The 69832-nt window shown below is 32.3% G+C and overlaps 2 protein-coding genes across 2 annotated transcripts; both read left to right on the forward strand.

Moving 5' to 3' along the window:
- The first annotated feature begins 25784 nt into the window (after positions 1-25784).
- LOC132936646 (uncharacterized) lies at positions 25785-27689 on the forward strand. The gene is made up of 6 exons (XM_061003403.1): positions 25785-26175; positions 26474-26737; positions 26812-26946; positions 27081-27194; positions 27292-27516; positions 27578-27689. The coding sequence occupies exons 1-6, from the start codon at positions 25785-25787 to the stop codon at positions 27670-27672; spliced, it is 1224 nt and encodes a 407-aa protein (XP_060859386.1). The 3' UTR covers positions 27673-27689.
- A 160-nt stretch (positions 27690-27849) lies between these two features.
- LOC132937406 (uncharacterized) lies at positions 27850-31493 on the forward strand. Its single transcript, XM_061004222.1, has 5 exons — positions 27850-28107; positions 28172-28228; positions 28613-28866; positions 28929-29091; positions 31363-31493. The coding sequence occupies exons 1-5, from the start codon at positions 27867-27869 to the stop codon at positions 31491-31493; spliced, it is 846 nt and encodes a 281-aa protein (XP_060860205.1). The 5' UTR covers positions 27850-27866.
- The last annotated feature ends 38339 nt before the right edge of the window (positions 31494-69832 follow it).

Genomic DNA, 69832 nt, shown 5'->3' on the forward strand with positions numbered 1-69832 from the left:
TATGGTACCTTGAAACGGATTTCTATGTCATCTAGCATTAAATACAACTTAACAAGATTTATAATATGCAAATGCATGAACTTACGAGCACTGATAACAGTAATAAGCGTGACTCTGAGCGACGCTTGACAATGGATAATATATGCCCACGCATTTGAATAACTTTTAGTATATAGCCCGATATACAGAATAATATATTGTGTGGCAAGGGGGGGAAATTGCCTTCCCGCACGAGCCACACATACTATTTGAAATTTTTTATCACGCGTCTGCAATCATCGATCACGACAAACGTAATGCCGGGATTTATGCAGCAACTAAACTACATTACAATTATACGACGACAATATTTCAAAATACGAGAAACGATTTGGTTTTATTTATTTTAAGCCTGGGGGGTCAGATGTAACCAAAAGTTTATGTTTCGTATAAGGACCGATGACCGTGGTATGGATTTCAGTGCCTGTTTGTGCAGAGTATACGCTCGTGAAATGTGCGCGCAGCACTGTTGGGGATTTCCACTTTACCGCCCAGCACTATTAAGTATGAAGAATTCCCACTTTACCGCCCGCTGGATGGAAAAAGGACTCTTTCCAACGCTTTGACCGCTATCAAAAACCAAACTTTCGGAGCAGGCGTGACAAAAATATTATTGTGTTGTTATTTAAAACAACACCACAAATGACAATAATAATAAATATATGTGGGGGACGTTCGGCGTGTGATATTCTCACGGTAGGCCCAGTCCGCAATGGCTCGTCAGATGACGGACAACCAGCCTCAAGAAGAACAGTAATCCTAACTAATTATGCGTGACTCGTATACATCGACAATAATAATAGTAACGCGTCACCAATGTTTTAAAGTATTTGAGTAAAAGTATTCAAATACTTTTTTTCCGTATCGAATACTTTTTTAAATACTTTTTTATTTTGAAGTAATTGAATGGTATTTTAAATACTTTTTGTCACTATTGAATACTAATTTTTTATTCTTTTAATTCTTAATTTGTTTCTACTTATAATTTATTATTCTCGTTAAATAAAAATACCATGCGGTCGTGGTTTTGCTTAAACATTATAACAATACCAGCTGATCCCGAGGTCCATTTCAATGCCCCCCCCTCCCCCATTTTGTTTATAGCTTTTTGTTCTATGTACCAACTCTATAGGAATCAAACGTTGTTCAATTCGTTATTTAATATTCGGTGTATGGTGTTCAAAATTTATATTAACTTTCTGTTTCCTGGAATAAAAATTCTGATTGGCAGCAGTATATTATCATTTATCAGGTAGGAAATCTGCCTGCGGTAGATCGCGGACCCAGTGCTGTCTGTACGTAAGTGTATGATTTAACTTTAAAGTATCACACTTTTTTACACAATAAATAAAATTTTATTGATATTTATAGAAAAAAAAACTAAAAAAATTGAAAACTGACAATGTCCTTAAACAGTTCAAAAAGAGTCAAATTATTTTCAAAATTTTATGGTGTATAGAAAATGCTAATATAAACATTCAGTGACATTTTCAAGTATCTATATTCTATACAGTCATTCGTTTTTTATTTACAACAAAATAAGAGAAATCACGAGAAATCGAGTGAATATCAAATGTTGTAAAAATATGAATTTCAAACGCTCATAAAAATTTAATTTGACTCTCTTGTAGACATTTTTTTTTTTGATTAAGGTAGACATACTTATGGATAATCTTGTATTACATTTTCAAATCTTAGATTGAAAAAGAAAAATTTTTTATGAATTTTCAACTCAAAATAATTTGTTAATTTTCGTGATTTTTTCGTATTTTGTCAATATTTGAACTTTAAATGCTTATAAATAAAAATTGTGACTAAGGATTTTTTATTTTTTATTTGCCTTTGAAACAATAACCTAAGAGCCTTCTATTAAATTTTCAAGCTTTTTTAACCAACGAATAAAATTTTATTGATATTTATAGAAAAAAAAATGGAAATTTGAAAATGTCCGTAAACAGCTCAAAATATTTGGAAACTGTTATGGTGTATAGAAAATTCTAATATAAATATTCAGTAAAAATTTCGTATACCTACGGTTATTTGTTTTAGAGTTGCACCAAAAACCAAAATTTTCTCAAAAATAGGTTCCCGTTTATCGATTTCCCAAAATCTTTACTTTTAACCCCCCAAAGTACCAACTAGATTTACTTTCGTATCAGAAAAGTTACTGTTGAAGAAAATCTAAGAATTTTTACTGTCCTAAAAGGTGATGACAGACACAAAAATAAAAAAAAAACACATCATTATAAAATCAATACATTCATCGCTTCGCTCAGAATCTAAAATTACAAATTGAATTGATTATTCTAAAGATGAAATTTTTATATTATGCTTTAGTATCACAGAGACAACACATATGGGTTATAATGTCCTCTTAATCAAATATATGAATAATAATTATACAATACATGTACATCAAATATTTATTATGTATACATAATGATTAATATTCATTACAAATTAGACAATAAGAGTTCTATTAAGATACTTAACAGTAAATAATAAGTATAAAAATAATAATAATAATTAAAAAAAATAGTAGAATTATTTTTCAAAAGTAGGATTATATAGATGATAATATATAGTATGCTACATTCATAATTTTAATTATGACAGTTTCTGAAAGCATCAACATAATTCTATAAACTTAAACCCAATAAAACAAGATGCAAATTTAAACCATTTTTATAAACGTCTTCATGTACTGATTGTAAATTTTTTTAAACTGACGTTTTGTAAATGGTGGAGGAGTCTTGTTCCTAATAAATTTTTCAGAATATGTTTTGTACATATATTCTAAACAAATACTAGTTTCAAAAAAATGTTTTTTTTAACGTTCCAGGAATATTATATGAACTCAAAACCCTAGGAATAACTTTCATGTATTGGAATAAGTTTTCATATTCTTTAAAAGGCACATTTTCTATACTAACTTCTGGGTCACTCTCAGGCTCATATAAATTGTAATCCTTGTCCAACGGTATTAAAGATTCTTTCATAAAATCTGTCATGATAACTGGCTCACTAATAATATTTAATTGTCTTGGTTGATTAGCTTTCAACGCAATATCTTTATCAGAATACCAACTGTAATTTATTGGTTTCAGAATAGCATTAAGATGGTTATCAGAAATACCTAATGTGTTCATAAAAAAAGTTCGGCAGACTTTTACGGACGCCTTATTCCAAATAAAATGGTATGTCGGACAGCTTTCAAAAGTGCCATCTTTTTTTTTAGACATACGCAATTGTACTAATTGAGTAATTTTACAGTTATGTTCAGTCGCATTCAACATCTGAAATTCTTTATAAATTTGTCTTCGGTCGGGGCCAGGCATAGAAAAGTAACATATTAATTGACAGTCCTGGTCGCAACAAGGTGAAAGCATTTCACCATAGCATTCTGTTAAGTCTTGATTATGTATTATAGATTCTGGAATTCCTAGAAAAATAATAAACATTAAACATGTATCTATATGAATAAATTTTTTTGTTTAGCATAATAAAAACTATATCACAAATAACATTATACTACTATAGAATATAATAGTAAAATATACAAAGCCATTTTTTAATTATGTGTATGCTAGCCCCAATTTTATATTTTTTAAATTCTAAATGAAAAGTTTCTGAGTTATTCTTCTTTAAATAGTAAGCTTATTAATTACTATATAAATGGTTATGAGCTTGGTAATTATAATTAAGTATGCGATATAAAATATTTGTTAATAATTACTACTTAGTTAAGTAAACTAAGACAATTTTTTTATACTACATAATGCTTATTGGTAAATATTGCACCCAATAATTTTCAAAACAAAATTAAATAATATCCTTTTAATAAACTAACATCTTTATATACTCTATTCCAAATAAGTTTGGAAAAACTGTGCAGCCTCTGAATGGTAGAACCGCTGTGATTGGCTCCAGCCAATGAGACTGTACATCCGCAAACCACGTCACTTTTCCGTCGGGATTTTTTCCAAACTTATTTGGAATAGAGTATAGTATTTAAAATAGAATAACTCGGAAACTTTTTGTTGAAATTTTTAAAAAAAAATTATGATTCAAAATTTGCATTAAAACATGTAGGTTTTTGTTGGAATTATAAACAAAACACCCTATATAATGTAGTGTATAAGTAATATATTCACACTGTAGTTCATCAGATGCTGACTATACATTTTTATATACTACAGCATATTATATGTCCTGCGTAGTGTAGCCGGGTATACATAGTTAGTCGTTGATTTATATTACGCCTCGTAACACTATTGTACATCGTATCATTATACTTATTATTATATTATATATATCCGATTATATTATTATTTACCTTTTAACTTCTGTATATCTGTGTACTTCAACAGGTTATGGGCCCAGAGTAAGGTCTTTATAATAAAGTCGTGAATAATTAGTAAAATAATAATTGATTAACGAATTGCGTGTTTTTTGTGTACAGACAGTGTACAGCAATAATAATTCGCGAAGTAAGTGCAGTGTAGTGTGCGTGCGTTTCTTAGTGTGCAGATAGTGTACATCTACGTTTTGTTTAAATATGGAAAACGAACAATATAAAATCAACAAACTCAAAGATGCATCAAATTGGGACATGTGGAAATTTCAAATTAAGGTTATCATGAATGCAGCTGAAATATTTGATGTAGTAACAGGAAAATCAAAGAAACCAATTTTAGCAAAAATCGGTAATGAAACTGAAGATGAAGCGAGAAAAAGGCATAGTGTTGATTTTTCAATATGGAAAAGGGCAGATAATAAGGCTCAAAAATGTATCGTCACTTCGCTAGATGAACAACCTCTACAATACATTATGAACTGTGACACAGCAAATGGTATGTGGAACAAATTACTTAGTGTGTACGAACAAATGTCGGACACAAGCATAACAATAGTACAACAAAAATTCTATCGTTATACAATGGATCCTAAGGACAATATAGCCGGTCATATTTCGAAACTAGAAAATCTAAGTAGACAACTAAAACAATTGGGAGAACCTATCTCAGAATCAATGTTGATTACAAAAATTTTGATGACATTACCTGATAGCTATAGGCACTTCTACAGTGCATGGGACTCAATGAATAGTACAAATAGAACGCTAGAACAGTTAACCACTCGATTGATGGTGGAAGAAACACGACAAGTGCAAGGACAGGAGGTCCGTAACGATGGTGCTGAAAGTATTGCTTTGACTGCAAACAAAGGCAAGTATATTAAAAGTCAAAAATACGGGAACAAAAATGATAATACAAAACCAGGAAAATGCAACCACTGTAAAAAACCAGGACACTGGAAAAGGGACTGCAGGATATTCAAAAGGGAACAAGAAGAAAAGAAATCAACTTCCGGTTTGGCGCTTATTGGTGTACAAAGAAAAATTGAAGAAATCGACGACTCAGACAAATGGTATGTGGACTCAGGTGCGAGCGACCACATGACAAATCGGAAAGAGTGGTTCGTCGATTATAAAAATTTTGATGTGCATTCGCCTGTACGTATTGGAGATGGTAAGCACATTATGGCAGTCGGAAAAGGTAACATAAATATTCATACTTATGTTAACAATAAGTGGATAAAAGGCTACTTAAAAAATGTTTTATATGTACCTGATATAAAAGTAAATTTATTTTCTTGTGGGGCATGCCTTGATAAAGGAATTACAATGGTGACAGACAGTAAAGGTTGTACATTTAAAATGGATAATCGTGTAATTGCAGTCGGTGTTCGTGAGAATAAATTGTTTTCAATGCTAATCAAAACAGATATTTCACAGGAAATTGGACACTGTGCTAACGTTGCAGTTAAGAAATTAACATTAGAACACTGGCACAAAATACTATGTCATCAGAATGTCAAACATGTTCGTGAGTATTTAAAACACAATCAAATACAATTTACAGATATACAAGGACAGTTATTCTGTGAACCATGCATCTATGGCAAACAGCATAAGGAGACGTTCACTCAGAGCGAAACAATAACTATTGAACCAGGGCAAATAATACACAGCGACGTATGTGGACCCATGGAAGAGAATTCATTAGGAGGTAAAAGATATTTCATTATTTTTAAAGATGATTATTCTAAATATACTTATGTTTATTTTATGAAACATAAATCTGAGGTTAAAGAAAAACTTAATTGTTTTCTGAGTATGGTTAAAACTCAAACTAAAAATGTTATTAAAACTATTAGAAGTGACTGTGGATTAGAATATAAGAATTCTGAAGTTCAATCAATTCTAAATATTTTTGGAATAAAGCATGAAACAAGTGTACCTTATACTCCTGAACAAAATGGAAGAGCTGAACGTTCAATGAGGACTATTTGTGAGGCAGCCAGAACAATGATATATGCCAAGAATTTTCCAAAATCACTGTGGGCAGAAGCAGTCAATATAGTAGTGTTCTCATTCAATTATACTGGTAATTCAGGGAAAGTATGTAAAACTCCATATGAGTTATGGTTTGATAAACTTCCTAAAATAGAAAAGTTTGTAGAATTTGGAATAAATGCATATAGTTTAGTTCCAAAACAACGACGAAAGAAGTGGGATGCAAAAAGTCGAAAAGGATACTTTGTTGGATATTCAGAAACTTCAAAAGGGTATCGTATTTGGTATAAAGAAAATAACGAGGTGTCACTTAGTAGAGACGTTATTTTCAAGGATGAAAGTGTTGTAAATGACCAACGTGTAGAATGTTCTAATAATTTAAATGATAGTAATAACATTGATGTTCTTAGCTTACACAAAGACGGCTCTTTAGAACACAGCAATACATCAGAAGAAGATGAAGTCATGGAAAATAAATTTGGGTCAATAAGTGTAGATGACAATGAAAAACAAGAACATGAACAAGAAAATGGATCAAATGTCAACGTGTACAACTTGCGAGACAGAAGTAATATTAAGAAACCATTACGTTATGATAATTCAGCCTTTTTCGTAGTCGAATCCGATCCAGTGAATTTCAAGGAAGCTGTGGAGTCACAAAATTCAGAAAAATGGATAGAAGCCATGAACAATGAAATGGAATCTCTTGAACAAAACGGAACATGGTCGCTCGTAAGTTTACCAAAGGACAGAACTATTGTAAATTGTGGTTGGGTGTATAAAACAAAATATAATGTTCATGGACATGTTGATCGATACAAGGCTAGGCTAGTAGCAAAAGGGTATAGTCAAATGTTCGGTATTGATTTTAATGAAACCTTTAGTCCTGTAGTAAAGTTCGATTCAATTCGGTCTATATTAGCTATATCAGCAGCAGAACAATTACAACTTCGACAATTTGACGTTCAAACAGCCTTTCTATATGGAGATTTGGACGAAGAAATTTACATGAGACAACCAGAAGGGTTCAACGATGGTACCGAAATGGTGTGCAGACTTCAACGCAGTTTATATGGCCTAAAGCAGCCACCACGATGTTGGAACATAAAGTTCAAAACATTTCTTCTTAACTTTAATCTATTAGAAACAAAAGCAGATCCCTGTGTTTTTGTTAATAGAGAAAATAACAAAGTATTAATCGTCGCTATATTTGTTGATGATGGTCTAGTTGCAGCTACATCGAGTCAAGATGTACATGCATTAATTGAATATTTGAGACAACATTTCAATATTACCGAAGGAGAATTGAATCAATTTTTAGGTACAGAAATTGAGCGAAAATCTGATGGATCAATTGTAATGCACCAAGGGTTGTATTGTAAAAGAGTATTGGAGAAGTTCAATATGACTGAAGCAAAATCAGTTCAAATACCAGCAGACCCTCAACATTCATTAGATGACAAGCAACAAAATACTAATTTAACTAGTAAAGTCCCATATTGTGAAGCAGTCGGAAGCTTATTATATCTCAGTCAGATTACAAGACCGGACATAACTTTTTCAGTAAATCTAGTTAGTAGATACATCGAGGATCCAAAGGAACAACACTGGACAGCAGTGAAACGAATTTTAAAATATTTAAAGGGAACTATTAATTTTGGATTGGTATTTAGTTCTAGACAAAAACTCATGTTAAAAGGATACAGTGATGCTGACTATGCAGGTGACTTGGATACAAGAAGATCAACATCAGGGTCAGTATTTACATTAGGATCTGGAAGTATAGCATGGAGTTCACGTCGTCAACAGTGTGTTAGCCTTAGCACAACTGAATCAGAGTACATAGCTTTAAGTCAAGCAGTACAAGAATTAACTTGGTTAAAATTGTTTTTAGGTGAATTGCTGGACCAGCCAAAAACGGTGCCAACAATGTATGGAGACAATCAAAGTGCGATTAAACTCGTAAAAAATCCAGAGTTTCATAGAAGAACGAAGCACATAGATGTTCGCTACCACTATATAAGAGAAAAGTTCAATGAGGGATTGTTTTCATTGGAGTACATATCCAGCAAGGAGCAGATTGCGGACATTATGACAAAACCAACTCCACGAACGCGGTTCAATGAGCTAAGGGAGATGTTAGGAGTTATAAATATTGATGTATATGGGTATATTGTTTAAGGGAAAGTGTTGGAATTATAAACAAAACACCCTATATAATGTAGTGTATAAGTAATATATTCACACTGTAGTTCATCAGAAGCTGACTATACATTTTTATATACTACAGCATATTATATGTCCTGCGTAGTGTAGCCGGGTATACATAGTTAGTCGTTGATTTATATTACGCCTCGTAACACTATTGTACATCGTATCATTATACTTATTATTATATTATATATATCCGATTATATTATTATTTACCTTTTAACTTCTGTATATCTGTGTACTTCAACAGTTTTTATGAAATAAACCAAAGTTTGTATCATAAGCTCTTTAAATATTGTAAAAATTATAAGTATTCAAATATATTCAACTATATTTAAAAATTTGAAAAATAAAAATTTTAATAAATGCATAATTTAAACGTAAAATTGATAGTAAAATAATCATTATTTTACGTGTGAATATCCAATTTAATCAACATTTAAACTTAAGACGCTCATATTATATATTTGTGGGATTACACTAAACTTTTTTTTAATCTCTACAATCACAACTTATCCTTGTAACCTTGTCATACATTTTCTAACCTAAGGTTATATATATAATAGCTCAAAAAAAGTAAACAATTTTTAAAATTTTAACATGAATAGAAAGTAGTAATATAAACATTCGGTGAGAATTTCAAATCTCTAAGGTTATTTGTTCTTACATTACACTGAATGCTGGGTTTACATAAAAATTCTAGCTTTTTAAATATATCAAATATTTATAATTTTATTTGGGGGGGGGGGGTTAATTTAAAACTTAAAAAGGGTTAGTGACCCAGAAAATGTTAAAAATCAAGGCCTATAGGTTTAAAAGTAAACTATTCATACCATCAGTATGATTTTTTTCTAATAGTTGCAGAATTTTTGTTTTGGAATTTTTTGAAATACTTTTTTTTTCAAATGAAAACACATTTTTAGCATCATCACCAGCCAACATTTCTAAGTATATATAATCACAGTCATTTCCATTATTTCTTGATTTTGGTATCATATTTCTTTCTATTACAGTAAAAATAATTTATAAAGAATTTATTGACTTAATTTTTTAAAAAAAAACAATAAATATAGAAACATAAGAAAATGTTTCACTATTTTAAAAATTCAAACTTTTTCTTTCAAGAACATGAATTAACACACCATATTTGAATGAATAAAATCAGTATTTTAAGGAAAAACAAAATTTGGATGTAAATTAATTACCTTCAGAAATATTTTTTTCAATTGATTCTTTATGCGATTTCTTAACTACTTTTGAAATAGATTTATTTTTTGATATAGTAGTGATATATGAAGTATCGGTATGTATATTTTTCAAATTATTTTCATATATGGTCTTTTCATCTGGTTTGGATACTAATTTAGTCTGATTACATCCATCTGTTAACACTTAATAAATAATTATTAAATTATATTTTATAAAATAAATTAAATATAACCATTGTTAAAATTATTATTATTATTATTCAAATGCAACAATAATAACAACGCTCAATGTCCTGTAAAGAAACACATCATGCACTCGTCCAAACATACAGGTGTTTGATGTGAGTTGAATGAATATTTTGTTACGCTACCACTAACAACACAATTGTTTGAAAGCTTAAAATATATATATTATTTTAAACAATGGTTTATTTTTACTTTCTTAATCAAGTATGATAATTGGAATTAAAAAATCTAAATTTTGAAAACTTCATGAGTTTGTTGTAAGTAGAATAATAATTAAAATTGTAATTATTAATAATTAGTAGGTGGGTAATTAAGTTAGCTTTAATATAAGATATTAATGAGATAGATCCATAAGCGCAACTAGGGAGGGGGCTTGGGGGCTTAGCCCACCAAAACTTGTAATAGCCCCTGCAATATAAATTATTCATTTGTTTCCTAAAGTATCAATAAATCTTTAAAAATTAAACTGTATTTCTTACTTTTTTTTTTTAATTATCTAATTTTTATTTAAACTTTACAACTATTTTATATTTCCAATGATAAATATGGTAAATATCATTAGCTGTATGCCTGTATTTGTTTTAATGAAACAATTTATGTTGGTATATTGGTAAGATATTTATACATATTTTTAATGAATATGCACTGAACTAAAGTAATAGACTATAGAGACATTGAATTGCGGAATAAAAATCCCCTGAAAAATCCCTGACCTTAGGAAAAATAACCCCCAGACTACAATGTTACTGATAACTAGGTATCAGGTATATGAAATTGATTAATCAATTGTTTTTTAAAATCTAATTAGTGTTTATCACATTATTAGTAATTCATTACAATTATATTATACTTACTAGTAGCATAGTATACCCCAGCAGTTCTTAACCTTTTTGAGTTTGCAACCCCCCTATCATGTCACCAAGATGTCTAACGACCCTTTTGTAATGTAAGCATTAAAAAATTTAAGAAACTGTTATTATTGTATTTATTTGTGTATATATTTTACAAAAAAAGGTATATTATGTACATTTGAATATTTTTTTAATTTAATGACTCTTTTGCTGTTGTTGATTTGAAATAATTTTGTCAATCCTTGGCTCAACAGATTTGGATAGACGTATTCTCATTGTTGGCGATATATCCAGCCGATTTCTCGATTTAGTTTTAATTGTAGTCATCGTAGAAAACCCTGCTTCGCATAAGTATGTCGTTGAAAATGGAAATTACTTTCTTAAAGCTTCCTCTGTTAATGCAGGATACTCAGATTGAATTTTGATCCAAAATTTACTTATGTATTTATTGCTATTAAAAATCTGTTCCAACCCTTTGTCTGAATACAACTCAATTAATCTGAATCAGGACCGTTCACAATTGCTGAAGATGAATTTGATGTTGAGGGTTGTTTAAAAAAATTGACAAAGATATTTGCTTACTCATTTTTTAATAATTAGGTATTGAATAAACGTACAATATGTACAAATAGTGTATAACTTATAATTACAATACTTTACCAGCTGGTGTACGACATACAACTGACGAAACACCGATAAAATACTCAGAACATCGCGTAATCGATTATATTGTTATCTTATCTGTAATTAGCTTTGAATTGTATTATAAATAAATAGTACGTTTTTATCGACTATCGGACTATCCGAACAAAAATATATATATTATAACACTTACTATTAATTATAAGATTATAAGAGAAACAATTTTTTTTCCACATGAATTGGCGACACCCCCCCCCCCCCCCACGGTTGAGAATCGCTGGTATACCCTACTTATCATTAAAAAATTTAAACGTAATAAATAATTTTCAAAAATTAACAATAATATTAATATTAATAATCCACATATTATGTTCATTATCTTTTTAAAAGATTAGATACATACTACCTACAAACATTCATTGATTATTTATTTGATAATTATTTAGATTATTTGACTTATTGATCACTCAAAATATTTTTATATTTTATTTTATAATCTTTTAAATATTGTATCCATAACTAAAACTTGTAAAATCGACTTCTAATAATAATTATTATTATTAATATTTACGTTTTATTTATCGTCAAAATATTATTAGGAAATGTAATATGTTATTTTGGGGGTATATAATATAAAAAAATAATTCTGAAAATTATAACATACATATTAAGAAATAAGTTAAATTGTATTCAAATATACACAGCTAACCTACCTACCTACCTAACTATATATTTACACTTTGAATATAGCATAGTTTTTAATTAAATTTTTCTTTAATCTCTACTTGATTTTGAATTTTTTCAATGATATATAATATGTATAGTGGATACTGTATACCTACACTATAAGTATATATTTGTAATTAAATATTAATAATGTGATATTTACACTAACTATAGCGCTTAAAAAATATTTGTTCAATCATTTTCATGTGTTTATGAGTAATATAAACAAATATTGTAGTCCGAGGATTTTTATTTTGATTACCACATAGTATACTATATTATTCCGAAAAATTATATTTGAGTAAATAAATATATATTTTGTATAATTTTTCTATATTTTTATGTGAATATACATGGGGGTGTGGGTTACTTTTCATGTAGTATCAGTTGGGGCTACAGCCCCCCTAATATTTTAGTCCTAGTTGTGCTACTGGATAGATCCTATATGAATATGCCAATGTATAATGATTTGTATCCAGAAAAACGTCAGCTCTCAAAACTCAAATTTTTTGTTAAAACTCTTTGACTTAGAAATTTGGTTGATAGCTCAATAAAAAGTACTTGTCAACTATCAAGTAGATACAGTATTTAACATTTTTAACGGTTAAAAAAATAGTCAACTTTAGCTAGACTTATCTTTAGAAACATATCTCTGAAACTGGATAACGGATTTAGTTGTTAAGGGTATTGTTACACATTAGCTAGAAGAAGTGTAGCGAAGAGTTTCAGACCTTTATCTTTAATAGTTCATTCACTAGAGATCTTAAAAGTTGTACAAGATAAAAACAGACAAGTAGATAAAAACTTAGTACCAAAATTGATAATTATTTTGAAATTTTAAGAGGGCTAAAAGTATGAAGTGAGTTCCATATAAGTACAACTACAATATTAAAAAGGGTTAAAATATTTTTAGAAACAGACCACTATAATGTTGTATACTAAGATAATTCAGTCAATAACAAGTTAGGTACCTTTTTACACTATTGTTTGTATTAAATGTTGGTGGTTCTTCCATCAAATTTTTATAGTTTAATATTTCCATACAGACATACTCCAAATGTATTTCATAATATAGTAGGTAGTATTAATTTTTTTGTAAGAATTGCATTTGATAATGTCATTGTGTGTATACATTTTTTTTTATTTATTTAAGAAAAAACTTACACAGTAACTGGTACTATGAAGGGGAAATTTTTCTATATTTTTAATATAACAAAACATAATGATGTGCAAGCAAAGAAATGCTTGCAAGCACAGATTTAAATAATTATTGTTCAAAATTGTATTTTTTACTGTACTAATTTATTATAGCTTAAATGTAATATGGCATTATTCAATAACAATTCCTCATCAGACATTGATGATAATCGAAATATAATATAGTTTTTAATTCTCAAGTGAATATAAGTTATAACTATAAAATACTACCAAAGATGGGCGGTTGTACACTTGTACTACTCTAAATTGCTCCAATACACGTAGTAAAGGTTTTCGTCTTTTTCGGTTTCCAAGAGACCCTAAAAGACAAAAAACTTGGTTACAAAATTGTCGCCGTGACAAATGGCAGCCTACAAATTATTCTGAGTTGTGTGAAGTAAGTATTAGATCATAATTTATTAATAATTTATTAACAAATTTAGTCACGTTAATATTTTTTGTCGTTTCCTTCAGAATATAGGCATTAGATATAAATATCGTAATATAATAAAATATAATTATATCTTATGCGTATTCCAATAGATCCATTTTGAAGAAGGACAATTTGAACAACATCGTCAGGATGGTGTAAAAAAACTCAAGCCAAATGCTATACCAACACTGTTTGATATACCAAATCCACCACGCTTGTTGGAAACCAAAAGAAAATCTTTGTATGAGATATATATCATTATTAAACCAAATTTATTATAATTAAAAATTTGCTTTTGTTACCTAAATTATATATAAAAATATACTATTATTGTTATTACTATTAATAGTAACTTTAAACTATTTTATCTATTTAATTTATTTACAAGGCACATTCTTATAATAATCTTATTTATTATAAGTTAAGTTATGCAGTTATTCAAATTTTAAATAAATATAATTGTAGTAGATCTTATTTTTCCAAACGTTTCTGTAACTATAAATTTTAATAATCGTTAATAATTTTTTTTTAACCTTAATAATTCTAAATAATATACTAAAATAAACAAACAAATAATAGGTAATTGAGTCCAAAGATTCTGATTTGGCCCATTATCAATCAATATTGTTAAAAGAGAAGCAAGAATTGTTTTTTGTTCAACAAGAAAATAACAACTTGAAAATAAGACTTCAGGTATGAACACAACTGAATGTACATACTTGTAGATTGGTATCATTTAATTTAATTTCAATTTTATGTTTTGCAGGTAGATAATAATCAATGTTATAATATAACAGGCAATCATTTATCAAAACTATTGAAGGAAAAAAATAAATTGTTATCATTATAAAAAGAAAAGAAATTATTGGAAACAAAATTACAAATGGTCCATGAAGCTTTGGATGAGATTATGTACAATTGAAAAACAATGACAGTTTTGTAAAGTATTTGAGCAAACAAATAGGTAGATATAGTTAAATATAAATTATGCATTTAAGTACCAAATTGTTATTGGATGTATTTTATCAGTGTTGTAAAGTATTTAATTTAACTTTTAACTAGTTTAGTAATCGGTATATTTATTATTAATTTATCACATACATTTTGTAATATTAAATACAATAACATAATAATACAATAATTTAATAGTTTTATTTAATTAAGTTAGGTTTATCTTTTTTTAGCAGTTGCTGTGCCATATATTTTCTTTCTTTTTTTTGAGTTTACTGAAAAGCTTACTGTAGCATAGGATCTTACCGTAAAAAAGTGTTTTACAATTCTTACAGGATTACAGGATTTAAAACATGTAGGAAATTCAATACATAAATCATTTACAATTTTATTAATTAAGTTATGAGAAGAGGTATGTCTATGTATTATGTCTTATACTTAAAATAGAGAATTTCAAAATTACAAATAATTAGAAATAGTTCCATGCATGGATGGTTCAATCCACCTTTATTCAATAAATTGGTGTGTGTCTTAATACTTTCAAACAGTTCATCATTAGGTGCATTTTGCTGTAACTTAATCCCACATTCTTTACAACAATGTTTTAACAACATATTGGTTGTACTTCCAGCAATGTGGTATGAACTGTTTAGATCAATTTTACTAATGCAGGTTAATATCTGGTTGATAGTTTCTGTTTCAAATGCATCACTAGGAAAGTTATTAGCGTTATGTGTAAACAAGTCACTAAAATTATTAATATTACTGTGAATACTCTCATAATCGGGATTCTGGAAAAAATCTATAAGATAAGTATCACTGTCGGTTACTAAACTACTTCTTTTAACATCGGAAATAAATTGAGAAACTTAGATTATTTTAAACGCACTGAGACACTGGGTGGCTATAGGAGTTGCTCCGGATTTTCGTCGAAATTGAGAAAAAAACATTTTCAATTGCATCTTGGGTGAATCTATGACAAATCAAGAAATCAAAGCCACAATTGAATAGAGTTTCTGCAATATCAATCAAAGATAATGATGACATTCAAAGGTTTCCAACTATTTCCGATGGTTAAGTTTTCAAATAAGGTAATAACTTTCTCTAAAAAATCATATTTAGATTCTTTGTTATTTTTAGTTGTTGATGTTTTTCTTAGTTTTGAGGCTATCAAAGTGAACCATTTATCAATTATTCTAATAAAATGTGCTGTTACTAATGCATCTTGAGGTAAAATTCCTAACTTTACACCTAACTCAAGAGCAACTGCAGTCTTAAATGAAAAAAATCTAATAGTTGATCCAACGTTCATTTTCTGAAAACTATCTGGAAAGATATCTTCACGTTTCAAGTGGTATAAAGATCTGAGTTCTTTACCTCCATTAATTTCTTCTGTCCACAATTTAGTAACATAAGACCCTTTGACTTTTAGAGAAGGAAGATTGTTTATGTCGCAGTAAGTTGTGGGTAAAATCATATCCCCTTTTAGTGTGGCACTTTTAAAATTTTTATTAAATGACATACATCAGGAGTAATGAAAATATAATGCCCATTGTAGAAGAACTAATTTTCTCTAATGCCTTCTTTTTTTACTTGTATACCCAATACTGTTCAAAGTGCTCGAATGCTATTACCCATATCCGATGACAATGACATCAAAACCTGTGAAATCTGGTGAACCTAGGTAATGTTTAGACCTTAGAGTCTAGTAGTTTTGTTTAGCAACCTATATGTAGGATAGCAAAAAATAATTTGGGCCTTGTCTTCTAAATTATAAGGTACCTAATTTTTTTTCTATTTATGTTTGTAATGAGATCATAATCGTGCATCTTGCCTTGAGGCTTTCGTTTTATTTAAAAAATTGATTTCACCCGGGATCGTAGGTTTATGACACGGGGAATGGGACTGAGAAAACCGAGATGAATTCTTGAGTTATTTAGATAAAATCTCTATTAGGAAATAAGTTTGGATGTAGTTAGAATATTTCGACTATTTCATCGTTAAAACATTTAATTTGTTTATATACTGCTAAAGATTTATTATCTGGTTGAGGGTCAATTTACTTTGTTTCTATTAAACCTTTGGTTTTTTATTTAAGCAAATCTTTGATAGAATAGATTTTATATTTATGTGATATTTCTCAAATGTATGCATACAATCGTTTTTCACAATGTATATACAGTGTATATTATACACGATAAAAAATATTTCGATTAGCTACGGGGATGGTTTTATGGTAGAAAATTTGATCTAGTATATACTTTTCAGAGGTCTATAATAGGTTAAAAATTTCCAATACTTTTCTTAATAATCGAGGAGGAACAAAATGTGCTCTATAATTTACGAGAGTGATAATTTATTGATAGAAATATCGCGTTATGAGGATGTCAGCTCCGGTTATATACCTAAAAATTGTCATATACAATTATAAATGTTAATCACATGTAAAACATACGCAGCAGCTGATATAGAATTGGTTCATATCCTAAGATCCTCGTCATTTGTCAATTGTAGTATTATTAGTTATATATTTATTTGTATAGGTAACGGACACAATTATAAACTAAATTATAATTATCCTAACAATATATTAACTATAACAATAAATATATAATGTTATAGGCACATTAAATTATTAATAAGAATACAAAACAAAAAAAATGTTATGGAGCCTGTTCCTGTGTCAGTCGTCAATGATGATTTGTGTGAGTGTGATTGTATTCTATCTACACATTTTCTGTATGTGCATTGTGCGCACATGTCAACAGCACCGTCGACCAAAAATGAAAAGTGTGACAATTTAATACAAGGTTCATTTTAAGTTTTTATTACTGGAATTCCAAAGCGTAAATAGCGTAAGCGTAAGCGTAAGTCCATATAAGTTTTTAATGAGCATTCAAAGTTAAAATTATGTGCAAATATGAAATAATTGAAAATTGGTTTAAGTATTCACATAAGAATATGCTAGTATCTGTATTATTTAGGTAGGTACTTGTGAATACCAATAGGCCGGGTCTAATTGTGAATCGAACTCATCCCGGGAGGCACTTGTAACATACTGTACAAAAGAGCGACACCCACTTTTTTTGTTATTCATTAGATTAAAGTATGGTTAGGTTAGGATTTTATTAATCCACCGTAGGTTAAATTAAGTAAAAACTACAAATCTGGTATAACTTTGATACTTTAGAGTTACATTATGCACTAACCACATGGGGTCTGTGATCTTAACGCGAGTAAATTGTCTATATGACAAATATTCTGCTGTGAAACTCACGAACACGCCAGCCGGGATGCCTATACATTAAAAAAATAATATAATTTAAACTAAAAAAGACATACTAATTTAATTATGATTAATTTATGATGTTATCACTAAATTAAAACTACTTGTAGTTAAGTTACATTAGCTGTTTCAAATACCTACATCGTTACCTACATTTTATGGGTTTTTCTTTGGGAAATGGGAAGAACCCATAATTCATTATTTATTGTTAGTATTTTAAAATCTAGATACAAAAATACATAGTTCTAGCTTTCTATGTCACATTGTACGGTCGAACTTTAAAAATTCAAATCACGGACATTTTGTATGGCCAGATAATGTGTATACATTTTATAACGTGGACACTTTGTACGCAACGGTAGAATGTACATTTCAGAACCAGGACAGTTTGTACTAGAAATCTAGTACCTATATACTATATACCAGGGGTAACCAATTAATATTTTTGATGGGCTACAATCTGGAAGTTGTTTAAGAGCGGTAAAATTTGCTAACGTCGGTAAAACCAATGAAAAAAAAAATAATAAAATTCAACTCTAGAACCTTATACTGTCGGTTTTTATTTGATTTTTTCTTGTCTGTTGGCCATCACTTGGTGACCCCTGCTATATAAATAAGAAAACTTTCCAAAGTCATGAACAATTATATCATAAATGTTGTAACGTTTCATATAATTTCAACTCATTTTAGACCAAAACTCGTAAATGATGATTTTAACTACCTATACCCAGTGGCGAATTTAGGGTAGAGGAAAAAGGGCAATCGCCACGGGCAGCACTTTTAGGAGAGCAGCAAATTTTGATGGAAGCCTTTCTTCGAAAACAGATATACAATGATTTGGGCACAATTAGACAACATTTCTTGAGAAACTAGAGAGTATATCAAAACTATAATCACACCAGTGTAAATAGTGTAATAAACACAAAAAAAAACATTTAAGGTTACATAAAATAAATTATTTATTCGTTATAATTATATATCGTTATTGTAGTATATGAATAATACACTATATATTTGAGTAAACTTGTAAATGAATGTACTAGGTAAGCTCATACTCGGGTGTAAGAACACAAACGCAATTACAACATATTTTGCAATACAAAAGAATATTAACCAACCAACATTCCTTAACGATTACGTAACAGTTTTTCCGAGACGTCCATACAATAAAAAAAATGTCCATATATGGATACACAACATGAATACGCGGACATACGCAATTCACATAACAAACGCGAACCATCAATTCTGACGTTACGCGCGTTATAACAATAGAGTGGAGATAAAACAATCGCTTTCTTATATAAACGCCACGCACAGACAATAGACTCTGAATAGTATATATTTAATTTTTTAAAATATTTGAGTTTAAATTTTTAAAAGAAAAATTTGTAACTATTTTTTAGCGTGGCAATAAATAAAATGTTTTCTATATCATATAATGCGATTTAAATGAACATAAACGTATGTAGGTAGTGTATTATATAGTTTGTATTGTTTGTAAGTAATACTTCACGTTGTAATCTATGATACAAAATATAGAATCTTTAGATGCAGGGTACTGGGTATAGTATACCTATAATCGTATTTTTCGATTATTACGTGAAGATTATTTCGATGACACATTGTAATATTCACTGGACGCGAACAAGCCAACGCAGTATACCAAACGCTTTTATATTGGTTTTTAGGTGAAAATTTACAAGCATTGTTTTCCGATACTACAGCATCAAACATAGGTCGCTTAAACGGCGCTTGTGTTTTTCTCGAGCAACTGTTAAATAAAACAATGTGAAATCATATATTTACCATGCCGCCACCATACCTATATATGAAATTATATAAAAAAGTGTGTTTGTTTTAAAATTTGAGGCAGCATCGGGCCCAGACGTGCCAATTTTTGAAAGGTTCCAACAAGCCTAGGGAACAATTAACCCTAACAATTTTAATCCTGGCATACAAAAAAATTGTTATGGATTCTGTAAATTACGTATGTGATCATATTATTAAATTTTCTAAAGATCGACTTTTAGAAAAGTATCCAAGAGATGAATACCGAGAGTTACTAGAATTAACAGTAATTTTTTTAGGCGGAAAACTTTCTAATGATATTAGCTTTAAAATATCAGGTGCCATTCATCACGCTCGGTGGATGGCCAAAGCTATTTATAGCTTAACAATTTATTTATTTCGTGAACAGTTTTGATTAACACCCAAAGAAGAAAGTGCTTTAAGAAGTATTTGAATTTTTATTGTACGATTATACATACAAGTATGGTTTAATTCATCATCTTCAAACAAAGCACCTTTACAAGACTTGACTTATATAAAAAAATCTATTACATTATACCTCTATAGATAAAGATCTATCACAGATAGGAGTTAAAAAGTTTTGTTGTCACTTATGGTATTTATCTGCAAAATGATGTGCATTTACTTTTTTCGATGAGGCTGTGTCACTGGAGACTAAAAGAAAAATGATTCATGCTCTACACAACGTCGATTGTACATCAGAATTAAGTTCAAATGCACGTTTAATTATATCTCCAAAAAATGCTAACGAGTTATTAGAAAACGAAATCAATGATTTCATATGTGTCAATACCAAAAAACTATTTAAACGATTTGCAATCAATACCACTTTTTTGAATGAAGACCCTTTATATTGGGAAAATAATGAAGATTATACTAAAGCTCTGTTAATTTAAAAAAATATTCCAGTTATAAATGATGTTGCGGAAAGAGGAGTAAAAACGTATAGAGGATTAATACAATAAAATAACCAAAGATGAATCTCAAAAACAATACCTACTACGAGTTGTTAGTGATTATTGTAAAAAATAACCTGACCACAAAAAAAAAACACTTACACAGTTATACATTTAGTTGTATCATTTATATTAAAAATATGTTAAATATGTAAGTAATGAGTATTAAGACATTATGTTATTATTTATTGTAAATTGTTTTTATAAATAATTATTTGTATATGTTAAGTTGTTGGAAATATCTGAATTTTTAAAATTTAATTTTTTTTCACCTTTTGACTAAAATATTTGAAGGAATAAAATATTTGCAAGCTATTATAATATATGAAACAAACTGTAGTATATTTAGTTTGCTATAATTTGTATCTGAACGAATTTCTTGTGAAAAAATATTTTCTGGAGTTGTTTAAAAATATCAAAAAAAAATTTTTTGTAACTTTAGAGCGTTTGCGGCACAGGTTAAAATTAAAGAATTTGTATGCATATTTTTTTGTATGATTTTTTTTTATAGTTGAACCATTCTAGGGGGGGGGGGGGGGGGTAATCTGAAAAAACCATAAATGAAAAATAAGGACCACCCTTATATACATTTATTGATTCACCTATATATTACAATCTCTTGTTGTAGCATATTGGCGACCAGCATTTTGCCAAACTGCTAATCTTTCTCTTATAATTGCCATAGCAGATATCGATGTAAATAACCTCGGAATTAATAATGCCAAACCGACACCCGGTATCATTGATTTTAGAGAGAATCCAAAACTAATTGACTTCATGACTGTGGTTGGTGTTACTGACATTTCCAAGATTTCTGAACACTGTTTGTAGTCTATATGATACTTATTCAACGAACTATCCATTTCTTTAAATACATCATTCAAATGCAAAGCAAACTGGCCAGATAACATCACTTGCACAGTTGCACCAACGTTGACGCCGCACCGGTTACAGGTATTGCGCTCAGTGTTGTCATTACCGTATAAATAGATTCCTGTGTCAATAACGCCGTTTGTAAATCTTCGATCTGTTCATCGTTTCCACAGAACGTGGAAACATTGGGTGAAGATAATGCAATTGCTAACGATATGTATAAAACCACACAATATATTGCTTTCATTTTTATTGGCACACAGGTACAGCGCAAGTTATGTAAATATTCCAAGATGTACGCTTGATATTCGTACGATTCGCAATGTGTCGAGTGTGTGTCTGTAAGCATACAAAATATACATATTATTTATATATAACTTGTTAAAAAATTCAGATTGATAATCTGTCAAAAAGTTTATTTTGAAAAAAGTTGGACAAAAAGTCCAAAAATACAAAATATTCTATTAAATTTAATATTTTTTTAAAAAATGTAACAAATTTTATTAATATTACATTATATTTGAATTTGATTTTTATGATGTATATATTATTCATGATTTGTTGAATGGTTGTGCTAATTACATTAAGAGTTTTAGTTTAAAAAGCCACTTAAAAGCATTAAAACTTTTTCCCTTGAAATAATTAAACGACAGAATATCTGCTTTCGATTATAAACCAGAACACAACAAACAATGAATGAGATCTGTGGATCATATAAATGTAGCGAAAAATAAATAATCGGCACTAGAAATGTTATATTTCATCAGGCATTTTGGGTTTACTTCTCGGTAATTTTGTGCCAATAGGTGAGCCAATTTGGGACTTTTATTTATTAAAGTCTTAGATACTAGACAACGTTTAAGTAGTCAGTCCTAAGTCCGAATACATTTTCATGAGGGAACTTACGTACGGGTGTATTTTTTTCCGTGAGGGACCTTACATAAGTACCCGCTTACCTGCTATGTTTAGTGTGGGAATTTACTAAACCCCCTTAGATATTACACTGACAACATCATTCGAAGAAAACAGTTGTTTGTTATTAGAGACTGTCGTAGGAGAAATAAATGAACTTTATTTTAAAAAAACATGGTCCTTTTGTTCACTTATGATCAAAGAGGTAGGAAGCAAAACAAAGAATTTCAAAAATTTCAGCCAGACCCTCTTTTACAATTCTAGTTGAATTAAATATTAAGTGAGGGAAAATTATGTAGTTTAATTAATGAATTAAACTGAAATCAATCTTAGTAGTTATGAACCATTAGTTTGTGTTAATGGGGCTGAAATTAAAAGAACTCGTTATAGAGTCAATAGCACACGTCATATTATTATGAATAGAGATGTAGATGATTAAAACAAAAAAATTATATTAATAAAAGATATTAAAGTGCATTATTTAAGGGCAATATGTTGTTCCTCCAATAATATAAGAGTAAGTTCAAAAATATATAAGATCAAATAGTTCTTTTAAATATGTTAAATTAAAAAAATAGTCAATTCAAACATCCAATCACTCTACAATAATAATAATAATTTAATAAAAATGACGTTTTCTTAAACAATGATGTATGCTAAAAATTCTTCTATTGTCAACTCATTATTCCTAATTATTGTATATATATTTTACGGTCAATGACGAAAATGATATTTACGTTAAAGCCCGTCCAATGTCGAAAATGACCTTGTACAATACAAATTTACGTAAATGATTGGTAATTTACGGAAGTGGCGACACATAATGGTTAATGTTGTAAACACGAGTATTATTTTTTTATTCACGTCAATTCCCAACTATCGTTGGACGTGGATGTAAATTATACATTTATAACTTACCTACGGGTCACTGTCAGTTATCTATCCACACACGTTACTACATTGGTATATTGTATTATTTATTAATATCATCGATAACCAGCGATAGTTCCTCGAGCAAACCATAATAATATTAATTCAATAATACATAGGCACATAACCGATGGCTAAGTTCTATAATGCCGTGGTTATCTAACAAATTATCAAGATATTAATTAAGATTATTTAGATATATTTATTTGAATTACAAAATGATTATCTTTTATTAGGTACAGAGAAAACGGCATTACTGTAATTTGTATACTCGATCACAAATCGATCCCTACAAAGAATGTTTCGTTGAATTGGAATCTGTAAATAGCGAAAAAGAAATTACGCAGAGAGAAGCTGCAGGTTTTAGTAGTGTCACTGGATCACAAGGTTACAGAAGGTGCAATTGCAAACTAAAGTACAGAAGAATCAAATGCACTTGTCGATTAGCGGGAATAGTAACTTTTGTGTAACTCAAAATGTCACAACAGCATGCCTTGCGAAAAAAATATAATTAATAAATAATAATAAATATATTATATCATTAATAATAAAAAAAAATAGTAAGACAACTATTAATAACTGTAGTCTTTAATTAATTCAATTATGTGTATTTTCAGTCATTTACGTAATTGACCAACAGTCAATGGTTAATAACGTTCGGTTAGGTTAATAATATTCGGCCATTGAGGTAAAATTGTTTTATTTTGTTTTGTATTTTTCAATAATAATCTATCATCTTGGAAACTGACGTCGTTGCCCGGTAGTTTACGAAATTAACCTAGCAACTTGGCTTATAACGTTAATGACCGGTTAATAACGTAAATGTTCAATTTTCGTCATTGACCGCAACATATATATATAATGATATACAAAATTATCAATCGCCTATAAAACAATGGAAAATGGGCATATATATATATATATAACGTACACAGTCTGCTTATGTTTAAAGTATATCGTTATATAAGAAATATGGTGTGGGTCTCACACTTCAACACTAATTATTCAATGAGATACATGCGTTTGAAAATATTATACGTGTAACGTACAACCATCGTATATGGCGGCGTATATGTTTTACGTGTAAAAGTGTGTAGATTAACACAACAATTTCAATCGTTTAACATTTTTTTAGATTTTTGGATTTTTGGACTGCATTATAATGAACCAATAAACTAAAAATAAAAAATTAAGTTTTGTGATGTCCTTTCTATAATAGAATATATTATGTGAATACCTAGGTACCTACACTTTAAATGTTGTAAGCTAAAATGTATGTCCTATATATTTTTTGACAAGAGTCCAGATATTTAAATTATTTAATTTCAATTGTAAGTTAAACTGTAATTTATTCAATTTTCAGACATTTAATTAATTTTTCTTTCTGTTGATGTAAATTATATTAATAGAGTAGAGGTACTTATATACTTTCAACATTTTAAAAGTATTTGTGTAGTACGTTTACTATTGCTATAATATATATCTTAAATATTATGTGTTATTATTATTATTAGTATAATATTATTTAAACAGTACCAATTGTGTAGCTATTTAAACCTTAATCACCTATAAACTGCTATATTTATTGTAAATTATAATACACTATCTGTGAAGTATATATTAATATATTATTATGAAGTACCTAGTACTGCATGGATGATAGTTCTTATAAATTGACGACAAAATAAACTAAATTAAGGATGGGCAGTGGATGAGTTTAAACGTTTAGGTACCCACCAATCACAAAACAATATAAATTATATAATATTATTTATTTATTAAATCAAAAGCAGATATAAGTAGGTCCTAGGTATAAATAAATTAAATAGGTAGGAATCTAATATATACATTTATATATTAACATAGGTATGTATTTAAGTTAAATACTTGTATAATGTATACCTAATAGGTATGTCCTTAGTTAAATCTTATTAAATAAAATTTAGGTATATACTACACATATACACTGGTACATATAAGTCATTGAACATTATTAGTATTGTTACAGTAGATCTAGGTAGGTATTCTATACAAATAGTTATTATAAAATAAATTATGGTAGGCATTAGACATTCGGATCTTTAATCTATTATAGATTTAACAAATTAGTTGAAATTCAGAATTTTACTGTTGAAAATTACAGGGTTTTAAAAATGCAATCCAGGAGATCAGTTCGAAGAAAAATTCAAAAAGAGTTAGATTCTTTACAGTGTATTAAAATATGTACTGCCAATAACAATGATTTCATCGAAAGAGAAGATAGCATATTTGTCAATTCGCTTTATATCCCTTCAACTAGCACAGAAAAAAATTCTCAATCTATACAGGAAACTTCCATTTCTTCATTTCATAATGTTCCAAATATTGTAGAAATCAATGTCAATGAAAACTGTAATTTATCTAATGCAGACCAGTCTAATAATAATTCAATAAAAATACCTTCTAGTTATAATAAAGAAAGTAATAATAGTATAAGTGGTAGTAGTATTAAAGATGATTTATGTAAATGGATAATTGAGTGCAATATTCCCCAAAGCACTGCAAGTAAATTATTGTATTTGATGAAACAAAGGGAAATAATTAATACCAATGAGCTGCCTTGGGATATCGGACATTGTTAGCTACTCCACGGTTAATATCAAGTATTCGTATTGTTGAACCTGGTCAATATTACCATTTTGGACTAGCATCAGGAATAATTCGACATGCATCCTCTAATAGGACGGAAATTAAAATTATAATTGGTATCGATGGATTACCCATACCTAAAAGTAGCAATAGTCAGTTGTGGCCCATTTTGGCATATATAAGTAATGATACAACTAAAACAGTTTTTCTGTAGGTATTTACCATGGCTATACTAAACCTAAGGACAGCAATGATTTTCTTGTTGATTTTATATCAGAAGCTAAAGAACTTGTTACCAATGGTATTAGTTTGAATAACTGTAATGAATCTGTTCCCGAAACATGGCACCGAAAAAAAGATAAAACATGTGCTTGGCCAATTGTATCAAAGAAGTCAAAAAAATTTATTGAAAAAAAAGATTATCCAGATGAAAAAAACTATCAGTGGTTACCTGCAAGGATGCTTGGTCGAAAGTATGGTAAGTAATAATTAAAAAATATATGTTTTTAAGGTGGTCACAGAAACTTAAATTTGTTTCTTTTTGTATTTTAGGGTCTTTAGAAGAAGCACGGATGAAAACAAACCGGACACAATTCTACTCAGATTTGTCTGCAAATGAAGATTTAAATGCTCAACGCCTGTTAAAATCAAAAAGTATAATGGAAAGTCCCCCTTCGTTAAGACTAAGTAAATTTGATTTTTAAGTTTAGTCTTCTAGATAATCTCTAGGTGTTTTATTTAAATTTACTTTAGTTTGTACTTGATAAATAATATTATATTTTTGTATGTACCTACCTAATTTTAATTTTTTAATTTTCTAGAAAAAATTAAAAAAACTGTTGAAAACACTGGTGGTTTTGATGATGAATCAGATATTGAAGATGGTCATGATTCTGATAAAGACCCTGACTATCATAAATCAATCATTGTAAATGGTATGTATATATTTTGGCTCGTATTTTTCTATATAATTTGTGTGTTATATTATAATATTTATTTCAAACAAGTACACATATATTTATTTGTTAACAGTTCCATCAGTATCACAAACAATGACTAATCGTAATGACAAGTATGTTATGAATTCTCCAATTGGGAAAGTTTTGATTGAAGAAACTAGTCCATCTATTATGTCTTCTATGCCTCGAAAACAACCATTAATTGAATCCATTACTTTGCCATCACCTCAACGTTCAAACACTACACCATCATCAAATCCTAAAAAAAGAGTTTTATTTTCAACTGTTGGGTCCAAAGGTAAAATCTGAATTAAAGCTGTATTTCCTAAATGATTTTTAATTTGTCTTTTGCTTATTAGGGTCAAATAATCGTTCATCTAAGTATAATACAGAATTGTATGGTATGTCTTATACAGGTATGTGTATTACTATGTTGTATAGAATGTATCAATGAAGTATATTTAAGAATCAGAACATCAGACCTTATTTATATTTGTATTACAATAATTCTTATTTTATTTGTAATAATAGCTAGGCAGTGGCACATTACACTATATAAGTTTTACAGATTTGTATAATTTTACAATAATTATTTTAAACAAGTACACATATATTTATTTGTTAACAGTTCCATCAGTATCACAAGAAATGACTAATCGTAATGACAAGTATGTTATGAATTCTCCAATTGGGAAAATTTTGATTGAAGAAACTAGTCCATCTATTATGTCTTCTATGCCTCCAAAACAACCATTTATTGAATATATAAATTTGCCATCACCTGCTGTATCTCATCGTTCAAACACTTCACCATTATCTCGACGTTCAAACCCTATACCATTAACTCGTCCTATAAAAAAAGTTTTATTTCCAAATGTTGAGTCCCAAGGTAAAATATAAATTAAATCTGTATTTCCTAAATGATTTTTAATTTATTTTTTGCTTAATTATAGGGTCAAATCGTTCATCTAAATATAATACAGAATATGACTGTGGCATGACTGATACAGGTATGTATTATAATTATCTTCTATATTGAATGTATCAATTAGTCATCGTTATAATAATAAAACTTCGTTGATATTTTATACATTCATATTTTATTTGTAAATTGTAATGGTAGCTAGGCAGTGGCATACATTCAAATGTACGTCATGTATGTGTTTATAATTATAACATGTTTTTCATATTATGAGTGTGTAGATCGGTTGGTGGATAGGTATTGTGGTCTAACTGATCTTGTATTTTTCATACATTTAAAATTTTTTATAAATAATATTAATTTCTTGGCAAATAAAAATATGTTTTCAATATTTAATTTTTTTCTACTCATACACCAGGTACGGCAATGGTAAATAAGTAGATTCTTGTAAATTAATTCGTCTATTTTCTAGCATTCAAAAATGTTGTTGTCAGTTTCTTAACTAAAGTTAAGCATGAAATTTCTGCGATACATTCAACTGTGAATTCAAGCTATATGGTGTTGGAAGGATTTATTAATAACTTTGGACAATCAAGAGCTACAGAAATAGCTATGCAGTATGAGAATAGATGTAGTTTAGACGATTTCTTCCCAATTACTAATGAAGAAGATTTACAAATACTTAACAATAAAATTAAGTCTGATAAACAATTTCGATTAAATATGGTAAATGTATAAACTATTATTTGTTGAAGCAGCTGTAAAAATGTTAGTTCAATTTTATTTAGGTTTCCAAGTTATCATTACTCGTGGGTACAAAAGATGTTGGTGATAGCGTGAGACGACTTATGGGACGTATGTTTATTGATGATGTATTAACCGAGTATTCTCTTCTGGGAAAAAAGAAGAAAAAAAACTTCTCAGAATTGCCTGTTTATCAACTATTGATAGGTGAGTACTTAACTTAAAATGATTTCTTTATTAATAATAATACTTTTGATACTTTTAGGTACTATAGCCTGTAGTTAGTATCATAGTTTAAAATTGACCTTATTTATTAAGTTATTAATTATTAGGTTAATGATGATATAAATAAGCTACACCCCAAAATACATAATATGCTAAAACTCTTGTTTAAAATTGGCACTATTAATATAATATTAATGAGCTTTTAATTCAAGTCTAGTATTTTGAACATAATTTATAAAATATTTATGTTTTAAAATACACTACTAATACATTGAAAATTAGACCAACATAATTATTAATTATTTACCTTAAAATATGATTATATTATTATTGATTGTTTAAATACAGAGTAAATGTCAGATAATTTTTATAAGATACCATAATAAGCCTTATATTCTTGAAAATTAGTTATGTTATGTTACGGTATTAAATAGAGCTTGGATATGAAGGCAGTTTAAACAATAAAAGCACTTAAAATGTGAGAGGCAAAAAGAAAAGTATTTGTGGTAAAATGATTAAACGGACATATATTTATTAATCTATATTGATAGGTAGTACTTGTAGGTAGTTTCATCTTTCTTAAGGTCCCCTGCAGCGGTAGTGGTGTCGTTAAAATCTATTGTCTTGGCTTTACCGCCGCGGTGAGCGGTGAAATATGTCCTGCAGCAATTCACCGCCACCACTGTAGTGTGTGGAGACCTTTAAACTTTAAATTAACTTGCCACACTCAATAAAGTATTAGGTTATATCAAAAAGTATTGCTAATAGTATAACACATTAAAATAATTTTAAACATAACATCGATAATGTGTAATCATCACAATAAAGTCTTATCGATTTGTACAGTTTATACATATTACTAACCACTGTGTGACGGGGAGTATAAGACCATTCCTTCGGGGTTTTTTACACCTTTAGCCATCTGTCGCGAGGGCGGCTCTTTCACGCCTTTGGATGACGCGGTCACATCCCTCCGACGGGTTACTTCAGGGCGCCCTGGCGCCAGGCTGACGGTCCCCCACCGGCTGCTCTCGTTCGAGATAGATCTGTGGGTTTCGTATAACCGCGTCGGCGAGCGCTGGATTCGACCCAGTCAAATAGCTCCCCTTCTACTTAGGCACTACTCCCGACAGCCCCCGCGAGGCCATCCACATATGTCGCGAACGCGCGGCCAGCGAGCGTGAGCACGCGAGGTACACGCGCGCGTCGGACGGACGCACGCCACACAGCTCGACGGGCACTGTTACCGTTCGGGCGTTAGCAATCAGTGGGGCTGTCCTCGTCGCCCGCGGGATGAGATTGAAGGATCCGTTATCCAGAGTACTCACAACGACTCTTTTCCCACTAGCATCGACACCGGGGCAGTTCTTACGCTGACGCGATGCAACCTTTTTTGAGTGGTACGGTTTTCTTTTGCCGGGTGCCGTGTCCGTACCGAATGCTCAGGTTTGAGTGCTTGTCAGTGGGTGTCCCCCAGCCGGACTTCCACCTTGCACGTATTCGCGCACGAGTTGGTCAGGCCCGTGTGCTCTCAGTCAGGTTCGTGCTAAAAGCACCAGCGCGCTCACAGAGGTCCGCGTCTGCTTCGCTCGTCGTGCTCTGGCACCTCTCACCCAAGCCCACTGGTTTGTCGCAGGTGGTATGATTCCCCACTTGGGTAGACGGTTCCCGTGCAGAAAAGGAAGGTGCCCTTCATCACCTCAGTCGTCCTTATTCGGGGACCCACGTCCAGGTCTTTTGACGTGGCTATCAGGTCTACCCTTCCTCAGTGCGTTGGTACACCTGGAACACGGTTATTGGTTTTTCCCGTGAGTCCGCGCTCTGCGATTCGGTCCGCTCCGATCAATTGCACCTCGAGCGCGGAGCTTTTTCGTAGCTGACGGTCGGACAGTCGTATGTGTAAGCAGATGCTCTGCGATCCATGAGGACCTGCGTTTGGCAAGCTGCCCATCTCTGGGGTATACTATTGGAGTAGCTGGTCTGCTGAAAACTGCCTAGCCAGTCCTCTTTTCCTTCATTGATGACCCTTCCCCGTCACCACCGGTAGGTCTCTGAGACCACCACCAGGTGCTTCCTATTATCCCGGGAAGCTCGGTTTGGAGATATTGGTTTTGATATAAAAATTATTTTTCTATTATCATAAACAAAGGTATTTGCATTCCAGTCCGAGCCCTAGTAATAAATATTATAATGTTACTTTTTGTGGTGGACATTTTATTTGTATTAACTTTATGTATGATTTATTTGTTTTAGATGCATTAAGAATCCATCAAAAATACAAAGATAAGATCAATAAAGATTTTAATGACCCATTAGCAAACTGGCTCAATCACTCTAAATTTAGGCTTCTGAACAAAGCAGTTGAAAAAAGTAACAAACTATAAATTGTGTTCTTTAATAAATATGAATTAATAAATAATAAACAATATATTAGGTACTATAATTGCATTAAAACTTTGTTTTATTTAAAATCTGCATTCCATTATATATTAAAGTACTCAAAATAATTAAGTATATTTTTAATCATTACTTATAATTATTGTAACTGGTGTTATTGAAGTATTATTGAATGATATTTGATTTTTGTTTAAAAACAATACATTTTTATTAATTGTATTTATTGACAGAAGTTATTTTACAATTAATACATTCGATCTATTAATTAACAAACAAATTTAAATACAAAAACTACAAGACAGTATATATGGTATAAGCTATATAAATTTGAAATAATATTTTAATAAATTTGTTACAATCTCATGAAAATGTTCTGAAGACTTTTAAACACTAATATTATAATATATTATAGGTGTAACATTTTGAGAATGTTAAACATATAGCTTTATTGTAACATTTAAAAGGCGGACAAAAAAGGACGACACAAAATTATTATAACATTCCAGTGATATTAGTAACACAAAGTTGAAATTTTATTAGAACATTACACGTTATATATTTCAAATGTTTTTGAAACTTCTCTAAACTTTATTTTGTTGTCCGTATTATACCTACCTATATGGGTATATTCAAGTCTATTGCTTCATTAAATGTTTACTATGTACATACCTATTATAGACATTACACTTCCTTCATCGAGTTTGAGTTTTTTTCTAATATCCTGTGTTTGAAATTGTCTCCTAGCTCCTGAGCATTCGTCACATCAATGCCCGAATTCAATTCAGTTGCAATTTTGCCATACTTTTTGTGTGTGCGTCTTAGATTAGTATTATTATTATTATTACACTATAAAGTACAAAATGATTTTCTTAAGGTTCATCTTTGTAATTTTAAGCAATTTAGAAAACATATCAAACCCATGGCAGCAATAAAATAATGGTAATAGATTATATGTCTTTGGTATAATGTTGTGCCAAAAATCTAACAAAGTAACACTATCACGTGAATAATATTGAAAATATCAGTAGTTTGATTTACACATGGATTTTTATAACTTACGATAGTATTTCAGAATTTTTTTTAATGATCCTAAGGATATTTATGTGCTTAAGACGATGGTGTGATTTAAAATTTAATATATCTGATTATTGTATACATATTATAACTTCTAATTAAGTAAAATTATTAAGTATTAATATATTATATAAATATACGCAAGCGGTGTATTATTCAGCAGTAAAGTTTGATTGCCAGTAATCTAAGAAATGGGGTTAACAAATATTTACTAATTCAAATTGATGGGTTGTGGTAAACTCTCCCAATTTATAAAACTAGTAAACTCCCTCGGGTCATAAGTAATCCACACACAAACACAGATGATGTCTTACCATACATTTTCATAATAGGCCCATTCACTATAAATTGTAAGCTAACGATGATTTACTACAATTCTGTAAATAAAGTATTTTCTAAAACGTTAATATTTTTCGAGATATAAATTGTTTACTGTTAAAAGTGTGACAACTCGTGTCATATTGCTGATGACCCGAGAGTCATGTGGTCGAGTCAGGTCACCAACCACGAGCCGAGACCCCAAAAGGTCGGAGTGCCGTGGATTTTATATAATATATTAATATTTTACACGAAATAGTGTGTCATGTTTTCTTTGCGTATTATTATTGTTAGGATTTCCTCATTTCTGGTACTACAAAATATATAAAATCCACGGCGCTCCGACCTTTGGGGTCTCGGCTCGTGGTTAGCGACTTGACTCGACCACATGACTCTCGGGTCACGAGCAATATGACTCGAGTTGTCACAGATGGTGACCTTGCCAGGATTTTAATTATGACTATAATTAATTTAAAAGAGGAAAAAAAGACATAATAGAAACATGACACATAGGTAGTAGGTGACACTTCACGTGTATATTATAGTGTTTGCACTACTACGGGTCCAAGTAAAAACGGTTCTAATAGTTCAATATTGGATGGATACATAATATTATATATGCAGGTGATATTGTTCTTAGTACGTCTAGGAAAGTACCGACCATGTTTGTAAATAGTATACTGTCCAAGAACCACTGTTGCCTGCGTGTATTTTCAGGAATGTCCCTGGTAACAACCCATGTATTGTGTCCAACATAATAAGCGCTGATTGATTTTGTGCTGTGCGCCCGTGTCTATGGAGGGACCTGAGTCTGTTTGCGTGTGTGTCGTATTCCAACGTCACTGATGTTACAGAGTTGTCGAACATCACGATCACCGGAGGGGTTGGTTGTTATCGCGTTGGATTTTGGTCGGTGGCTAATAATAAGTTTTATTTTAAGGTATACTTCTGTTCACATCGGTGTGTGTGTCTGTGTATTTGTCTCTTCCCCTTTATCAGGTTTGATGATGTAACCATGTACAAATTTAATGTATCAGTTATCGGTCTACCGCAGTCTACCGTTCATTATCTATGTTTGGGTGCGTGTCGTTCCGGCGTGGCCGTGAGAACGTTCCCCATTCCCTGCCTAACGGTGTCTACGTAATGCAATGTTATATGATTAATTAATATTATTATTATAACTATCCGTTTGAATAAGTTCATCATTTTTTTTCGACCGGTTTTCGCTGAATAGCGACAGATGTGTATAATATATTATATAATATGTAATAGGTCTCGGCATTGCCCGCCTGGCATACATATCGACTATCGTAACGATGGTCATTCCATATACGCTGTATGAATCCACGTGCAAACAGATCGCATAATATTACAAATACGACGATGTTAATTTTTGATGAAATGATGATTGAAAATTTTAAAACATGTTGCGATTAGATTTTTTTTAATATATTGTTAGCTTTGGTTGGTAGACCAAGACCATACATATTTTGCCCGCTAGGCCCGTACACACACCGATGGTTAGTTTTAAACTGCCCATAAGCTGTATCCCACGGTGATAATAGCGCACGCACATCACACGTATTATAGGTAATCACACGTCTGTGTTTCCGTTCATACGTGATGTGTACATATCGTTAGGTATCTCGTTTTCAAGAGTAGTGTGCCTAGTGGGAGTGTATTAGTACTTAATGTGGTGCTTAACACTGCATTCATTTAATTTTACGTTATGGTTATTTACTGTTAAATTTGTGGTTTCAGCCCCGTCGACCGCCGAGTTGTTGGGTAAATTTATTAACACTATCTTATTGTGTTATTGATGAATTATTTTCTATTCTAGAGTTTCAGCCCTGTTGACCAATGTGCCGTTGAATCAGTTTAGTTCTCATCAACAAATTTGTCTGTTGCTGTGTATTTTATCATATCTGTTGATGTGATTATGTGATTTCGTTTATCGTTAATCGTTATGATTGATACATTATTTTACTGTTTCTTTTATTAATTTTCATTTTGTTTCATTCAAATATTATAAAACTATGTACCGTGCCACGGTGATTTTCAATTATATTTGCCAACCTAATATTGTGTTCTTATGTGTCGGCCCAGCATTCCGGTGACGATTTCCATTGATATAGTATCGTAAATTTATTTTTTGTAATACTGACATTATTTGTCTTGCGACATAAAATTTTCATCTGCACGTTCCGAGCCTGCACTTTAGCAGGTCAATATTTATTTGTTTTTTTTTTTAATTTCTTGTTGGAATTCAATGGGGATTAGAGATTCAGTTCTACGGATTATGTTCTTACAAATTTCGATTATTTGATTTTCCGTGCCTACATCTATGTACGCCGCTGGTAAGCGAGTACTCGTCCCCCAGATCGTCTAATTGACCACCTTCTCCAGCCTGTGACGACGTGCGACGACCACAATGATACCACCAACTACTACATTGGATACACCAAATAAAACTGTAACCATGGTTTCCCAATCTGGGGTGGCAACAGGGAATGTCCTTCCACAGCCTACCAAAGTTGAACCTACACTTACATGTCCCCAGCCCAACCCAATAAAAATTTTAACATTTTTTTCAACTCAACATTTAGCAGTCAATTAGCAACAATTTGCAAGACTATTTTTACAATTTGCAAGCCTTTAGTTGAATCATAAAATAAAAAAAACTAAGGGTGGGGCTGGGGACATGTCATTGAAAACACATTTTTAAATTTTTCTTGAACCATCATTTAGCAGCCAATTAGCAATGATTTGCAAGCTAGTTGTCGAAATTTCCAAACCAATATTTCGACTTTTATACGCATATTTAAAATTTGCACATGTCGCCAGCCCCACCCCGTACCGATATAATGCGATTTTTGACTTGCTATAAGTGTCAACATTTAGCAGCCATTTAGCAACGATTTGCAAGCTAGTTGTTGACCAATATTGAATTTCGTCTGTTACGTGCATTTCCGAAATTTGCACATGTGGCCAGCCCCACCTCGTACCGATATAATGCGATTGTAAGAATTAAGTTCTGATGGAATTTGAAATACCCAGTAAATTCACTAACTATATGATATCAAATTAACTTTATAAAAAATCTGAATGAATCCATAGTCAAAAATCGCATAATATCGGTACGGTGTGGGGCTGGTGACATATACAAATTTCGGAAATGCGTATAACAGATGAAATATTGAATAGCAAACTTCGACAACTAGCTTGCAAATCGTTGCTAAATGGCTGCTAAATGTTGACACTAATAGCAAGTCAAAAATTGCATTATATCGGTACGGGGTGGGGCTGGCGACATGTGCAAATTTCGGAAATGCGTATAACAGATGAAATATTGAATTGCAAACTTCGACAACTAGCTTGAAAATCGTTGCTAATTGGCTGCTAAATGATGGTTCAAGAAAAATTTAAAAATGTGTATTCGATGATATGGATGGGGCGGGAGACACATGTCCCCAGCCCCACCCTTAGTTTTTTTTATTTTATGATTCAACTAAATGCTTGCAAATTTTGATCAATCTCATTAAGCAAGGTGTGCCGTGGAAGTTTGGAGAATAGGAGCTCAAAATGTTCAACCACGTGAAGCAATCGTTTACCGAACAGTACCTCTCACACCCCTTGTTCGATCAGGTATTTTATTGGCAGACCGATATCGGGTTGGGAGCCAAGCTGTTCCAAATTAGTCTGACAGAGAACTCCGAACGATTCTGTTCGCCAACCGAATCCTGAACTCCGCGGAACGGAATAACTCCATTACCAAGTTAGAACTCTTGTCGCTTGTTCTGGAATATCCTGTTAAGGTGTTCACGGACCACCAAGCGTTGACGTTCCTTTTCCAGTGTAATCTGAGGAATGCGCGCTTTACTCGTTGGACCCTACTTTTGCATTAATTCGTTTCGCGTATCACCTATATTCCCGGGTCTGATAATATCCTGGACGCATAATCGTGAAACCCAGCAGGACGGAATGAAGAGGTTTCCAGGTCACTAAGTGGTCCCAGTATTCTACTAACCACCCCTTTAAATGTTCGTAAAGAACGTGATCGACAACTACCATGTTTCCAAGCAATCTTGTCCTCGCAAAAAGACGATCCACCATTCATAAAGATTATCGATCTCCTTAACGGAGACAGTCCAGAGGCCTGGCCAGAAAGTCAGCACTACTGCGTTGTTGAAGGTGTTCTTTTCTATCACCGACACGCAAGCAGCGACCAGTGGTTGGTCTGTGTCCCAAACCATCGAGTCGACGAACTCATCGTTTCGGTACATCACCACTTCAGACACGTAGGGCCAAAGAAATGTATTCTCACTATTCTCGATTTCTGTTTTTTCAAACACCTCCAGACCCGTGTACGTTCAGTGATACGCACGTGTGATCTATGTCAACGAACCAAGGCGTCGATAAGCAAATCCACAAATTCTTTTTGCTGTATCTAAGACCATACTTTTACGGTTAGGTACGGTTAGAACTGTACCATAGTACAGTTCTAACCGTCGTACAGGTAAGACGTTCGGTCTTTTCCCGTTGTGATTACGTCCGTTATCGATACGTTTTTATCTAGTTAATTATAGTTTGGTTTTTCATAATGCCTCTCACTTGCTTAATTTGCTCATCGGCCATTAACCGTAGTACTACCTATTTAACTTGTTGTGCCTGTAAGAAAACTACAGCTCATAGTAATTGCGTTACTACTACTGGATCCTCTCCTAAAAACGCATCTTCTTGGAAATGCAGTATTTGCTCTCCTTCTAATTTCGATTTACTCTCTAAAATCGAAAAATTGTTCGACCTATTAAATTCTACCAATGAAAAATTAGACCGGGTTGTAGCTGAAAATTCTCGTTTTCAAGAAAAATTATGCTTACTTGAACAAGAATCGTCAAATTAGAATCAAATCCAACTTCTAATGCCAACGTTTCTTATTCTGACATGTTTAACGAACTACATGATCGCCAATCTCGAGAAAAAAATATAATTTTATTTAACGTACCCGAGTCGATTAATGATGTCGATGACACCTCATTAGTTAATGACATTTTTGCTAAAATTGATGCCCCTATCGCTACTTCACTAATAGTCCGCCTGGGTAAACGTGGACCAAAACCTCGACCGATAAAGATCACATGTGAAAAAAAATCCGACGTTGGGTTAATACTTAAGTCAAAAAATCGCCTCCGGAATCTACCTGACAAGAAATTTATCCACGTAACGGTTGATTGGACCACTTCACAACGCAGTTTCTACAATAAAGTACGTGAACAACTTTCAATACGTAAAAACAATGGTGAAAACAACATTTACATCGGCTATATCAAAGGAGTTCCAACTATTCTACAAAAAAACTAAATACTGCCTCAGGTTTTACACATACAGATAATACTTTTATAAATAATAATATTAATTCATCTAAATTTAAATGCAAACATATTGATGGCTTGTTTCAAAATGTTAGGGGGTTGCGTACAAAGTTAGATTTATTACGTATCAATGAACCGTTATTTACTTTGGATTTTTATGTAATTGTTGAGACTAGTTTAAATAGTAACTTCTTATCATCTGAACTTGGTTTTTCCTCGTTTGAGATCTATAGATGTGATCGTGACTAAACAAATTCTGGCGTTAACCTTGGTGGCGGAGTTTTAATTTGTGTAAAAAAAAAATTTTTTTCTAAACGTTTAAATGCACTTTATACTCCAAATTTTGAACACTTATTTATTCACGTCCGTGTTAATAATAAAGACTTAATAATCGCTGGTGTTTATTTTCCACCCAATAGTAACAATGATAGTTACGTTTCATTTTTTAACGCTTTAAATTTAATTGTATCATCACATCCTGATTATGAAATTATTATTTGCGGTGATTTTAATCTACCTAAGTTAAACTGGGTTGTTCATAAGGACTATGTTAAGTACTACGGTAATATCTATAATCAGGCAGCAACCGTTATCGATGAATTCGCTTATCTCAACTGTCGACAATTTAATAGATGGTATAATTTATCGGACTCATTACTTGATTTAATATTTTCTAACATTCCAAATGTTTGTGTTCTTAATGACGCTGATAAAGCTATTTTACCTTTAGACACGTTATATCACCCTGCTCTGTATATTAGCTTTAATATTTCTACGTGTTGTAGTAATTCGGACCCAATTCCAAGTTATTTCGATTTTAACTGAACTGACTTTTGTGGCTTATCGTACGCTCTTAATTCTTGTAATTGGAACGACATTTTAAGCAGTCCGGACATTAATATAGCCACTTCATGTTTTTACTCGTGTTTTTAAATCCTTAGCTATAAAAGTTGAATATTGTATAAATAACTACAAAATAGTTATTACATTTTTTTTATATCAATAAGCTCTTAAAGGTCTTAATATAATATTTATTTATTTCATCTTAGAATATTAAAATATTATATATATTATAATTAGGTATATATTAAAACCAAGAATAACTATTATAGTTATTTTGTTTTAATTGAAAAATATTATTCATGGGAATATGCAAATATTAGAGTATATTACTATATTTTATAAATTGTAAATTTTGTAATTTTTTACAAAATTATGTTATTCAGAAAAGTAACGGAAATGTTAGTATTATTATAGTATGTACAATTCTATACATTTTAATTGGTCGCAGTGTGGACTATGTGAGGACCGTGTGTAAAATGTATTTAGGGGCCCTAAATTAATGTAATTTTCTTCATCTTTGTATTAAGACAACAATTTATTGGCACGTTTTAGATTGTTAGCGGAATGATCAATGTATTGATTTTACAAATATGATGTGTCTTTGTGTGTGTGTGTGTGTAATCAATCTACACGATAATTAGTCAAAATAATACATTGATTTTCAACATTGTCAGTGGTTTTTAATATGAAATTGGGTTTAATTAGTACTATTAAAAGGTAAAAAGAATGTGCATATGTTACAGGCAAGTAAACTTGGTAGGTTAGTTACAGGAGGAATCCAATCAACCTGTTTACTAAGTATTGGGGAGTCATTAGAAGACAGGTGGGGAGGACAAGAATTTGTAGAGGACAATGACTATGGTCGCCTATCTAAAGCGAACAGAAGATGCACCGAAGAACAAGAAGCAGCTACACATTTCCAAGAAACAATGAAACGTGATGAGGAAGGACGATTTGTGCTGCGACTGCCCATAAAGCACGGAATTAGCAATCGTGGTAAGACCCTTTATATGGCGACAGCAAGATTTATGAGAGTTGAGCGCAGGTTGCAAAGATACGAGAGCCTTAGAGATGCGTATGTTGCATTCATGAAGGAATATGAAGCCAACGGTCATATGGAGGAAGTAGATAACATTAGTACCCCAACCACATTGTCGAGCCAGTGGGCCAAATTTATACTTTTACGAGTAACAGCTCAAATAGCGGCTTATATTATTTTATCGGTTAGGCCAAAAGGGCCATATATTTACACTGTGTATTATTTAAACAATTATTATATTATCGCAATTTACTACCATTATAATTTTAGTTTTCATTTATTTGAGTTAGGTACCCGTCCAATATTCTTTAAGCACACACGTCACATTATATAAACATTTACACACCCACCCACACACTAGCACTCTCTGGTCTTGCTCGGCGACCCCGTCCACTTCCTTTGAGTCGCTACACACACATACACATCTATACACAGGTCGGTCGGTGTGTGAGTACAGCGCGCGAAGTAATCAGCGATCGGGCCGTACGGGCTAACTATTGTTTCGTCCCCGGCGCAATCAAGTATGCTTCAAGTATAATACATATAATATAATATGTCTAATGCAATCTCGCCGAGTACTGTACAAAGCACATGAACAAACCAAGAAAAACATACAATTTTTGATTTCACAGTCACAAATTTGATGAGATAAAAATAAACGAAGTAGTCACGAAAATTACGAAAACAAAAGACAACCGACTAGTGATAAGCGGACGATAGAATATCTGCTTTCGATAATGGACGAGAATACAACAAACAATGCATGAGGTCTATGGATCATATAAATGTAGGGAAAATTAAATAATCGGCACCTGAAATGTTATATTTCATCAGGTATTTTGGGTTTTTCTTATCGGTGGTTTTGTACTAATAGGTGAGCCAATTTGGGACCTTTATTTATTAAAGTCTTAGATACTAGACTACGTTTAAGTTGTCAGTCCTAAGTCTGAATACATTTTCGTGTGGGACCTCAAACCTTATTTAAATAAAAACTGAACTCAATTATATTAGTGATGAACCATACATATAACTTTACGCTACGACGAATTAGTAGAAGTGCTCAAACAATGATTTTGAGTTTTTCGATGGAAATATTTGTTTATAAATGGTTGCTATTGGTTGAAGGGGAAATAATTAATAGAAAAAGTATTTATTTATTATTGGTTGCAATTGGTTAATCGGGCAGATCAGGTAAAAGCATGCATCAAATCGAATTTTTGCTCATTTCCCACCAGGGTGGCTAAGTTGCACTTACTGCAGTGGGTTACACCAAAAAGGAGTTGAAAAATCACAATTTTTTTGACATTTTTAATGGGCCTCAAAGATTTATATTATATATAAATGAATGTTTGTGTGCAGATCTCTGGGAAGAAGATAGGCTAATTTATTTTAAAAAGGTTAAATTTGGGTTTTTATTCATCGGATTTTAGTACGGTTAGGTTAGGTTTGGATTATGTATTAATTGATTATATCAATTCACCGTATTAAATCAAAATAAACTTGGTATAACTTTGATACTTTAGAGTTAAATCATACACTTACGTTCAAACAGCACTGGGTCTGCGATCTACCACAAGTAGATTGCCTACCTGATAATATACTGCTGCATGGGAAGCAGAATTTTTATTCCAGGCAACAGGAAAGTTAAGATACATTTTGAACACCATAAACTAAATATTAAATAACGAATTGAACAAAGTTAGAGTCATATATAGAATTGGTGCATTTAACGGGCAACGAAGTCCACAGGATCAGCTAGTTAGAAATAAAAATAATGAAAATAAAAACGTGTTAGGACTTTTAGTCCGACAGTCAAAAAAATGAAACATTACTTTCTTTCCAACTTTTTTCAAAACGGATTTTTTGTCCCTTGCGAAAATAACAATGTAATACGAGCAAGACGTGTAGATTCTCGTTGAAATGTGTACGTCTCTGATTGATATGAGTCGATGCACGTTGTTACACTTTATGATTTACACAACAATAACCTGTTATCAGAATAAACGCAATAGTAAGTTAACTTTTTGAAGAAAGATTAATTTCGTGTCAAAAGAACGACTGGTCGGTGTTGTGTGGTTTTGCTGCGGGCGCCGTCGACATGCGGTCATCTGTATTGATCTGTCGTGTTCCGCTGAGTTCACTACTGTAATGAGTCTATTGTCTGTGCGTGTCGCTTATATAAGGAAGCGATTGTCTTATCCCCCCACTCAATCGTTATAATGTAACGTCAGAATTGATTGTTCGCCTTTTTTATGTGGATTGCGCGTATTCATGTTGTGTTTTCGAATATTGTCATTGGGTTTTTAGCAATATTGATACGATAAAGGTGTTTCGCACGTTGGGTGCTATCTTATTATTAATTTTGTGCATAGTTTTAGAAGTGATCTCAGGTTGTTCGACCGAATGTCGTATAGTGAGTATGTGCGTACATTTATGTCGTATTTTGCACATTGTCATTGGCTTTTTGGCACTATTTGTACGAATACGGTGTTTTGTTATGTCATATGTTCGCGAGTGTATGTCACCGTCCCTTTGTATAATTTTTTAGGATTAATATTGAAAGTGATTGTTACATTATGCGTATGTGCGGAGGATGTGTTTCTGTCGTGTAAGTTATACTTGCTTAGTATAGTGATGAATGAAATATTTGGTATTATGACTTTGTAAGTTAGTATAATATTTATATAGGTTCATGTATGTAAGTGCTGTAGTAAATTTTTGTTGACGTGTTGTTTTGATTTGCGCCATGATATATTTTTGCTATTTTTATTCTCCCCTCGTGTAATTTCAGCAGTGGTATTCTGTTGCTTAGGTGCTTGAGTAAATGCCATATGTTATTCATATGTCAATGTTAGTTTTTGTAATATTTGTATGAAAGGGGTTCTTAGTTTGGTCATGTGTTTATGTGTCATTTTACCTTTGTATGACATCGTAACAATTATAAATATAAATATGTTACATGACACCTATGTATATAATACGAACTCTACCGTATGTACGATTAACTGCTGACCGATACATTAATATTAAAACACACACATAATTGTAAGGCCTATGGCCAACACACACAATGTATTAGTAAGTTAGTTCGCTGTGCACCTTAGACCTCAATACACACTTCGATTACCGGACTCCGTATGACTACGATACAGTTACATAGTATAATAGAACATAGTTGATATATTTGTGAGTATTAATATTTGTAAGTGTTAAGTAGACAATAAAACATAATTATAACTGAAAATGAATCCTAGTAATTTAAATATATTTAAGATCCTGATATCTACATATCTGCCCCTGGCTACGGTATTTATATCTATAGGATCCTACGATTCTCCCTGGATATCTTATATTTAACTGGTCGTTCCCCCGACCACGTTACATATTGGTGGAGGCACCGAAGCCTGTAATAATTACAGTTATATTTGGTTCCTAGGATTTTGTTTCAGTTTGAGTAAATTTATAATTTTAAGTAGATTAAAAAATATTTTTTTTTTCTTTAGTAAAAATTTAAGTGATTAATACTGACTATAGGTTTTAAGAGGAATTTTAAGTTTTAAGAGGGATAAACGAATTTGAAAAGAAAAAATTATTATAAGTGAAATACAGTTTTGAATAAAGAAAGTGTAAGTGATTAATACTGACTATAGGTTTTAAGAGAGACAATTGAATTTAAAGAAAAAATTTAATTTTAAGTGAGATAAAGTTTTGTAATTAATATTGACTATATAGATTTTAAGAGGAAATTTAAGTTTTAGGAAAGATAAACGATTGTGAAATAAATAAATTTAATTATAAACCAGAAAAGTTTGAAATAACGAGTTTTGAGTGATAATATTAAGCATAGATTTTAAGTATTAAGGTAGCAATATATTAGTATATATGTTAGAATATAACAAACTGTTTAAAATTTAAACATACACAAAAAAAAAAATATGTTAGGAAAGTTAACCATAGTTAATCTATTTAGAACGAGTCTTTTTTTATTAATACTGGTATTAGAGAAGAATTATTAGAATTTCTTAATAAATTAACGTTAGAACAAGTACAGATTTTATTTAATGCAAGTAACGCAAATCGAGTAGAACATTTTAAAGATAACATAAAAAATTTAAACGACAGATAATTAGATATTTTTGAATCTTCCTTAGCACAAGGATAATTAGATATATTTTTCAGTGGTAAACTAGGACAATTACCATACATAAAGAAAGATAGGTTGAAAACTATTTTACACGAACAATTCGACATAGGAACAGACGGTCATACTCAGGAACAATAAGGAGATTTAGCACGTAATATCATACGGAAAAATATTAAAATAAATAACGAATCAATAGAGACATTAACTAATAACGTAACAGAAAACTCAGTAGTCATAAAAAATTCAGAAAAAAAAGACGATCAAGGCAGTTTAAATCTTAACGACAAAACATTTATTCTAGACAAAATATTAGATAGTAACTATTTGGATATAAATCAAACAAATTGCATAGAACCAACTAAAATAATTAATATTTATAACAATAAAAACGAACTAAAATCAAAAATGGAATTTAAAACAATAATCCATCAACCCCAAACTTTTTCGGGAAAAATGGGAGAGGACGTTGATTCTATTATAGAAAATTTTGACTTAGCTGCAATAATAAATAACTGGGGTGAAACAGAAAAAATTACGTTGTTACCATTATATTTGAAAGACTCGTCATCAAAATGTTTTAAATTAATAAAAACCAAAACACCAAACATAAACTGGGAACAGACTAAAAAACAAATAAAGGAGAAAGTTACTAATATTGGGAATGATAAACTAGAATACAATTAAACCAAAGAAAGTTAATGAACAACGAAACTTTAAATGAATTTATAATAAATATTATGGAACTTTGCTATAAAATTAATCCAAACATGATAGACGAAGAAATTTGCGAGAAAATATTGGCGGGTTTACCAGATGAAATATACAATTAAATAGACATTTTAGACAACACAAACATAACGAAAATAACAGCAAATTTAAAAAGATACGAATTAGCAAATCTGGTTAGAAAAACAGATGAAAAACAAAATTAAACTGTAGATAAATTAAATGAAGAGATAAATATTCTAAAAAAAACCCATTCAACAATTAACCACAGATATAAGGGAAGAACCGGTACAAAATCATACACCAAATTATACCAATGGAGCTAATAACAATAATAGTGAAGTTTATGATCAACAATTTCCAAATCAATATTTTTCACCGTATTTTAATCCAAACCAACAAAACTCTAGATTTACATACAATCAAATGAGTCAAAATATACCAAATACATTTACACAACAACAAAGTCAGTATCAAAAATTTCAACATTGGAACCCTCCAAGGTGTCGATACCAACGTGTTATGGATGTGGCAAGGTGGGACATATTGAGAGAAATTGTTACAACCAAAAAAAACTAAAAGTCCTGCAGGCACCTGGGCCTGTGAAGGGTATATTTCCAAAAATCAGGGATTACAATAGTATGACTAATGAAATAAATCCTGTAATATATAGTTGCTACAAAATAAACGAACAAATAAAACATAAAATTGAAATATTAGGAAAAATTAATGACGAACCGACATTACTACTATTAGATACAGGAGCCAGCGTGACAGTTATAGATAAAAAAATGACATTACTTGATAATATTAAGCCAATTAACGATATAGATTTAAAAACAGCCAATAGTTTAAAATTAAACATTATATGGCTCAATGATAATTAAAATACAAATAGCATCGCTCATAATACACCATCAGGCAGTGGTAGTAGATAGTTTGTGCTCCCCAATCTTATTAGGTTTAGATTTTTTGAAAAAAACACAAACAGCCATGGATTTAAAAGACAATATTGTATTATTCAGATACGATGATCAAGAAGTAAAATTACCAATAGAAACTCGGGAAATAAAAAACGATATACAGGGAACCGAAATACAAAACTTTTCCCACGAAATATTAAACGAATATCAACAATTTTTATTGCTTGATAATAATTCACAACATTTTAACCATAGATACGAGGAAATAACTGGCGATTCGTTCAGCGATTGGTCAAGTGAGGTCCGTTTCGCCAGCACTGCCACTTTCGAATCATAATACCAAACTTTAATAGTATTATGTACTTTTTTTTGTACAATTTTGTACAACCCCCCTAACCCGAGAAAACCCGGTTTTGTTATGCGCGTGCTGGAGAAACGTTTCCCCAGCACTGCCAATGTCGAAAATCTAAAAATTTCAATTTTAAACTGCTGTACAGTATTATATACTTTTTTTTGTACAATTTTGTACAACCAAAATTAAATTTTGTACACCCCTCCAAACACGACCAAAACCGTTTTTCCTATGCGCATGCTATTATGTACTATACTTGTGTACATTTTAATTGAATGACAAAACAGTTTTTCCATTTTTCAAATCGATTACCTGTATTTTCCTGTATTTCCTATGCCCATACTATTATGTACTATACTTGTGTATATTTTAATTGAATGATGATACAAATACAAAATACATAAAACGTAGGTAGTATACTATTTTATTCCTAATTCTAGAATTTTATTTCTAATTTATTATTTATACACATTTTATTATACCTTTTTTTATCCAATAGATACTGATAAATACTTAATATACTTGCTTACAGTCTCTTCCGTGTTTGAAATTATATCATTGATATTTGATATACCATTCAATTTATTGATGTGAATGATGTGATTATATTTTTAATACCAAAAGTCCGAAATGTAAATTTATCATTTTATTTATAAATCTATATCAAATATTTTGGTAAGAATAAAAGTATTTTTATAATATTTTTGTATACAGTATTATACGCCACGGCGTGGTTTAATTAATAGGTTGGTAATAATATGAATGAAAAGGATATTTGATGTAAAATAAAATTATTTTATACTTTTTGTATACTGTTAGGTATTTTTTGTTAGGAGTGCTGTTTTTATTACTTAACATAAGATTACAGAAATATAGAATCATTATTTACTGAATGTTTTACTTAGTATATAATAGTAATTCAACATTTACATTTTTTTTTGTTGCCGGTTATACATTTTCTTTTAGATCATCGTATAATTCCCAATGATTGTTTGACCTATATGCAAATCCTTTATAATGTCCATTGATACTCTTAAACCCGTACGCTGTCCTCCTTCAAATACTACAACACCTCTCAGATAGTAAATTTGATTTTTTAAATTCAGAGTTTTTGGAATATTATCTAATGTCATCATTGTTTCTTTTGCATAATTTTGATGAATTTGATTAATTTGATCAATGTTTGTTGCACTTGTTGACGAGTGAAAATCTATAATAAATAAATAATAAATCAGCATATTAGAAAATTATAAAAACCTAATACATTTTACTTTACCTTGAGGAAGAGACACTAATTCCACCAATATATGCGTCATTACGCTTACCGTTATATATCTTTTGAAATCACAGTTGTCACAGTTAATTTTCTCTCTTTCGAAAAATGTGTCCAATGATTCTTGAATATTTATATGACCATCAAATGCAATCAGTTTGATAACCTCATAGCTATGTGGATCAATTAAAAATTCTGGACAGATGTAATTCGTACAATATTTTTTTGTTTTATAAAATGGCAATGTTTTCAACAATTTGCTTGCTGTTGATGATATCGTATCCATTGCATCTATTGTTTTTACATCACCAATATATTCATTATCAGACAGAAAAAATGGAGCCAGTAATAAAATACGTTCTCTGTTCATATTTTTTTTCAGTTTAGGACATATCATGTTAATAATAAATTTCGCAGTTTTATTTTGCTTTGCATTGCGGGATAAAAATTCAAAATAAGTACTACTATCAGCTGCAGCACATGCTAAAATACTTAACAAGGAATCTGATGAGCAGCTGTTGTCTAGAATGTTTTTACCTAATCTTGGAATGTTGTATAGTTTGTTACGAAATGTATTGCCATTCTTGAGAAATACAATGACTTTTCCAGAACCTTTTTCATTTAAAATCGACATGGTCAAATCCTGGCTGTGGCATAAGATACGATTCAGCAGATCGACATTGTAATATAGTCGATGATTTTTGTTTTTTTTTGCCAATGTTCAACAGCTTCACATTCTTTAGCTTTCTCGGCGCATGTAAGACATATCCGTGATTCTCCAAATCCTTCTTCGCTGTGTGTATTCTTTACGGAGCAACCAAATAAATGCACTGATTTGTTACAAATTTTACATCTATGTATGCCCGTTGGAAAATATCCATTTTCACATGGTAAACAAGACATTTGAATAGTGATTTTTTTTTTAATTGCATTATTTTCATTTTCTTCATAAGGTTCAATACGTTTTGTATCATTTTTATCAATTTCGTGTTTATCAAGTAGCTCATTAGATTTTTCTATCATTTCTGTATCTGGGTAATAATTTATACTTTTAATTTCATTTGAGGAATAATTTCTATCAACTAATTCTTCATGTACTACACTTCCACTGTATTTCTCAATAATATTATCATTTGTACAATAATCTTAACCAGATTGATGTTTGATTGTGGTTCGGCAATTGATAATTATTATCTTCACTTATATTCTGTTCGATGTATACTTCATTATTAAGGTCGGGTGTTGTAGTCAATGACTGCGAGTCTCGTAATAGTAAATGATCTCCATCATAATATTGTAATAGCTTTTCTGTGAAATCATCTACTCTTATAGGTTAGGTTACGTTGTTACCATTATATTTGAAAGACTCGTCATCAAAATGTTTTAAATTAATAAAAACCAAAACACCAAACATAAACTGGGAACAGACTAAAAAACAAATAAAGGAGAAAGTTACTAATATTGGGAATGATAAATTACTTCAAATTGTTCAATCAGTGTTGCCAGCTGTTGCAATTAATTTGTAAAAAGATGGTATTAGTTTGGAGACTTTACGACAAAGTCGAGGTGCAACATGAATTTTGCACCCCGAACTATGTTTCTTTGTATAGGTTCTAAAAGTATGTTGCAAATTTTTTTTCAGTGTTGCGCAATTTTATTAATTTGCAAAAATATGGGACTAGTATGATGACGAATACGATACAATACGTGTCATAACCACTGTCCTCGCTGTATACCACCTTTTGCAAAAATATGTGGACTATGTGTGTCATGTTGTGTCACTATATAAATGTACTGAATGTGATTATTTTTCAGTACCAAATCTATTCAATATACCTATGTGGTGTTTATAAATAAATTATATTGATATGCAAAGACATATTTTATTATACTAGTTACAATATTTCATATTATATAACAATTAACAGACTATAGGCTAGTCCAAATGTTTGCTCTCTCTCTAATGTAAAACTGACTTCTATACCTATGAATTATTTATATAATATTTTTAAGATTAATTTGAATTCTAATGTTCATAAATATTTATTTATTTATTCAAAATTTTTACTGAAATTTTTAAATGTGAACATGTCGAACGCACCCTCGGACTACCCCCAAACTATCCTCGGGCTTTGGTTAGTACTTATAATATGGTGTCTGTGTTGAATCCTATATACATTTAAGCGTATGATAAATAATAATTTGTAAGTGGCGCTGGGTAAAGAAAAAAAGGTGGTTCAATTATTGTGGATGTAATTTTCTGATTGGCCGTTTTTTTTATCACAGTAAATATTGTATAGCGGCCAAAAAAAAAAATAATAATAATATTATATTTAGATTAACAAGACGTGTACTATATAAAATAATAATAAAAGTTAATCATCATCGATACCGAATTTTAGCATAGAAATAAACATCATGGATTAAAGTTAATATTCTATTAATTTTGTAATAAAAAAAACCTTCACTTTTAGAGAACCTTACAATTATTATTAATTTTTTATACCCAACTGATAGTTAATGAAAAGTATGCTAATACTATTATTATAGCCGTCCGTATAAGTGTTTGGTAAAGGTAAAATGTTTGGTTACCGTAAGACGATTACCAATTATAATATATTATATGGAAAAAGTTTTATATTTTATTTAAAATATTATAATTATGCTACTAAATGTAGAAATCATCAATGGTATATTATGCATTTATACGCTCATTAATAACGAAAAATCGCGAAAAAAATATAGCAAGTCATAAACATCTGAGCTCTAATTATTATTATTATTATAGCATAAGTACAGGACCAGACTGCTCTCCACGAAATAGAGTTTTATCGTCATATTATATTATTATAATACTTATATATTTATAATTATACGAGTTAGGTACAACAGGCGTACAGCTCAAATAGCTGCCTATAATACAAATGTTTTCTGTTCGACCAGAAGGACCATTAATATTATCACTTTTATTATTATCGCTGTATTCCACGAGTGAATAAAAATATAATAAAAACTAATGTTTAATAATATTAATATACATTAGATAACGACTAATGAGTATACTAACGTGTAAAGTAAATAGTTATATTATTATTTTGTTAATGACGAGGTTACCCTAACAACAATTATGATTATAATATATTAATACATTTAATGATTCAAAAAATGCTATTTCTGCATCGGCAAAGAAAAAACTAGGTTAGTATGCTTGGTGAATTACCATGTACCTATATGGCAGGGATGGGCAACTCAATGCAACTAAAGAGCCAATTTTGAATGTACGAAAATCTAGTAGGCCAGAGAAAATTGGAAGCAAAAAAAAAACCTAATGTTAACAATACCTCTTTAAATAATAAAATATTATTTACATTTAATAGTTCAACACTAGATAAGAATTTATATCTACGTTTTGCGATAAACATTATATCGATTTTAATAATTTTATAAATATAATAAAATAAAATACAGAAATATCTTAACATTTTAAATTTTTATATACTAAATTCAAATATAGCGCGGGCCAGTGAAAAATGGTACGCGGGCCACCGGTTGCCCATCCCTGCTATATAGCATAATATTTTACACGTGTGCGCAGATTTAAAACGCAGTTAACTTGCACCTGTTTTAAATTTTTCGATTTTAAGTAATATGTTGAAAATCGTTTTCTGGCTTTAGTCAGTAAACATGACAACGTATATTATCATATTATATGATGAAGCCTTATATCAATTTTTTCCAAATAGTCATCATTTGTAATTCTGACTTACTAAACGGCCCGCCGCCACTTCCATGTCTTTACATACTGCCCCCACCGCTGCACCGGGAGTGAGAACGAATCGTAATGCTTACTTACTTAATTACTTCCACTGCAAAACAACACAAATAAAATGTCATTTCATATTATTTTGTTTTCATATTTAAATACCCATGTTTACCCATATTTCTTAATACCTAATTTGTATAGGGTTGCCATTCGTCCCGATTTCAATCGATTAAACCGGACACTACCGTTTTTCACTACACAATCTCGATATTTTTCAACTCCCGGCTGGGACATGGATATGTACCGGTTTCTTAAAATTAGTCTCGAAATTATTGTTGTTGTGCATGAATTACTACAAATAAATAATTGTCGGAAATTTTGGAGATAGCGTTAGCCGAATACCGATAGTTTAATGTTTTATAGCGTATACAATTTTTAGAATTGACGATTATACGTTCCATATTATTGTGAACTTGTGTTGTTCCGCATTTAAATTTAATAACTTATTGTGAATATTGTGTTGTAATAATTACGAACTTTTATATTTATATATCTGTATATATAAAAAGACTTATACTGGGTGATTCCTCATCGCCTAGACAGAATTGCTGAAGCTATGGATATGAAATTTTCAGTAAATGTAATTATTACTATGTATAGGTGCACATAGAAAGGATTTTTCGAAATTCGCATTTTAAAGGGTAAAAAGAGCATAAAATAGTTAATTTTTAATTATCGGTGTGTGAGGTTCGCGGTACGGCAGCCATCGACGCACGGTGGCTAGACGTGGCCGCCCAAATTTCCCCTTCCGTGTCACCATCGCCAACACCGCGCACCACCGCGCCGCCACCTTCTGAATACCGAACCGAAAATAAACCGAACGACGAGCAGATATATAGATATGTCTCGGATAATCAACACTTTATCGATAACACATTATATTATTAATTTCGATTTTAAAATAACACGGTGGCATTTGTCATTTATGATTCTATTATAACGCTTGCCATAATCGACGACGCACACGGGCTTTTCCAACAGGAGTAGTAGTAGGGGTAGGCATGCTGAGAGTTGTCAGTATAGATAAAAATGAATGGTTTTGTGTAGGTTAGACCTCTGGGAAGAAAATAGGCTAATTTAAAAAGTGTTAAATTTTTTTTTTTTATTCACCGGAGCTATTGTATTAATTGATTATATTAATCCTCCGTGGGTGGAATTAAGTAAAAATGACAAATTTGGTACAATTCTTATACTTAAGAGTTAAATCATACACTTACGTACAAACAGCACGGGGTCCGCGATCTATATCTATATCTATATCTATATATATATCCGTCTACCTGATAAAATGCTGCCGCGAAATAATGCCCCATGTTGTTGAAATTCATTAAGCAGTAAAATAAAAAAAAAACCTTAGAAAGAATAATTTGTATGGTTAAAATTTCAACAGAAATCAATAACTCAAAACTAAAAAAAATTTTTACATTGAAAATAATATGTATAGATTAATTAATCTTAAAATTGTTTACAATAGAATTTAAAAACTGCCCCATGTTTGGCCTTTGAAGGTACTCTATATTATAAAATATTATTATAATCCTGCATGCATTTCTGTAAATTACGTTTTACCTTTTTAGTTCAACTTGGGCCACTATGGTTATTCGTTATTACAATGTTATAATAATATTATTAATCAAAAAATTGCTGTCTGGGAAGTGCACACCTGGGGACATGGCCAAAAACAACAACAACGTCTGTACAATTATTTTTATATAACCCATAGCAACCATTAAAAAACAAAAATTTCTATCGTAAATCTCAAAATTCCTGTTTGAGCACCTACCGGGGGTGATCACTTCCATTTTTAAATTAGCCTATGACACTCACAAAAATTGTGGCTTTGTATTGGTGAAAGAATTTTTGAAATCGGTTCAGTAGTTTCGGAGTTTATCCCGAACATACAAACAAACGCTATAATTTTATATACCTATAAGTGCCGTGTTCCAGGCGTATCAACGCACTGAGGAAGGGCAGTCCTGATAGGCACGTCATAGACCTCGACGTGGGTCCCCGAATAAGGACGACCGAGGTGATGGAGGGCACCTTCCTTCTCCGCACGGAAACAAACTACCCGTGTGGGGGTACCATACCACCTGCGACAAACCAGTGGGCTTTGGCGAGAGGCGCCAGCACACGACGGGCGAAGCAGACGCGGACCTCTGCCGGCGCGCTGGCGCTTCTAGCACGAACCTGACTGAGAGTACACGGGCCCGGCCAACTCGTGTGCGAATACGTGCAAGATCGAAGTCCAGCTGGGGGACACCCACCGACAAGCACCCAAACCCGAGTAATCGGTACGGACACGGCATCCGGCAAAAGAAAACCGTAAAAAAAAGGTAAACTTGCCCCGATGCCGATGCTAGTGGGAAAAAAGCCGTTGTGAGTACTTTGGATAACGGATCCTTAAATCTCATTCCACGGGCAATGGGGATAGCCTCACTGTTAATCCAACATTGCTAACGCCCGAACGGTACCGGTGCCCCGTTGAGCTTTGTGGCGTGCGTCCGGCCGACGCGCGCGGGTACCTCGCGTGCTCGCGCTTGCCGACTTATGTGGATGGCCTCGCGGAGACTGTTGGGAGTAGCGCTTTAGTAGAAGGGGAGGAATTTGACTGGGTCGAATCCAGCACTCGCCGACGTGGATCAACGAGACCCACCGATCTATCTCGTACGAGAGTAGCCGGCGGGGGACCGTCAGTCTGGCACCAGGGCGCCCTGACGTAAATCCGTCGGAGGGACGTGACCGCGTCATTAAGGCGTGAAGTAGCCGACCTCGCGGCATATGGCTAAAGGTGTAACAACCCCCGGGGGAATGGTCTTATACTCCCCGTCACACAGTGGTTTACAATACCTATTAGTATAGATAAAAATGAATGTTTGTGTGTTGATTAGACCTCTGGGAAGAAGATAGGCAAATTTAAAAAGTGTTAAATATGTTTTTTTTTATTCATCGGATTTTAGTACGGATGCGTTAGGCTTTTGTATTAATTGATTATATTAATCCTCTGTAGGCGGAATTAAGTAAAAATGACAAACTTGGTACAATTTTGATACTTTAAAGTAAAATCATACACTTACGTACAAACAGCACTAGGTCCACGATCTACCACAGGTAGATTGCATCCCTGATAATATACTGCAGCGAATCAGAATTTTTATTCCGGGCAACAGGAAAGTTAAGATACATTTTGAACACCATACACTAAATATTAAATAACGAATTGAACAAAGTATGAGTCATATAGTATTGGTACTTTTAACGGGCAACGAAGTGCCAGCGGGATCAGCTTGTATAATATAAATTATACATGTATAATAATGAGTCTTTTTTGTACCTATGCATAAGTGCAACAAAGACACAAATTATTAAGCACGTCATCGCATACACGTCTAGCCTGAAGATAATTTCCTGATTGAATAACTGAAGAATAATCTTGAAAGTGTAGACGTAGGCATGGCTGGAATCAAATAATAATGGGTTATTGTTAATAAATCTACACGGAATGCCAGAATAAAGTCGTTGGATGATAATTTATTACTATACCAGCACGGCTGTACCTATATATACAAAAGAAACCCGGTGATTATCAAAAAAAAGAAAAACCCAAAACAATCGATAAATTGTGTAAATCTAATAGGTTTATAAGTATTTGATATAATAACAATGATTACAGACTAAAAAACTCAAAAACCTATGGCGTCACTATAATATTAAAAAGAACCAAATCATTATACCTATATAATAAACTATTCATATTCACTAATGACCAATGGCCACGTTATCGAGGAAAATTTACTTAGCTGTATTATGATATAGTAATACTAGTAACCTGCAATAAGTATAATATACCATTTTGAGTTCAAGAAGTTGATAACTTTGAGACAGTTTTAAAATACATGCATTATTATATTATAATATAACTAGTCGTATAGTACGACCATGCATTACACATATTATATACAAAGGTAGCTTCCTACATAAAAGGAAATGCGTTACCGCACCCACGTTTAGACGACATATCTGAGGATAATGTCCTAATGGAATAACAGGAGAATCATCTAGAAAGTGTCGACGTAGGTGTTGCTGGAATTGAATAATGGAAGACTATTGTCTTAAAAGTGAACGAACTAATAAATCTACACGTAAGACCCACATTGACTTACGGCTGTGAAGCTTGAATGACAACGGCGATAACGGAGAGTACGCAAAGTACATTCGAAAACAAGATATGGGAAAAAAAATGTGTGGCTCTGTGTTTGACACGGATACGGGAAGTTGACGAAGAAGATACAATAGGGAACTACAAGAAACGATGGCACTGGTAACTAAATTCATCAAAGGTCAAAGAATCCAATGACTAGGCCATATTTTAAGAAGAGAAGACAACGACCATCTAAGGGTGGCTTTCGAATGGAAACCTCAAAAATATAATCAAAGTTGGAAAGTCGGAAAAATTCACAACAAAATACTCTAAAAATAAACCCTAAATCACCCCTGATTATAATATGTTGCGTTTATATTACAATAGGTATTGCAAAAAAGATTCTCAGAGATGTTATATAGCAGTTATTTTGTGAAATGTCAAGTTTAATATTAGAACCTATGGGTATCGCAGAGATGTGTAGGCACCGTTAATATCTCTACCTGTGAAGTTACTGAATGCGATGTCGCAAAACAATGTTCTATGTTTCATCACATTGTAACTTTCATAGCAATCATATAGAGTAACACGAGACTTCCCTACTTCAGCGCAATGACTTCACTGAGAGTACACAAAGTGGAGTCCGGAAAAATAGGAAACAAATATTTAAGTCTTATCAAATCACACCAACGACCTGAGTCGGGATCGAACCTACACCCCTAACTTAAATTACCTACGCCTTACCTACAGGGACACGCTATCAAGATAGTAATAACATAGTGAATAACTCGTATATATATCAGGTAATAGTCAGGTGTTTGGTACTTGGTATAAGTATTATAATGAAATATGAATATATTACTAACAACAATACTGGTATAGGTAAACTTATGATTTATAGACATCTAGTTTATACATTGTTGAATAAAGTAGGTAGGTATAGGTATACAAGTTATCTGCCACCTACCTACTAAGTACTAATTATAACCAAGCAACATGCAGTAAGTAATTAATACAATCAACTTTATTTATTAGTTTGTTATGTAGTTATAATAATTTGGTTATCACTTATCAAACTAAATTTATGCAAGTTCATACAATCATACATAAATAAAATAAAACATTTATTAATTTCAATTTCTTAAAAAATTAAATTCTTTATTAATATTTAGGTACTATGAAAACTTTAAATTAGGTACAAAAATAATTAATTATTATTAGCATTAAGAAATCAGATTATTTATTATTTTTGTATTATTTAATACAATAATTTAATGGAGTTACAATCAGATGTATTTATATTTATGTATTTTTATTTATATTAAATTTTGGGATGTCTCAATGATTACACAACGTACTCCCTTATAGGTTGTGGGTTTTTTATAGTTTCCATTTTTAGATTTTGTCGATGATTATGTCACAATGACGAGATGTCAAGATATCTCTGGGACATCACATTCGACAATTGCATTATATCTAGTTGATAGATCGATACTACTCCGCATACAATAACACCCATAGTAGACGAATAGTAATTTCTATTTGTTATTTCAAATTTAAATCGCATAAAAATCAATTTGTGACATCTCAGAGAATATAATTATAAACACTTTTTGTATAACATCTATTTAAAATAACATAGTAGTAGTTATGCGATTTCATATTTGAGATTTAAAAATACAGTATCTGAGATCTCGAAATCACCTTTATGCACACAGGGATACGTTGAATATCATTATATAATTTATCTATATTATCTTGATTTTCTATGAAAGTTTACGCGACTCGGTACCTATATATATGCATTATGCGTAATGTTTACGAGTATTGTTATGGACGTCTCCAAAACCAAGTTTGTTCGTTAATAAAGAAATACGTGGTGTATGAGTTATCACTAATACTTTATTAATATATTAATCAATTTTAAAAGTAATTTAGTTGTACAGAATACTTATTAGACTTAAAAGATTAACAGATGTTCTGCTCGATGGTCCGACAGTACTACACTAACTCGTATACAGACATTGTAAACCACTGTGTGACGGGGAGTAAAAGACCATTCCCTCGGGGGTTTTTACACCTTTAGCCATATTTCTCGATGGCGGCTCCTTCACGCCTTTGTGACGCGGTCGCATCCCTCCGACGGGTTAAGTTCAGGGCGCCCTGGCGCCATGCTGACGTTCCCCCACCGGCTACTCCCGTACGGGGTAGATCGGTGGGTCTCGCTGATCCGCGTCGGTGAGCGCTGGATTCGACCCAGGCAAATTCCTCCCCTTCTACTAAGGTGCTACTCCCGACAGCCCCCGCGAGGCCATCCACATATGTCGCGAACGCGCGGCCAGCGAGCGCGAGCACGCGAGGTACACGCGCGCGTCGGCCGGACGCACGCCACACAGCTCGACGGGCACTGTTACCGTTCGGGCGTTAGCTTGGTCGAGTTTTCAGTGGGGCTGTCCTCGTCGCCCGCGAGATGAGATTGAAGGATCTGTTATCCAGAGTACTCACAACGACTCTTTTCCCACTAGCATCGACACCGGGGCAGTTCTTACGCTGACGCGATGCGACCTTTTTTGAGTGGTACGGTTTTCTTTTGCCGGGTGCCGTACTGCCGTGTCCGTACCGAATGCTCGGGTTTGAGTGCTTGATAATGTGTGTCCCCCAGCCGGACTTCCACCTTGCACGTGTTCGCACACGAGTTGGTCGGGCCAGTGGGCTCTCAGTCAGGTTCGTGCTAGAAGGACCAGCGCGCTGACGGAGGTCCGCGTCTGCTTCCCACGTCATGCTCTGGCGCTTCTCGCTCAAGCCCACTGGTTTGTCGCAGGTGGTATGATTCCCCACTTGGGTAGACGGTTCCCGTGCAGAAAAGGAAGGTGCCCTTCATCACCTCAGTCGTCCTTATTCGGGGACCCACGTCCAGGTCTTTTGACGTGGCTATCAGGTCTACCCTTCCTCAGTGCGTTGGTACACCTGGAACACGGTTATTGGTTTTTCCCGTGAGTCCGCGCTCTGCGTTTCAGTCCGCTCCGATCGCTTGCACCTTGAGCGCGGAGCTTTTTCGTAGCTGACGGTCGGGCAGTCGTATGTGTAAGCAGATGCTCTGCGATCCTTGAGGACCTGCATTTGGCAAGCTGCCCATCTCCGGGGTATACTGTTGGAGTGGCTGGTCTGCTGAAAACTGCCTAGCCAGTCCTCTTTTCCTTCATTGATGACCCTTTCCCGTCACCACCGGTAAGTCTCTGAGACCACCTTCAGGTGCTTCCTATTACCCCAGGAAGCTCGGTTTGGAGATGCGCCCTCCACTGGCGTTGAGATCGGGACGGGGCCCTCAAGTGGCCCGGGGGTGCGAAGACGCCTTCCGGCCGTTCGTCATCCGCCCAGTCCTGTACCCGGGCAGGACATCGTCAGCCCCGGCCTCAATCCCCGGCTCTTTTTGCTCCGCACGATTCTGCACAATCATGAGTGAGCTTTTCGTGAGGGCGCTCGAACAAGGCTACACCCTCGAGCGCCCCGCCTTCCTACCCATTTCAAACCTTTTGTGGCTTAGCGTGTTCTAAACCACCGGGTTACCACCCTGGAAGGTACAGGTTGCCCAGGGAACTCGGAGGTCCTTGGTCATTTCGCTAGCACCAAGCATGGCCTGCCCCGAGCCCTTGTGATTACAGTTCAGTTAACTCGAAGCTCTAGGGCTAGCTTCGTTAAGACTGTACCCCGCCTGCCCCTTTCCCGGACCAGATTAGTCAGCCAGTTTCTCAACGTGACTCGTCTTGGTGCGGCCGGTAGCAGGTGTGTACTTGTACCGGTCAGTCTACACGCCTAGCTCGTCGTGACCTGGTTGGGCCGTCCTTGCCAGGCGGGTGAGCGCCAGTAAGTCTTCACGGGTTTACCTCGATGCCCTTTCAGCAACCTAGGTCAGACCGCTCCGGGGGCCTGCCAGCCCCTCCCCGACCGTCACCCGTGGGGGTGCGGGAACACCGGCCCGGTGTAGCCGGCGGTCCCCCAGACCTGCCCTCGCTCTGCCGCCTTCAGAGTTCTGGTGGCCTCGTGTTGTTTGTACCAGTCGGTTTCCGCTCGTATACAGACAGTGAGACACAGTAGGGGCTCGCTCGGGCTCAAAACTGTCCACACAGCGAATTCTCTTAGACCGTGGGACTCTGCCTGTTCACATATTAATATGCTTACACACAATCATATATTATACTATTACTATATTTCATACTGCGTATAGCATACAGACAGGGGTTCACAACACCCCCCGGACTACAGGAAACATGGGGGTCTAATGATCACCATGTTTCACCTCATCCGTGAGTTCCGATGCTCTGAAGCTTTTAGAATTTGTAGGGGAGTGTATGGGTTGCACACACTCTGCTACTTCCGGTCTGTAGAGTCGGGGTAGATTACACTTATATTTAATCAACATGTACAGACTTACTGCTATTATTAAAATGACAATAATATAAACTATAATAAAATAATGGTCTGGATTTACAAATATTTTGGTATCGTTGTACATTTTAGATAATTCTTTCAGTTTTTCAGCATCTTCAGCTAACTGATTAAATTATTTTAAATATTTATTCGTATCTATTTGTTCGGGGACACGACTGTTAATTCTGGTATTTTTAACATTGCGTGCAGATTTCGATTTTCTGGAACGAAATCTGTATGAATCTCTGATGATAGGGTTTGTTAAGAACCCCTGGCTATATTAGTTAGTATATATATATAATAGTGTATAATATAATATTGTACGACGGCGACTGTCTGGAATTGCTGCGACAGCAATTCCAGGCATGCGCTGGGTACAGGCACGGCTCGTATAGCAAGCCGTGCCAGTGGCATTTCAGAGCAGTAGACGGAACATTGTGATTCGCACCAGAACATTATATTTGTCAGATCATTTTTTATAAAACATTAAATAATTCATTAAGTGCATTGTAAGTTTTTCTTTTCAAGTTAAATATAGAGAGTAGTAATGTCGTATATTGCAGACAGTCGTCAAAATAATATTATTTTATATATATGTAATATAGGTGGGAATATTTCAAATTGTAAATTATTGACATAGGTCAGGCCAGTGAAGCAATAATGTGCTGAGGCGACAATAATATTTTCTATATAACACCGCCGTACGCGCAGGCACGGCCCCCGTTGTCGCTGAGTGATTCGGCGAGGACGTAGCTACGACGTGCGTGTGAAACGCCGATCGTAGTACGGGCTAGGCGATCTGAATTTGCTAAGTGTTTTATTTTATGTTTGTTTTAATACAATAAAAGTGTTTCCGACCTGAAAACCCGAGTTAAACATTATTTTAGTCATTCTTACGTTCTTACCTTTTATAGGAACAGAGCCGGGATATACGTACTATGTGTCAATGAAGTTTTATTAAACTGAATAGTGCCAAGGTATATGTAATCTTTGAGTCATTTCAACTAGATAGGAACGAACTAAGAATTGACAAGCGCCTACCATCGTACCTCGACGAGTTAACAGTGCCATTCTAATTAACTTTAGAGAGTGTCATTAACTAGAGAATACGAGGGTAAGGCGATAGTTGGTTTACCGCGTATTGTCTAATACGGGTGATACCACAGAGTGGCGCCCAACGGGGTTCTTATTCACGGGCGGAGACATTTTTTTTTTGTGCGTGTGCCCTGGTACCTCAACCTTGGCACGTTTAATTTTTCGAAGTGTTTATGTACGAGAAGTACAACAGTTTTTACGTGTGGTCTGGGAAAAATTCCCTTGGCACACCAATTTTTTGTACAAGTGAAGTACGACAATTGTGTACGTTTTGGGTAGTAAAACCCGGAGCAAGTTTAGTGTTTTTACCTGTTAAAGTAAAATATACTTTTTGTGTGTGTTTTGGGGTGCAGTAGTAACCCAGAACGCAATTTTGTGCGTGTGTATACCGAGTGAGTAACACATACGCGTTCGATAAATTTTTCTTACGGAAAAAGTAACGCTTGTACCTCGTGAGTACACCAATATATTTTTTTTTTGTTTTTTTTTGTACAAGTGAAGTGCGACTAATTGTACATTTCTGGTATTGTAACCGGGAGCAAATTTTTAGTGCTTTACAAGTTAAAATAACAGTTATAAGAGTTTTGGGTACAGTAGAAACCCAGAACGCAATTGTGTGCGTGTATACCGATTAACTAACAAACAAATACGCGTTCGATTTTTGTCTTACCGACAAGACAACGTTTGTGCCGCGTGAGTACAATTTTGCTAACCGTGCGTCTACACATATACGCCAAGGTGAGCAACGTTTTGTAATATACTTAAATATTAATATTAGGATTGTAGATTAATTTTTTTAATAATTTAAATAATTTTTTATTAGTTTAATTTTCGTTCGCCCTTTAAAATTGTATTTAGTTTATTTCAAAAAAAAATATATTTTAATTTTAATTCTTAAATTATTCAAAAATTAAGTAGTTATTGTTAAGTATAAATATATTAATAAAAATCAACTTCTTTCATTACAAAATTTTTCTTTAATTCAATTAAATCTTAATATGATATGAATGACGAAGAGCTTATAGCCTTAGGTTCGAAAATTACTAAATTAACAGATATTTATTCACACAAAAAATCAGAACTTATTGAACTATGCAAATCTAAACAATTAAAAAGCGTAGGAACCGTAGATAATCTAAGGGCTAGATTATCAAAATATTATAAAGGGATCACAGAATTAGACGACATTGAAGAAACCTTAAGCGAATTACAAAAACACGAAGTTCAAGAAAATTCAATAAAAGATAAAATCGACATTAAAGATTTACTCATACAAAGTAACTTAAGTGATTCAAGTCCGGAAACAAGTAATAGTACAAAAAATAAATCAATTACTAACGACATTAAAAATATAACTAACGATTTAGAAATTAACGCAAATAAATTAATAATTCAGGCAGACAAAATTTTAGACACTAGTAATACTTTATATCAAAATAATTTAGAGCAAACCTCTGACAATAATTATAATAATTTAATAAACTTAAATCCTAACGAACCATCAAAAAAAGAACACATATACGAAGATATCGAAAGTCCAATTAAAACTGAATCGAACTTAAATACCACCTTCTTTAGCAACTCACAATTTGTAATAGAAAACACACCTGAAAAACAAAATAATTTAAAAAATAAAAATCCAAAACACAAAATGGAAAAAATGATAATTAAACCAGATAGTTTTTCCGGACAAGGAGACATCAAAACATTTCTTAGACAGTACGAAAAAGCAGCACAAATAAACAATTGGGACGACAGTGAAAAAATGAAATTCTTATCAATATTTCTGAAAGATACTGCCAACAAATTTTTACAAAACTTGGAAAACAAAGGAAGAAACTGGTCATGGGAAAATCTAAAAAGTGAGTTCATAAACGAATTTCAACCAATAGGATACTCTATAATACTGAAAGACAAATTAGAAAATAGGAAACAAAACGACTTAGAGTCAATTTCTAGTTTTGTTACGGAAATAGAATATTTATGTAGTCAAGTAGACAAGGATATGAAAGAGGAAGATATTTGTGTTTACATACTAAAAGGTATAAGGGAACCTATATTACACGCAATTTCACTTCACGACAACAGTAACTTAAAAAAGTTAAAAGAAAATTTAAAAAAATATGAACTAATGCAATTTAGAATCAATTCAAGAAGCTCAGGACTTAGCGAATACACAGAAATTTTGAACAAACAAGTAATGCAATTAAATACCGAAACAAAAGACAGCAACCAAGAAATTAAACGTTTAAATACAAAATTAGAAGGAATAGACAGTTATTACAAAAACAAAATTGATCAACTATGTACCGAAATGAACAATTTAAAAAAATACGACAAGACAGTAAATTTTGAAGATAGATCACGCAACAGAGACAAAAGTCCACATCCACACAAATCAGATTACAAAGGCAGGAACAATTATAGGGAAAAAAGTCCTTATCCCGATAGGTACAACGACTATAAGTTCAGAGAAAATAGTAAAGATAGATATAATAACCATAAATACAGAGATAACAGCAGAGAAATGAGCAATAATAGAGATAGGTCTTATTCAAGGGATAGGAAAAACTCCTACGACAGGTCCAGAGATACAAGCAGAAATAGATATAACAACAGAAATCGTGGAGATGACGCAAATAGAAAACAGCACAGTAGGGACAACAGCAGAGAAAGATACTCAACACCGGAAAAATTTAATGGAAGAGAAAACATAATATGCTACAAATGCAATGAAAAAGGACATTATGCAAACGATTGCAATTTTTCAAAAAACGAATAGCACCCGAGTTAAGAGAAAAATCGGAATATCTACCTCGGGGAACAAATAATATTAATTTAAAAATCGACACCTCTAAATTTAACAGAGAAAAAAAAAATGAAAAAAATAATTATATTCATTTTGTAGAAAATTGGTACAAATCAAAAAATTCAAATAAACTAATAACTAATGAAGTAAACGACGATGACGAAAAAGCTGTAGAAAACATCGTAACAATAAGTAGTTTGAACCCACTAAACGAATTTCAAAAATTCCTACTCAGCAATAATGATAGAACCGACTTCCTATGCGATTACAGTGAACAGACGGTAAATATTTTATCATTACGAAATGATATCGCAATCGGCCATTGCACAAGTCAATGCCTTACTATGTCGAAGGGGATCGCATTACAATTTAGAAATAAATTTAACAACGTTCAAAATTTAATAGACCAAAGAAAAAAAATAACCGAAATTGCTTATTTGAAAAACGGAAGACAATGGGTTCTATATCTAATAACAAAAAATGAATATTACGACAAACCAGCGTACACTAACATTTTTAGAACACTAGCTAACACTAGGAAATTTTGTATTGAGAATAATATTACTACTTTAGCTTTACCCAAAATCTGCACTGGACGAGACAAAAAGGATTGGAAAGTTATTTCTACTATGATTAAGTTTATTTTTCAAGACACGCAAATAAAAATTTTAATATGCCTACTACCAAACAATGACGATGAAAAACAAAATAAATATTTTAAAAACAATGGTTCACAAACTAGTAATATAATCACGTTAGGGAAAAATTTCAATAACGCAATCAACGATAAATTAAAAAATGAAATCTCACAAATCGCGGGTTCATTCATAAAAACGGAAAATGTACCCGGAGACGGTGACTGTGGTGCCCACGCACTACGAATATGTCTTAAACAACATGGTATATATAGAAAGACAGTAGAATTATTAAATATGCTCGGCATTCCTAATTGCAAATCTGGCTACTATCTTAAAGATGACGATCTAGCGTTTATCTGTGACCAATTCAATTTCAACTTATATTTAATACACGAAAATTCCGAATATACAAATGCCATAATTTACTGGAAATTAAATAGGAAAAATATAGGGATATTCAATAAAAATTGCCATTGGACACCAGGAATCATAACAGAAACATATAACCCTCGTCAATTCAATAACATAACAATAAACACAGTTTTTCCCAACTTTAATACTATAGAAGAAAATGTAGACCATTTCTTACACGAATGTTTCGATCGCTTAAAATTATCCCAACAAAACACTATAGAGAAAAATAAAACCAACAATAATTTTAAAACAGACAAATCCACAATATGGTACTCAAAATTTTGTCAAGACTGCGAATATTTGTCCACATCCAAGGACATACTAGACGACCAAGATGACAGAGAACAGTATTGGAGCGAGGGGGGAAACGTTATGTTTTGCGAAATATGCGGAAACTACATAAGGGAATATCGGAACCGGCCTATACAAGAAGACGAGAAAGCCATAGAAACCAAAAACCTGCTAATTCAACACAAAAATGAAATCAAAATCAACAATCAAAATATAAGCGTAGATTCAGATACTGAACGAAAACAAAGAGTGTTATCCATAAAAATAAAATTAGACGGCAACGAACAAAATGCAATTATAGACACAGGCTCAAATATATCATGTATAGATTATTCCCTAATAAAAAATAAACAAGTCACTAAACCCAAAGAACAAATAACTATAACAGGCGCTGGCAACAACGAACTGATACAAATAGGAACAACAGAATTAATAATTACAATCAACGCACGCCAATATCAAATCAAAGTATACGTCGTTGAAGGACTAAATTGTAAATTACTATTAGGAAACGATTTTAATATTAGATACAACCTAATAGTCGATTTTAAAAATAAAAACATACAAATCGATAATAATTCTATAAAAATGGACGAAATATGGTACGAACATAATGTAAATCACAACTTAAACATTTATACAACTGAAAGCATCACAAGTGCAACCAACATTAATAAAAATTAAATTAAAATTATATCTAACGAAAATATTACCATAGCTCCAAAGACTAGGTCAAAATTAAAAGTGTCCACAAAAATGCAAGACAAGCAAATACAATATATAATAAAACCAACTGAGCGCCTACAAAATAATAAAAAAATAACTTTAGAAACTACATTATTAAATAATGATGACGAAGTCATATTATACAATTTCTCCAATACCTATAGTAATATACCAAGAAACATGGTTATAGCAATTGCCACTGAATTAAATACGATTAAACGCGATAAATACGAAATAAAAAATATTAATTCAGACAATAAAATTATTAATAAAGAAAAAATAATAGTAACAAAAATAACAGAAGTAACGGATAAACAAGGTACAATAATACAAATACCTAACGAACTTAGCTATGAACAACGTATAAAGATACAAACACTAATAAACAAATTCAAGCGTTTATTCACCTCAGACCCTTTAGACTTAGGATGCGCACAAGTAGAACCATGTGAAATTAAATTTAAAACAGACAAATCGACATTTCAACCACCGTAATTAATTAAAGAAATCCGGGAAGGTTTCGAAAATCTTATAAATTTTATCAAGTCCCTTGAATAATTTTTCTGAATATTACTTTAAACAAAAACACAAGATTTAATATAACTGTACAAATTTAACTTTCCTCAATATTTTATAACATGTAATACCTTTTACCTACCACTCAACAAGCCACCGTCGGAGACCAGCAGACCGCTCCGGCCGCCAACGTTCTTTCATTCGATTTCTACGGATTCATCATCAACCATCATTCTCCATTACGTCCCGGACATGCAAATTGCAACACTGTCCACGACGAAAAATTTTCACGCAACCACACTAACCTCGTGTTTGGTATCATCTTTTAACCGTTTTCACGACACTGGATTTTCATTTCGGTTGTTGTGTACGACTATATGATGAGGACACCGCCATGGGCCACCGATGGCCGAAAGGCCAATCCACTGTACACAGTGTACACTACCACTTTAAGTCAACTTCTCGAGCCGGCTGTCACCCACGTTAAGGTTATATAATATATATATATATATATATGTTTGCATTATATAATGATTTTAAATCAACGAACAAATTTAATTTAACTACCTTAAAAATTTAATATTTCTACCTTTAATATTACTCCAGAATTTTATATATAATACCCTTTTAAGAACAAATATGTAATTTAGCACCAGATTAGTAAAATCAATAGCAAGACATTAGCAGATTTTATACTAACTAAACTATTGTAATATTATAATAAAACAAATTACATTTAAGGAAAAATAATAAAATATTAAAAACATGTTACAAAAGTAAAAAAAACAAAAGAATAGAATGTATTTTCAGCATAATCAAAAATTCACGAGTCAACGAGTAGCAAAAATCTTCTGAGACAAAGGGCGAATATAATATTTTCAAAGTAGACAATAAGCATTAAACCAAAAATTATAGAAACAACAGCAAATAAAATTGTTCCATACGAAGACACGAAAAAGACACAGTCCAAACAGAAATTTGAAAAGCAGAAATATAGATATAAGAATAAAAATTACAAATCAAATTCGACAAAACGAAAATAAGCAAGATAATATTCAAATACTTACCTTATGAAATACAAGAAGAGAAGAAGAATTAACTACCACAGAATCAAAGAATGAAATACCATAGAAAAACAACGAAAATTTATTGCTATTTGTCGAAATAAAAATATTATACTTCAAACTGTGAACAATCTCTAAGAAAACATTTTTCCACAAAAGGACCAATCAATACATTTTTATAACCTTATATTCATATTTATTTTTTTTTTTTTTAGGCACGCATTATATAATTAATTATTAAATAGTAAGATTAAATTAACATTTAAGCATAATTTTATAGTCAACGACGCGAATAGGCCGAGACAGTAACCTAGTAATTATATAAGTTTAGTATTTAATTTTGTAATAAGACATTTTTATGTAGCAATAGCATTAAAAAATGAGGGCATTTTTTCCAAAAAACAACGGGGACTGTCGTATATTGCAGACAGTCGTCAAAATAATATTATTTTATATATATGTAATATAGGTGGGAATATTTCAAATTGTAAATTATTGACATAGGTCAGGCCAGTGAAGCAATAATGTGCTGAGGCGACAATAATATTTTCTATATAACACCGCCGTACGCGCAGGCACGGCCCCCGTTGTCGCTGAGTGATTCGGCGAGGACGTAGCTACGACGTGCGTGTGAAACGCCGATCGTAGTACGGGCTAGGCGATCTGAATTTGCTAAGTGTTTTATTTTATGTTTGTTTTAATACAATAAAAGTGTTTCCGACCTGAAAACCCGAGTTAAACATTATTTTAGTCATTCTTACGTTCTTACCTTTTATAGGAACAGAGCCGGGATATACGTACTATGTGTCAATGAAGTTTTATTAAACTGAATAGTGCCAAGGTATATGTAATCTTTGAGTCATTTCAACTAGATAGGAACGAACTAAGAATTGACAAGCGCCTACCATCGTACCTCGACGAGTTAACAGTGCCATTCTAATTAACTTTAGAGAGTGTCATTAACTAGAGAATACGAGGGTAAGGCGATAGTTGGTTTACCGCGTATTGTCTAATACGGGTGATACCACAGTAATTAGTTCGAAAGTGTTCGTTGTTTTTATTTGTGCACGGACCTCCAGGGAGGTCCGTAATATTTTTGGTGGCAGCGGTGGAATTACGACAAATATCAGTATCCCGATACCACGAGCAATAGCCGAACTAGACTTTCAACGATATATTAGAAGAAAAGGAAACGAACAAAAGCGTATCCATCCGAAACAGAACATTGTACACAAAGTTGCGTAAGGTAACACTAATAGTATAAGATATTATTATTTTATAATATTTTATATATTTTATATACATCTATATGGTGTGTATATATACATTCAAACGGTTGCATGTGAACGTGTCTCTATAAACGCGCGATCAGCAAATTCCCGGCGTGGTGTAATACGCCGTCGAAAAAAAAAATTGACGACAGGCAGCCGCCGTGTGTGTGTGGGCCTGGCGGACGTGTTGCCGCCGCCGTCGTGGTTGTGACGACATCCGTGTCGCCGCCGCTGACGTTTGAAAACTGACGACAACACAGCTGTTACGATAATACGATATCAGAGCCGCCGTGCGCTGCCCTCGTTGTTTATAAACACGATAGCGCCGCCGTAACGAATTTATATCAAAATATAACGATATATTTACGTTATTTAATCATCAAAGCGAAACCCAATAATTAATTTATGGTCCCCGCGCCAGCAGTTTCGGGGCGTAGAACATCGTTCCGAAGTGGTTAAGGTGTCGAAGAGGAAATTCGACGTGTTATTGTTCCGAGATCAATTCGACGTCATATACCAGAGCATTCAGCATCAATCACAACGACCAGACGCAGACGAACACTGAATATTTCAATCCATTATAGTCGAACAATTGTGGTGGTCGTGAGTATTTAGCATTAAGTTTTCAGCTCTGTTTATAGTTAAATATTTTTTTTTACAAACATAGGATAATAAATTATTATACATCGTATATTAACATAAACCTATGGTAGAAAAAAGGTATTTCTTTGTAAACACATGTTCTCAGTGTTTCTTATTCCGAATTCTTTTTTTTTATATCTCTTTACGATTAGAGAATAAATCTTTTAGGAAACTCTTAGGCAAACTTTAATGAGCGCAAATTCGGGGGAGGATTCAACCACCAAGGGGGCTAACACGTCCGTTATTGCTACCCCTACCCCTACACCAAGAGTAAGTTTACCTGTAAGGTGCTCCAATCCCGACAATCCAAATTCCAAGCGTCAAATACACGAACTTTCCGTCGACCATTTACTTATTAAGGAGGCGGATTTGACTGTAGCAACAAATAGTCTTTTAGCCGAAGT

The sequence above is a fragment of the Metopolophium dirhodum genome, chromosome 1 (genome assembly GCF_019925205.1).
Source record: "Metopolophium dirhodum isolate CAU chromosome 1, ASM1992520v1, whole genome shotgun sequence".
Taxonomy (NCBI): domain Eukaryota; kingdom Metazoa; phylum Arthropoda; class Insecta; order Hemiptera; family Aphididae; genus Metopolophium; species Metopolophium dirhodum.

What these genes read in the sequence shown, in the direction of transcription:
- LOC132936646 (XM_061003403.1), top strand. Translation starts at nt 25,785, where the DNA reads ATGCAATCCAGGAGATCAGTTCGAAGAAAAATTCAAAAAGAGTTAGAT. An exon ending in TATTCCCCAAAGCACTGCAA is followed by an intron (nt 26,176 to 26,473) that starts GTAAATTATTGT and finishes GTTTTTCTGTAG; the next exon opens with GTATTTACCATGGCTATACT. An exon ending in GATGCTTGGTCGAAAGTATG is followed by an intron (nt 26,738 to 26,811) that starts GTAAGTAATAAT and finishes TTTGTATTTTAG; the next exon opens with GGTCTTTAGAAGAAGCACGG.
- LOC132937406 (XM_061004222.1), top strand. Translation starts at nt 27,867, where the DNA reads ATGACTAATCGTAATGACAAGTATGTTATGAATTCTCCAATTGGGAAA. An exon ending in CTGTGGCATGACTGATACAG is followed by an intron (nt 28,229 to 28,612) that starts GTATGTATTATA and finishes TCTATTTTCTAG; the next exon opens with CATTCAAAAATGTTGTTGTC. An exon ending in TGTTTATCAACTATTGATAG is followed by an intron (nt 29,092 to 31,362) that starts GTGAGTACTTAA and finishes TATTTGTTTTAG; the next exon opens with ATGCATTAAGAATCCATCAA.